Consider the following 72,089-nt stretch of genomic DNA (forward strand, 5'->3'; position numbering starts at 1 on the left):
AGTGACGTCCAAATGAGGGGATAGGTCACTCCTATTTATACAATTCGTTGAGGGTGAGGAGACACATTCATTGGGCTTCTTGAGCCTACATTTGACTGAGGCCGACCTTGACAATTTGTGCATGAGAGAGAATAAATTCAAAATTCCACTTTTTCTTGTTCGAATGAGATGATATTTATATCAAAATTGGAACTCTTGAAAAGAGGAATCCAATGTAATAATCATCTCCATCGTATGAGCTGTCCCAAGGTGGAATTTGGCCCTAGTTGCCAATTTTAACAAGTCTCAAGTTGTAGTGTAAGATCCTTCATGTCAAATTCTACTTCTAGCTCCTTCCAAAGTCACAATTTCTTCCTTTGACTCATGAGTCATTCTTTCCAAAACTACGAGGTCTTCGTTAGTCATGAGTCTCCTTCAAGAATCTGGAGTAGCTCTTCTAACAAATTCAGTCGTCTTAACATGTTACTCTCACTCTTACATGGAGAACATTCTTGCTTTAATGTTTTGATTTGTTGCATTCTATAAAACTCAAGGCTTACTCTAAGTTTCTAGTTCCTTGGTTGTTCTTCTATATTGCATCTAGAAAGTCCTCTTGGCTATGCTTCATTCATTCTCCTACTGCAAAACCCTAGGGAATCTTAGTTATTTTCATGCAACCCTTACTGGGAGGATATGGGAGAACAATTATAACCAAGAAGATAATACATAGGCAAGAGACTAACCAAACCTTAAAGACAATAGCAACAGTCTTAATCAAAGATAAAAGGTATAGAATACTTATTTTTTAAGAAGAGCCAACACCCTCTTACTCTATGAACTTATTTCATATATCTGCAACTTTATCATCTTCTCCTGACATATATCTTGTAAGACAACTTCATCCACATCATCATATAGAGGCTAAGGTTTATATTTCTTTCAGCAGAAGGAATCAATCCAAGGGTACAAATCCTAGACCTTTCTTGTTCAGACCTTCACAAGGGTTTATAGATCAACATGCTTGAATGATCAAGACTTTTTCCTCTCAACTTCTTCTCAACTTGTTAGGGTTTTGTAAACCCTATACTATTAAGTTGCAAGTTCCCAAATGCCAAGACCTTAGATTTCTTACGTTATTGATTTAATTGGATGTTAATATTGACTTTATCAAGCTAAGCAATCATTGTATTTCATCATGGTAGATCTCAATATTCAAGAGACTTTGGCATCAACTATTACAGCAATATCCTTGGCTTATAACATTGTAGTTTTGATACTTGACATTAAAGAGGAGATCGACCTATTTTTGTTGGAAGTTGCAATTCTTGTATCACGATAAATATTTCTATTCCTTAGTATGATACGATGCATCAAGGTGTTGCTATCTATTTTTCATAGAGCCGTGATATGTTTGATTAGATTCAATGAATACTTCAGGTGATTTTACTTATCCTTCATTTTTGTATGCTAAGACATTGTGTAGTTGGAGAAGAATGAATACTTGTTTGGATTTGTCTCTAATTTTGATTTCTTGTATAATGAACTTTGCACCTGTTATATGACTTGGATCATGATCTTGCACTTGTCCTCTTTCCATAGGAACAAGGAAGCTCAAACTTTGTCTTCCATAAGATTATAAACTAGAGATGGAACAAAGAATTGAGTTCTCCTTTTGCACAAGAATGCGGTCCAATAGCACAAAGATAAATCACATATGATCTACTACTATTCCATAGAGAAGTACCTTAGGGATCTCAACCCTATACACGTAAAATAGCCTCAAATATTTTGTTTCTCAACACAAGAAAGTCTTTAGAGAAATCGAATTTGAAATACAAAGAAGACTAATCACATAAAATAGAAAGATGAACTCGGGAATCTCGACCCTTAAACACATAGAAGTTTGTCACAAAGTTTAGATTATATTATTGATTTATGCCTCAGACATTGGTACCAAGTCATATATCCCAACCAAGTATTCCTCTACTTCTTCATTCTTATGTTCCTTTTATTCTTCACTTGAACAAAGGTAAGATGTGTGTAGGATGATATTCAAATGAGAGAACTGATTTCTCTTCAACTTAGAGAAGGATTTGATATAGAATTAGATAATTCTATTATGCCATATAGACTTGTCATTTATTGGAAGCTTTGATCTTAGACAATGAATTCAAGACTTGAAGATTTTATAACTTTGACCTTTGTTCTTCTTAGATGCTTTGATTTTCTCTTGGATACTAACTTAGACATTGACTTTTCTCCAATTCCAAAACTTCTTGTAGCTTCAAGAATTCCTTTCTAACCTAGCTTTGATACAATGTTGAAATTTGTTTGAAAGCCAGAATTTTTGAACATGATAATTACTTGTACTTGTTCACTGAGAGAACAAGTGGTGCAAGATTATTGCGCTGGACATTGGATGCAGTTTGACTATGGTAGTGGATTATGGACTTCCTGGGAAGGAGGTGAATCTTGTTATTACTTTGAGGGTGGAGGTGTGAGCCTAGGGATTCCCTTGTTGCATATGCATGAATCATATCCTTTTTATTTGCTAGTTGAGAAAATGTGTGTATGTGTATATGTGTATATCCTTGTAAATATTGTATCAAGATAGTTTATAAAGCTTCGTAGATAGTATGATTATTTACTAGGTGAACCAAATGTGTATGTGTGTATATGTGGTTATTATTGTAAATACCATAATGAACTGTGTTATAGAGCTCCAGTAAATGATATGTTTGTCATGTTTTAGCATATGGTCATTGTAAATACTGTAACGAGTTGTGTTATAAAGCTCCATGGGCAGTATGTTTTGTTTTCAGTGGTCTCGCTGGTTATAGTGTCATTGAACACCGAGGACCAGGGAAAAACCCCAATGTGGGGAAACCCTTTGATCAAATCTTCTTATTATTATTCAATAGTTCAGAAGAGAGAGAGAGTACATAGATCAAATCCACTTTCCCAATACACAATCAAAACAACCCTATCAAAATTAGTAGTCAATGGAAGTCAACTTCAACCCTCACTAGAAAGTCAATGCTAGTCAAATCAGCAATAAAAATTCCTCCAAGCAGCTTGGTCAACAACAATCCAATTCAACCTTCAAGAAGGGTCAAATTCAACCCAAATCAGTCCACAAAATCTCAGTCAACCCTGGTCAAACTCCAGTCAGGCTTGCAGTCAACGTAGGTCAAACAACCTTAATTGTGTCGGTTTCTGTTCCAGAGAATGTAGCCTTAAGAGATCAAAATTTTTCCTATAAAAATGCCGTAAAAGAAAGTCAAACAACCCCTGGTCAACGCTGATCTGCACTCTGAAATTTTGGCCTGCAGTTTCACTTCTGAAATTTCGTCCTTCTATGCCACATGTGCGGAAGAAAGAGGTTTCCCAAGATGTACGAACCAATCAAGAGAAGAGAGAGAGAAGAATGATGTGTGCGAGTGATGTTCAAATTAGGAGAGAGGTCACTCCTATTTATACAATTCGTTGAGGGTGAGGAGACACATCCATTGGGCTTCTTGAGCCTACATTTGACTGAGGTCGACCTTGACAATTTGTGCATGAGAGAGAATAAATTCAAAATTCCACTTTTTCTTGTCTGAATTAGACGATATTTATATCAAAATTGGAACTCCCATAAATATGAATCCCTTGCAATAATAATCTCCATCATATGAGTTGTCCCAAGGTGGAATTTGGGCTTAGTTTCCAATTTTAACAAGTCTCAAGTTGTAGTTTAAGATCCTTCATGTCAAATTCTACTTCTAGCTCCTTCCAAAGTCAAAATTTCTTTCTTTGACTCATGAGTCCTTCTTTCGAAAACTAAGAGATCTTCGTTAATCATGAGGCTCCTTAAAAAATCTGGAGTAGCTCTTTTAAAAAATACAATCATCTTAACATGTTCCTCTTCCTCTTACTGGGAGAACCTTCTTGCTTTAATGTTGTCATTTGCTGCATTCTATAAAAATCAAGGCTTACTCTAAGTTTCCAGTTCCTTGGTTGTTCTTCAAGATTGCATCTATAAAGTCCTCTTGGATATGATTCATTCATTCTCCTACTGCCAAAGCCTAGGTCATCTTAGTTATTTTCTTGCAATCCTTACTGGGAGGATATGGGAGAATAATTATAACCAAGAAGAGAATACATAGACAAGAGACTAACCAATCCTTAAATACGATAACAACAATCTTAATCAAAGAGAAAAGGTATAAAATACTTAACTTTTGAGAAGAGTCAACACCCTCTTACTCTATGAACTTCTTTCATATATCTGCAACTTTATCATCTTCTTCTGACATCTAGCTCGTAAGACAACTTCATCCACGTCATCATGCAGAGGCTAAGGTTTCTATTTCTTTCAGAGGAAGGAACCAATCCATGGGTACAAAGCCTAGACCTTTCTTGTTCAGAACTTCACTAGGGTTTATATGTCAACATTCTTGAATGGTCAAGACTTTTTCCTTTCAACTTATTCTCAACTTGTTAGGGTTTTGTAAACCCTAGACTCTTAATTTGCAATTGCTCAAATGCCAAGACCTTATATTTCTTATGTTATTGATTTAATTGACAGCTAATCTTGACTTTATCAAGCTAAGTAATCATTGTATTTCATCATGGTAGATCTCAGTATTCAAGAGTCTTTGGCATCAACTATTATTGCAATATCCTTGGCTTGTAACATTGTAGTTTTGATACTTGACATTGAAGAGGAGCTCGACCTCTTTTTGTTGGAAGTTGCACTTCTTGTATCACGATAAATCTTTCTATCCCTTAGTATATATGATGCATCAACGTGTTTATATCCTATTTTTCATAGAGTCGTGATGTGTTTGATCAGATTCAATGAATACTTCAGGTGATTTTACTTGTCCTTCGTTTTTTTTATGGTACAACATTGTGTACTTGGAGAAGAACGAATACCTGTTTGGATTTGTTTCTAATTTAGATTCTTGTATAATGAACTTTGCACATGTTATATACTTCCAGATCATGATCTTGCACTTGTCCTCTTTCCATAGGAATAAGGAAGCTCAAACTTTGTCTTGAATAAGAGTATAAACTAAAAATGGAACAAAGAATTGAGTTCTCCTTTTGAAAAGGAATGTGGACCAATAACATAGAGAGAAATCACATATGATCTACTCCTATTCCACAAAGAAGTACCTTAGGGATCTCAACCCTATACACATAAATTAGCCTCAAAGATTTAGCTCTCAACACAGGAAAGTCTTCAGAGATATCTACTTTGAAATACAAATAAGACTAATCACATAAAATACAAAGATGACATGAAGAATATCGACCCTTAAACACAGAGAAGGTTGTCACAAAGTTTAGATTATATTATTGATCTATGCCTAAGATATTTGTACCAGGTCACAGGTCCCAAGCAAGTATTCCTGTACTTCTTCATTCTTATGTTGCTTTTATCCTTCACTTGAACAAAGGTAAGATGTGTGTAGGATGATATTGAAATGAGAGAACTGATTTATCTTCAACTTAGAGAAGGCTTTGATCTGGACTTAAATCATGCTCTTATGCCATAGAGACTTGTCATTTATTGAAAGCTTTAATATTAGACAATGAATTCTAAACTTGAAGTTTTTATAATTTCGACCTTTGTTCTTCTTGGATGCTTCAATTTTCTCTTGGATAATAACTTACACAATGCCTTTTCTCCAATTCCAAAACTTCTTCTAGCTTCAAGAATACCTCTCTAACCTAGCTTTGCTACCATTTTGAAATTTGTTCGAAAGTTATAATTTTTTAACATGATAATTACTTGTGACTGTTTATATATATGTTTTTCCTATAACATTTTCTTTATTCATTAGGTCATTAAGAAATTATACAAATACAATGAATAAAAAGACAAGAGATACCAAAAATTAGGCTAGAGGCCAAGGAAAAAACCACAAGGGGAAAATCCAGCTATCATTTCCTTATAGATTCTTCGTCAACAAGAGAAATTAAATCAAACTAATCGGTGTTCCAAGTTCCAAGTCAACCCTCCAAACTCTGCCATGTTGTCTCCACAAGATGGTCAACCAATCTGACACATGTATGTCCTTTAGATTCTTCATCCCACACATATAGTAGTCTTTATGTAGCTTGGATTATATAGAAACTACAATCCTCTTGTAACTCACACTTCATAGAAATTACAGTCCTCTTGTATCTCACACTTCAAGGAGATTATAGTCCTGATTTAGATTGCATTCTTCATATATTATGGTGCTTCAGTAAGTTCATATACCACATAAAGATATGCCTCAGGCATTCGAATTCTTATTCTACAGATGAGCACCGAATTGCTTTCCAAATGGTGGAGGATATGTGCCAATATATAGTTGTTCCTTCATCCAAAAGGACACATCTTTTGGGTAGTACAAGGGTGTCTTTGTTTGGTGGAGACACTTAGCAGGTATGATTAAGGGCTTCTTTAAGTCATCATATTCACAATATTTTTCGCTAATGAGCGAGTTTTCATTGTCAAACAATATGGCATTCTTGAAAACAATACTTTTTGGCAACTTGAACATAATGGAAAATTACTTTATCATCTCTTAAAAAAATGGCAACCTATTTCCATGAAACAATGAACTCCCTTCTTTTAACATCAATCACTTTTCAGAGTTAGTTCAAAGATCCAATTTCAAGTCTTATGTAGCATTTATATATTCTCAAATGTGTTTTATACATTTATCTCTCTCTCATGTAACTACTTTAGTGTTCTCATCTCTATATAGATTTGACCCCATGTAAAATATATAAGAATTATAAATTGAATTATAAAAATGCACAGATTCACTCCTCACCCGCGTTCAAATTCACATCTCAACCCACCACCTCCATTCAAATGCATAACCTTACCTTCGATCCCAATTCTAATCATTTTGTATAATAATTATAATAACATACTTCCATGGAATTCTTGGTATTTGCACTAATTAATTTTCTGTACATAAAGACACAAGTTAAACTTCTCTAAATTAGTTAGAAATCACTATGCAATTTTAGCTATATGCTACTTTATTTTTCAAAGTTTACTCAAATTTACAAAAATTAGTTGCACACATTTTTACCTTTAATTTATATCTCATTTCTCTCTCTCTCTTTAAGTTAAAATAATGTATAGTAATATTCATGAAAACATTATCTAGGGCATGTTGTCAAGTTGTTTGGATGAGATCTTTCCACATTAAATTTTGTGTGTGTGTGGGTGGGAGGGTGATTTTTCTTCATGTCTATGAATGTTACTTTTTGCCCTATCTATAAGCCTATTTTGCATATTTATGTTATTCTGTAAACCAAAATTGAAATGGGTAATATCGATTCCAAACATTTGTTCAAAGAGGCAATAATTCAAGAAATTCATGGAAACTAAATGTGCACCATGCAGAGAGAATGATAGGGAGTATGTCTTTTAGGTCATAGTACAACTCGATTGGAATGTTTGGGGTGCCTATTACTTATTTGGTTTTGTCTTGCTCCTTTCAATCCTCTTTGAAACTTCCCTAGCTTGGTGAGAATCCCCTAGTTCCTCTACATCATTCTTCTCTTCTACCATCTCAATTCCCTAGATTGGATTGATTAAGGCATCACACTTCGAGTCAAAATTACTTGTAAAACTACACCTTTTTGGCCCCGCCCTTTGGCTCTATTCTATATTCCACAATTAACAAGTTCTTTTATATGCCAATTGTTTTCCATCATCTTGGAATACATTCTCTCTGGGTCTAGAGAAACTAATTTTAGGTATCAAATGATAACTTTCATCATTAACCTTTGCATTTGAAGTTTTTCTTATCTTTTTTGACACTATCCTCCATTCTCCATCTCTTTTTGAAAAGTGATAGAGTGCTTAGATTGATAAGTAATCACACTACAAACTATGCCCCTCATATTTCTTTAAATTTAGGGAGGGTGCCACTCTACATGCTTAGCTCCTTTGTGTATTTAGTGGCTTCTCTTACATATTTTGGTGGAGGATTTTCTGGCAATTAGAGTGGTGTCCTTGATAACCATGAGCTTTTCAACTTACAAAACCTCCAAAAATTGTCTAATAATCTATAAATCTACTTAAGCATATTGCTTCATACTTTGAGACCCAAATGCTTGTCATGTCTTTCATGATTGTTAATGGTGGAATAATTTGGAGATCTTCTGAAATGAACATTGTAGCACTATTCTTGTGCTTCATCCATCCTTTTTATCACTTGAACCAAGACTAACAAGACCCTCATTACCTCTATTTAATTGATAAACACATAGTATGGGAGCATGCTTATAGGTGGTAGCTAGCATCGTTTTCAACGATGACTCCCCATCAAAGTATATAGCATTTATTTCTCTTCATAGCATGGGATCATGCTTATAGGTGGTAGCTAGCACTATTTCAAAGGACAATCCCCATCCAAGGATATAAAATTATTTTCTATTAGTTTATAAACAAAATTAACATTAATTTTAGTAAACAATGGTAAATTTTAGTTCATTGAATCAATAATCATGATCAATATGATGAAATATTAAGGCCATTTTTTGCCTTATTGTCAAGTCATAAATATAAATTATAAATAATCTAAATAAGTTCAATAGAATTTTAACTTAGTGTCCTTTTTTTTCCCAAGGGAAAATCGTAATTATATTCAACCTAAGAACAAGGAACAAAATTACATTCCACAGATGTTGATAAGAATTTAGTCATGCCAAACTATAAATACATATTTTTGTTGTAGTGATAAAAGTCACTTAGCTTCCCCATTTTTCCTTTCTTTTTCTCAACTTTTCTCCAAACTCCTTGTTTGGGAGCGGTGGTTATAATTACTAGTTGATTGTAATCCACTTTCATGGGGACTTCTTTATCTGAGTCTGGGCTCGCAGATGCATGGGATAATTTTATGCCCTTGATTCATTTTTGTATTGTGTTTCCTCTTTCTTCTACTTTGTAACTATAGTTTATGTTTCTTCAATACCCTTTTGACTTTGAACCATTGTTCCTAACTGATCCCTTGCTCCTCCATTTTCTTGGACACCAGGCTGTGTCTGTGCTCTTGTAACAATCCTGGTTAAAAACCCATGTAAAATATATAAGACCAAGGTCATGGGACACGTATTCCAAGCTGAATGGTGGGAAAAACATACTAGTGGGTGTTGATTCGGTTTATTATGGCTAAGGAGGTCTTCGTTAATCATGAGGCTCCTTTAGAAATCTGGAGTAGCTCTTCTAACAAATGAAATCATCTTAACATGTTACTCTCCCTCTTACTAGGATAACCTTCTTGATTTAATTTTTCCATCTGTTACATTCTATAAAAATCAAGGCTTACTTAAGTTTCCAGTTTTTTGGTTGTTCTTCTAGATTGCATCTAGAAAATCCTCTTGGCTATGATTCATTCATTCTCCTGCTACCAAAGCCTAGGCCATCTTATTTATTTTCATGCAATCCTTACTGGGAGGATATGGGAGAAAAATTATAACCAATAAGAGAATACATAGACAAGAGACTAACCAAACCTTAAAGACAATAAAAATAGTCTTAATCAAAGGGAAAAGGTATATAATACTTATCTTTTGAGAAGATTCAACACTCTCTTACTCTATGAACTTCTTTCATATATCTGCAACTTTATCATCTTCTTCTGACATCTAGCTTGTAAGACAACTTCATCCACATCATCATGCGGAGGCTAAGGTTTCTACTTCTTTCAACGGAAGGAATCAACCCAAGGGTACAAATCCTAGAAATTTCTTGTTCAGACCTTCACTAGGTTTATAGATCAACATGCTTGTATGATCAAGATTTTTTCCTTTCAACTTATTCTCAACTTTTTAGGGGCTTGTAAACCCTATACTCTTAAGTTGCAAGTGCCCAAATGCCAAGACCTTAGATTTCTTATGTTATTGATTTAATTGATAGTTAATCTTGACTTTATGAAGCTAAGAAATCATTGTATTTCATCATGGTAGATCTCAATATTCAAGAGACTTTGGCATCAACTATTACTGCAATATCCTTGGCTTATAACATTATAGTTTTGATACTTGACATTGAAGAGGAGCTCAACCTCTTTTTGTTGGAAGTTTCACTTCTTGTATCACGACAAATATTTCTATTCCTTATTATATACGATGCATCAAGGTGTTGATGCCCTATTTTTCATAGAGTCATGATATGTTTGATAAGATTCAATGAATACTTCAAGTGATTTTACTTATCCTTCGGTTTTGTATGCTAAGACATTGTGTACTTGGATAAGAATGAATACCTGTTTGGATTTGTTTCTAATTTAGATTTCTTGTATAATGAACTTTGCACATGTTATATGACTTGGATTGTGATCTTGCACTTGTCCTCTTTCCACAGGAATAAGGAAGCTCAAACTTGGCTTGCATAAGAGTATAAACTAGATATGAACAAAGAATTGAGTTCTCCTTTTGCACAGGAATGTGGCCTAATAGCATAGGGATAAATCACATGTGATCTACTACTATTCCATAGAGAAGTACCTTAGGGATCTCAACCCTATATACGTAAATTAGACTTAAATATTTTGCCTCTGAACACAAGAAAGTCTTCAGAGAAATCAACTTTGAAATACAAAGACGACTAATCACAGAAAATACAAAGATGACCTTAGGAATCTCGAACCTTAACACATAGAAGGTTGTCACAAAGTTTAGATTATATTATTGATTTATGCCTTAGATATTTGTACCAGGTCACAAGTCCCAAGCAAGTATTCCTCTACATCTTCATTCTTATGTTGCTTTTATCCTTCACTTGAACAAAGGTAAGATGTGTGTAGGATGATATTCAAATGAGAGAACTTATTGCTCTTCAACTTAGAGAAGGCTTTGATCTGGACTTAGATCATGCTCTTATGCCATAGATACTTGTCATTTATTGGAAGCTTTGATCTTAGACAATGAATTCAAGACTTGAAGATTTTATAAATTTGACCTTTGTTCTTCTTAGATGCTTCAATTTGCTCTTGGATAATAACTTAGACAGTGACTTTTCTCCAATTCCAAAACTTCTTGTAGCTTCAAGAATACCTTTCTAACCTAGCTTTGATACCATGTTGAAATTTGTTTGAAAGCTAGAATTTTTGAACATGATAATTACTTGTGACTGTTTATATATATTTTTCCTTTAGCATTTTCTTTATTCATTAGGTCATCAAGAAATTATACAAATACAATGCACAAAAAGACAAGAGACACCAAAAATTAGGCTAGAGGCTAAGGAAAAACCCACAAGGGGAAAACCCATCAATCATTTCCTTATAGATTCTTTGTCAACAAGAGAAATCCAAGTCAAACTAATTAGTGATCCAAGTGCCAAGTCAACCCTCCAAACTCTGCCATGTTTTTTCCACAAGATAGTTAATCAATCTGCCACATGTATGTCCTTTAGATGCTTCATCCCACACATATAGTAGTCTTTATGTAGCTTGGATTATATAGAAACTACAGCCCTCCTATAGTTCACACTTCATAGATATTGCAGTACTTTTGTAGCTCACACTTCACGGAGATTATAGTCCTCCTTTAGATTTCATTCTTCATATATTATGGTTCCTCAATAAGTTCGTATACCACATAAATATATGCGTTAGACATCTAAATTTTTCTTCTACAGACGAGCACTGAATTTCTTTCCAAATGGTGGAGGATAGGTTCCAATATATAGTTATTCATTCATCCAAAAGGACATGTCTTTTGGGTAGGATGAATTGTCTTAAGGAGGGCCGACTTGGAAAATTGGAGGACAAATGACACTTTTCAATTCCAAATTTTCTTCTTTTACAAGAGTCACGAAGAACATGCCCTTTTACATTTTTCTTTTGACCAAAATAAAGCATGAAGAACATGCTATAAAATTAAAAAGAAATTTTCTTTTGTTTTTATATAAAATACATAACGATACAATGGCAATTATGAAACCGAACCTAGTTACAACTTCAACATATTTAAGGAGTCCTAATAATGAAAATGGATTTTGAAAAATCATAAGATGGAGTTGAGTAGCACTATGTTAATTGTGTGCATGTAATTGGATTTGAGTCTGTTGATGACCAAATTTCATCAGAGAAGTTTCCACCTTGTTTGTTGATACATAATAACTTTGAACAAATTTTCATTCGATACATTTAGTATTTATATATTTATTAGGAAAGGTTAACTGCTAGCTTCCTCACTATATGTGTTGGTAGTTGATGCCTAAGCTATCTAATGGAACATAGAGCTCACTCCATGGGTCTTATTTTAGGGATTATTGTGCCTAACTAAGGTAGTTTCTTAGACCCTCACTGACCTTAACAAATAATGACTAGTCATAATTAATAAACTTAAGCTCAATTTTAAAAGATAATTTTTTTTTTTTTAAATATCCCAGAAGGCATGACATTGCCAATTGGCTTGATGGTAGCTCTTGAAACCTTAATAATCGCTCTTCTTTTGTAATCATCTCTTATTAGTAATGTTCTTCATTATGGCATCTTTCTATTTCCATCATTTCATTTATACAAATTAGACCATGACTAAGTGGGCTTTTTGCTTCAAATTCTGTAAAAAAGGAAATGCCACAATCTAACAAGGGTGTCTTTGCTTGGTGGAGGCACTTAGTAGGTATGATTAGGGGCTTCTTTAAGTCATGATATTCACAATATTTTTCGCTAATGAGTGAGTTTTAATTTTCAAACAATATGGAATTCTTGAACACAATAATTTTTGGCAACTTGAACATAATAGAAAATTACTTTATCATCTCTTCAAAAAATGGCAACCTATTTCCATGAAACAATAAACTCCCTTCTTTTAACATCAATTCACTCTTCTGAGTTAGCTCAAAGATCCAATTTCAAGTCTTATGTAGAATTTATATCTTCTCAAATGTGTTTTATACATCTCTCTCTCTCTCTCTCATGTAACTACTTTAGTGTTCTCATCTCTATATAGCTTTGACCCCATGTAAAATATATAAGAATAAATTGAATTATAAAAATGCACACATTCACTCCTCACCCCCATTAAAATTCACATGCTCAACCCCCACCTCCATTCAAATGTGCAACCTTATCTTCAATCCCCATTCTAATCATTTAGTATAATAATTATAATAACATACTTCCATGGAATTATTGGTATTTGCACTAATTAATATTCTGTACATAAAGACACAAGTTAAAATTCTCTAAATTAGTCAGAAATCACTATACAATTTTAGCTATATGCTACTTTATTTTTCAAAGTTTACTCAAATTTACAAAAATTAGTTGCAAACATTTTCACTGTAATGACCCATTTATAAAAATTAAGAAAAGTTAAGAAATGATATATATATATAATAATAATAATTAATTAATATAAAGTTATAAACTTTATATTTTAAATAGTATTAATAAACATCATATTTAAAAGATATATGAAAATCATATTAAATATAGAAATCAAATTTTATAATTTAGAAACTTAATACCAAAATAAAATACATTAATAGAATTAAAAAGGCAAACCTTGACTGAATCATAAAGACGGGGATAAGCTTACGGTCTGAGAGCGTGGCAACAGGGAGGGAGGCGGTGGTTGCATGCGGGAGGGCGGCCACGGCCAAGCCCGTGGTTAAAACCGGAAATATGAACCGAGTACGAGGGGAGAAGGGAGGAGGAAACCAGAAGAGGAAATTCAGCAGTGAAACCAGAAGAGGAAATTCAGCAGTGAGAGAGATTTGTAATTAGTCTGAGGCACGGGGACGGACAGTGAGCTTCTGTTGGGGAGATTACAACGAGGCTTTGCTCAATCTAGGCTGAGTGGAATTGGTTTTCCCAGTAATTAATATCAGAAGCCACACCAGAGCAAACAGCAGTTCAGAGGCAACACCAGAGCAAGCAGCAGTGCAGCAGTTCAGGTAGGTGTCCAAATTCTTTTACTGTATTTCAGTTCTGTTTTGGTTATTACCGTATTTAGTTCTGGTTATTTTCGAAATTCAGTGATGGTCATTACACATGGTACCGGAGCGTTGGTTCAAACCCTTTGGTTATTACCGTATTTAGTTCTGGTTATTTTCGAAGTTCAGTGATGGTCATTACACATGGTATCGGAGCGTTGGTTCAAACCCTTTCGACCTCATAGGGCCTGCGTTGTGATCTGTGTATGCTTCCGTTAACTGATTCAGCCCACTCCGCCATGAGTCAATTTTAGTAGAAACATCTCCAATGGCGTCGGCCACACTCTGCGCATGCTTCCACTCAGACGTCCGGAGACACGACATTGGCACAATATTCACCTCAACTAAATTTAGGGTCAAGCCTAGAGCGGCTCTTATCCAGTCGGGTCCAAGGGAACTCGTTCTTAGCGGTGGCGCCAAAAATGGCGGTAGCCTGGCCTCCAGTAGTAATAATGGAAATTCTCGCAGCAAAGACATTGTGAGGACGCTGGAGAGAAGTCTTGAGTCCCGTAGTAGTAGCGATGATGATCCCGAAGCGGAAGCAAGGGCTGAAGGCAGAGCCGCGAACGCTTCCGCTTACGACCCCGCTAAAATAGCGGAGAAATACCGTTGGAAGCCTCTTAAGGTACTTAGGCGTACTTCAGAAATATTATTTTCATTGGGCTCTTTTGCCATAACTCTGGTGCTTGATCAACGGAATGGGAAGTTGGATCAAAATAAGCGTACACGGGCTAGAGAACTCAGAAAGATATTTACGAGGTTGGGTCCAACCTTTGTAAAAGTGGGACAAGGTCTATCAACCAGACCAGATCTTTGCCCTCCGGAGTACCTTGAGGAACTGTCAGAACTGCAAGATGCCCTACCTACTTTTCCAAATGCTGATGCCTTTGCATGTATTGAAAGGGAGTTGGAATTGTCACTTGACTCAATTTTCTCAGCTATTTCAGCATCCCCTATTGCAGCGGCAAGTTTGGGCCAAGTTTATAAAGCTCGCCTAAGATACTCTGGCCAATTGGTTGCTGTTAAAGTGCAGAGGCCTGAGATTGAAGAAGCCATTGGATGAGTTTGCTAGAAGAATATACCAGGAACTCAACTATGTGCAGGAAGCTAAAAATGCAATAAGGTTTAAAAAGCTGTATGGAGACAGGCCAGATGTTCTTGTCCCTGAAATCTTCTGGGATTATACTAGTGTGAAAGTTTTGACAATGGATTGGATAGATGGTGTCAAGCTGAATGAGCACGAAGCTATACAAAGTCAAGGCCTGAAGCTTATAGATATGGTGAACATAGGCATCCAGTGTAGTCTCAGGCAGCTACTTGAACATGGCTATTTTCATGCAGACCCACATCCAGGGAATCTTCTTGCCACAGGCGATGGAAAGCTTGCATTTTTGGATTTTTGAATGATGAGTGAAACCCCTCAACAGGCTAGATTTGCCATCATTGGTCATTACATTTTACCAAAGAGTATGCAGCTCAAACTAGATCATGTGTTATCTAGGGGTGCAATCCCTCATCCTCTTAAGAATTTCACAAAATCTATTATATCTCTGTAGCTTTCCTGTCTGAAGTACATCTATGCTGTTCAGAACTGAAACCTGACACTTAAGACTAATCCAGGGTCTTTGGCAAGTACCCAGTATCATAGTTTTTTCAGAAATATATTTTGATCCACTCCGGGCTTTACATAGTCTGAATATCATTACATATTGTTCATATCCTATTTCAGTAACAGTTAAGTTGACTGTTGTTTTGTGCAACAAATACTCTCCCTGTCACAAACTTGTCTACAGGGCATATTAGTTCAAATATAAAGATCTTATATCTTTCATGCCAATCAAAAATATCCCTGTGAAGAAAAAGGCCACAAAGCAAGAATGAGTTAACATTGGAATGAGAAACCAACAATTGCTGAAAAGAAATTAAAGGTGCCCATAATTTTCAGTTTAGCTGTATATTTCAACTGAAAGTTATTCTTTGTATTACATCAAATAAAATATATTAAATAATTTTTTTTAAAAGAACAGTTTCACTCTGTTACTGAAGTATCAGTATGCTTCCGTATATATACGATTTAAAATAAATTTACTCGGCATTGAAAAATAACAAAAAAAAAAAAAAACAAAAGTGAGAAATAAACTATCTAGAACCAGTAAAACTTGATTTAATATACAATTTGATGCTTCTAGAGGCTTGCCATTAAATAGACACATTAGGAGGATCTTTGACGTTCTAGTCCCAAGCCCTGTAGATAATTAGAAAGAAAAGGCTTACACTTGAAAGTTTGAAGTCCAAGATCAAAGTTAAAAACTAAAAGGGGACTTGGTAGTGTTACACAATATATTGTATGACGTTACACAATATATTGTATGACGTGTCTGAGGACCATTTCATGACAACTTACGAGATGACATGGCAGTATCATTTTTATGATCTCTTGCTCTCTCCAGCTTATCAGATTTATTGGTCCTTTGATGGTTGTTGCTGTTGCTGTCATAATTTTGCATGTTGTACAGAGTGCATAACAGCAACCATGATAGAAATCATTAAATCAAAGATGGCATGTGCGGGACCCATTTGAGTATCTCCAGGTCTCTGAACCATAGGTTCTCTACACTCCTTCATCTCATCTCCATTTTGCCTGTTGCAATAAATATGAAAACAAATGGTAATTTATTACCATAGGCACTTGTGTCACCACAAAGAAGTCATTGAAACCTTGCTATTGCATCAATTCCTTTAATAAGGAATCGAGAAAAGGCAGTGTTATTAGTTTAAAAATAATACAAAGATTTGGAAAGAGGTCAACCATTTTCCTAGATTAATTGCTCCAGCATCATGAATTTTTGCAAACACCGGTATTAAACTCAGTAAACTTGTATTTTTCCAAAGCCATAACTTTATGATCTTCCAGTACAATCTCGTGAACTTATAAACAAAATTAGATATACATAAATGTACTTACATATAGGGACTTGTGTTTAGGTACAGAGTAGTTTCAATATAATGCATTGTTAGGTCAACTCTAAATTTTTTTTAGTCCCGTTACATCATACTTATAGGTAGCTCTTGAAACATCAAGAAATGAGATGGTGCACTAATGTAGGAAAAGATAATATAGATCATTTTATTTACATACTATTAAAATTACTCTCTTATAAATTTTTTTTACACTGTTCCCAAATGCATTCAAGTTTACTGAATGCAAATGCCAATTACCCTCTATCATGTACCATGGTGAACTGTTAAAATCACATACCTTATATTACCTTTATGCTACATTATCTACTGAATGACCACTTTAAATACTTAATTATTTTTATGCCAATGGCATTTTGAGCAAAAGCACAAAGCTGTATGTATGACCTTATACAGAGCTTAATTAGGAAACATTGTGTATACTTTACAACACATAACACTGAGATTAAGGAATAGAAGTTATTTCCAAGTACATCCAGTCAGAAGATCATAAAACTCCAATTGGTCTAGCACACTTCTTTGCCCTTTATATATGTAACACATATTTAAAAAAAAAAAAAAAAAAAAAAAATTGTAAAAGTTGGATTTTCAATTAATGATAAGTTATTACTAAGAAATAATCATGTCTATGGTAAATTTTCCGGCTAAAGAGTAAACTGATTTGGAACTAGAACAACCCTTCATTTTATTATAGGTTTAATCCATATCTAAAGTAATATATTCAAGAAATATAAGTATGTATGACCTTCTTTAAAGGTAGTAGCTAGATTGAGGTATAGCGGTTATGTTACCGAGGTACATTGTAACGAGACATTTTTGTGGATATTATTTAGATATTTTAGGAGCTAATAACCATACACTTCTGCATTATTCATTCTAGGATAGAATATCCTGCATTAGGACAAGGAGGTCGAGAGACCACCCTTCTTGCCCTCGGTACCAGTAAGATCCGTCTAGCGGATAAAAATAGCAAAACTATACCCGTTTATGAATGTGAAGTTGCAAAAGGAAAATTATGTGTTAAATTCGGTTGTTTACCTCATTTTTATTTATTTATTTTTATTTTTATTTACATACTATTAAAATTACTCTCTTATAAATTTTTTTTACACTGTTCCCAAATGCATTCAAGTTTACTGAATGCAAATGCCAATTACCCTCTATCATGTACCATGGTGAACTGTTAAAATCACATACCTTATATTACCTTTATGCTACATTATCTGCTGCTATCATGTACCATGGTGAACTGTTAAAATCACATACCTTATATTACCTTTATGCTACATTATCTACTGAATGACCACTTTAAATACTTAATTATTTTTATGCCAATGGCATTTTGAGCAGAGGCACAAAGCTGTATGTATGACCTTATACAGAGCTTAATTAGGAAACATTGTGTATACTTTACAGCACATAACACTGAGATTAAGGAATAGAAGTTATTTCCAAGTACATCCAGTCAGAAGATCATAAAACTCCAATTGGTCTAGCACACTTCTATGCCCTTTATATATGTAACACATATTTAAAAAAAAAAAAAATTGTAAAAGTTGGGTTTCCAATTAATGATAAGTTCTTACTAAGAAATATTCATGTCTATGGTAAATTTTCTGGCTAAAGAGTAAACTGATTTGGAACCAGAACAACCCTTCATTTTATTATAGGTTTAATCCATATCTAAAGTAATATATTCAAAAATATAAGTATGTATGACCTTCTTTAAAGGTAGTAGCTAGATTGAGGTATGGCGGGTATGTTACCGAGGTACATTGTAACGAGACATTTAAACATTTTCATTTTGTGGATATTATTTAGATATTTTAGGAGCTAATAACCATACACTTCTGCATTATTCATTCTAGGATAGAATATCCTGCATTAGGACAAGGAGGTCGCGAGACCACCCTCCTTGACCTCGGTACCAGTAAGATCCGCCTAGCGGATAAAAATAGCAAAACTATACCCGTTTATGAATGTGAAGTTGCAAAAGGAAAATTATGTGTTAAATTCGGTTGTCTACCTCAATTTTTTTATTTTTTTATTTATATATATAATTTTATTATATGTTCAGGAACCATTACAATGGTAAGGACGTATGAGCGACGACGACGTGATCGGGCAGCATCACCACCAATAATGCCGCCACCGTCGCCATCGTCATCTCCATCACCATCGTCACCACCAAGACCATCATCAACATCAATCGCCCCAGCGCCAGAGTTAACTGTGATAATGAATTCTTTGGAAGCCTTATTGGAAACATTAAAAGAATCCACTAAGGCCAGAACCAAAGGGGAATTTCATCATGTAGCCACCAGTTCAGCGGAACCAAATAATTTTGAGCCCAGAAGATCGAAAGAAGACATTTCTAGGGAGCTTCAGAAAATTAAGCTCCCAGAATTCTCAGGAGGTCGAGCAGGTGAACGCGCTGAAGCATGGTTAGAAGGAATGAACAGATGCTTTAGGTTAAGAGAATATTCTTCTTCGGCAAAAACAAAAATTGCCGTGTTTCAATTAAAGGAGAGTGCCTTAATTTGGTGGGGAAATCTGGAGAAGCAGCTGCACCTTACATCGGATAATGTCCCTTGGGAACTGTTTGAGGAAAGGTTCCGCGCAAAGTATTTACCTCCATACTTTCAACAACAGCAAGCGAGAGCCTTTCATACATTAATTCAGGGAAATAAAACGGTGGAAGAGTACGAGATTAGGTTTATGGAGCTTGTAAAATACATTCACTACTTAGATTCTGATGAACGTCAAGCTGAACGCTTCATATTTGGGTTAAATCCTCGCATTAGAGCCTTGGTAAGCATGTGGAAACCGTCATCAGTAGCCGAGGCGGTTGAATGTGGTCGTTATGCAGAAGAGCACCTTGGAATCAAAAAAGAGATAGGGCTAGCAGAACCTTTACAATCAGGATTTCCTGGAAAGACTCCTCGAAACTTTATCAACGGAGGTAGCTCAAGGCCACCTTACGATAACAGGTCTACCTCGAGAAATATAGTAACAAGAGCTCCCATGGCAGTAAACACTATAGCCTCGGAATCATCAAACACTAGGTCATGGTCATCTCGAGGGACTGCCAGCAGAGGAAGAAATTCGAGAGGAATCAACATGAGAGGACGAAGCTCGTTCTCTAGAAATTCACGTCCTGAGTCAAGAGGATCAATGCCGCTAAATTGTTGGGGATGTGGGGGACCGCATTTTCAACGGGATTGCCCTGAAGCTTCGTCGAATATGTCGCATAGGACTGGAGAGGGACCAATATCAAACAATCAAGATAATCATAGAATTCATGCAGTAATCAGCAACGACCAAGCAGCGCATCAACCCACTATAGCGGGATCTTCAGGTATGGAACAAGGGAATCGTAACGGTCGAACCATTACGTATACTGGGACGTAGGGTTCGATAGCTGAGGAACCGCCTGGTGGACCAAGTTAGGGTCCAATGGGACAAGTATAGTCCTGGATCAGCAACTTGGGAAAATACAGAGGACATATGTCAAAGATACCCTAATCTATGTCAATTTTGAAGAACTTTAAACTATGTTTAGTATATATTTACTTCACTACAATCAGAGACTCAGAAACTTTTTGAATGATTATGGATAAACGTGAAATTTTGTGGCATAATATATGTTTAATTCCTGCTGGTACATGGATACCAAAACAATATATATGGATCATCTTACTAAATTATAGTTGTCGAAGTAAAGTTAAGATAGTTGAATGATTTTACTTCTGATAGAAATTAAGATATTATAGATCTGATTTATTTATACATGTCAATATGATCAATGGGATAGAAATCAGGAAGTGAATACATTCTAGATGAAAGTCAAAAGACATGCATGGAATATGGAAAAATATGTTGTACTGTAGTATCATAAATGAATTAATAAGGGAATAATATGTGAGTTATTTTGAATATGCTGATGCACATTTTATGGATGCATGGATAAGTGTATGATTGCAGGTAATAGACAGTTACCGGGATGACCACGTGATGACAAAACCTCAGAACAATTAAAGCTCCAAGTGATTCTATGATAGGGTGTTAGTCCTAAGTTCTATTGGGAGGGGTGGAGGTGTTGCCCACCGTTTATCCTCCGAACCCTGGAGTCATGGGAGCACTGTGCGAGTCACGCTCCCCTAGATGTGTGATGATGACTGCCGGATGCCTACTAGGGATCAGGTCGGTATAACCGACGCTATCACCTTAGAGTTTATGAATGGTCGGGTCAGTAAAACTGACGCCATGGCATATTCCAGTAGAGGATGGATAGGTTGAGAGCAGAAGAGATTAGGAAGGATAGGTTGATTTAGAATAGCTTGGGAACTTGGATGGAACACGACATATTCCTTAAAATCATAAACCTAAAATTCTAATTTTGTTTTAGTCTCTTGATATTAAAATAAAATTTTAAAACTAAGAGGGAGGGGTACTAATTACTATCATAAGTAATCAACTTCGGGACGAAGTTTTCTGAAGGGGGAGTGTATGTAATGACCCATTTATAAAAGTTAAGAAATGATATATATATATATATATATATATATATATATATATATAATAATTAATTAATATAAAGTTATAAACCTTATATTTTAAATAGTATTAATAAACATCATATTTAAAACATATATGAAAATCATATTAAATATAAAAATCAAGTTTTATAATTTAGAAACTTAATACCAAAATAAAATACATTAATAGAATTAAAAGGCAAACTGTGACTGAATCATAAAGAACGGGGATAAGCTTATGGTTTGAGAGCGTGGCAATAGGGAGGGAGGCGGTGGTTGCATGCGGGAGGGCGGCCACCGCCAAGCCCGTGGTTAAAACCGGAAATATGAACCGAGTACGGGGGGAGAAGGAAGGAGGAAACCAGAGGAGGAATTCAGCAGTGAAACCAGAGGAGGAAATTCAGCAGTGAGAGAGATTTGTCATTGGAAGAGCTTTAATCAGTCTGAGGTTCTGGGCACGGGGGACAGTGAGCTTCTGTTGGGGAGCTTACTGGATTGAGCAACGAGGCTTTGCTCAGTCTAGGCTGGGTGGAATTGGTTTTCCCGGTAATTGGTATCAGAAGCCACACCAGAGCAAACAGCAGTTCAGAGGCAACACCAGAGCAAGCAGCAGTGCAGCAGTTCAGGTAGGTGTCCAAATTCTTTTATTGTATTTCAGTTCTGTTTTGGTTATTACCGTATTTAGTTCTGGTTATTTTCGAAGTTCAGTGATGGTCATTACATTTACCCTGAATTTATATCTTAGTTTCTCTCTCTCTCTTTAAGTTAATCTAGTATATAGTAATATTCATGAAACAATTGTGTAGGGAATGTTGTCAAGTTGTTTAGATGAGATCTTTCCACACTAAATTTTTGTGTGTCTGTGGGTGGGTGGGTGGTTTTTATTCATGTCTATAAATATTAATTGTTTCCCTATCTATAAGCCTCTTTTGCATATTTATGCTATTTTGTAAATCAAAATTGAAATGGGTAATATCGATTCCAAACATTTGTTCAAAGAGGCAATAATTCAAGCAATTCATGGAAACTAGGGGTGAAATGTGCACCATGCACAGAGAATGATGGGGAGTATGTATTTTAGGTCATAGTACAAGTCAATTGGAATGTTTGGGGTGCCTCCCGCTTCTTTGGTTTTGTCTTGCTCCTTTCAATCCTCTTTTTCAACTTCCCTAGCTTGGTGAGAACCCCCTAGTCCTCTACATCATTCTTCTCTTCTACGATCTCAATTCCATATATTGAATTGATTAAGGCATCACACGTAGAGTCAAAATTACTTGTAAAACTACACCTTGTTGGCCCTGTCCTTTGGCTCTATTCTATATTCCACAATTAACAAGTTCCTTTATATGCCAATTGTTTTCCATCATCTTGGAATACATTTTCTCTATGTCTAGAGAAACCAATTTAAGGTATCAAATTATAGATTTCATCATTAACCTCCACATTTGAAGTTTTTCTTATCTTTTTTTGACCCTATCCTCTATTCTCCATCTCTTTTCGAAAAGTGATAGAGTGCTTAGATTGATAAGTAGTCACACTACAAACAATGTCCCTCATATTTCTTTAAATTGAGGGAGGGTGCCACTCTACATGCATAACTCCTTTGTGTAGTTAGTGGATTCTCTTACATATTATAGTGGAGGATAATATGACAATTAGAGTGCTGGTCCATGATAACCATGAGCTCTGCAACTTACAAAACCTCCAAAAATTGTCTAAATCTATAAATCTACTCAAGCATATTGCTTCATACTTGATACCCAAACACTTGTTATGCCTTTCATGATTGTTAATGGTGGAATAATTTGGAGATCTCCTGAAATGAACATTGTAGCACTATCCTTGTGCTTCATCCATCCTTTTTATCACTTGAACAATACTAACAAGGCCCTCCTTACCTCTATTTAATTGATAAACACATAGTATCGGAGTATGCTTATAGGTGGTAGCTAGCATCGTTTTCAACGATGACTCCCTATTGAAGGATATAACATTATTTTCTATTCATAGAATGGGAGCATGCTTATAGGTGGTAGCTATCACTATTTTAAAGGACAATCCCCATCCAAGTATATAACATTATTTTCTCTTAGTTTATAAACAAAATTAGCATTAATGTTAATAAACAATGGTAACATTTAGTTCATTGAATCAATAATCATGATCAATATGATGAAATCTTCAGGCCATTTTTTGCCTTATTGTCAAGTAATAAATCTTAATTATAAATAATCTAAATAAGTTCAATAGAATTTTAACTTAGTGTCCTTTTTTCCCTAAGGGAAAATCATAATTATATTCAACCTAAGAACAAGGAACAAAATTACATTCTGCAGATGTTGATAAGCATTTAGTCATGCCAACCTATAAATACATATTTTTGTTGGAGTTGTCTGTGATAAAAGTCACTTATCTTCCCCATTTTTCCTTTCTTTTTCTCAACTTTTCTCCAAACTCCTTGTTTGGGAGTGGTGGTTACAATTACTAGTTGATTGTAATCCACTTTCAGGGGGACTTCTTTATTTGAGTCTGGGCTCTCAAATACATAGGATATTTATGCCCATGATTCCTTTTTGATTTTTGTTTCCTATTTCTACTACTTTGTAACTATAATTTATGTTGCTTCAGTACCCTTTTGACTTTGAACCATTATTCCTGACTGATCCCTTGCTCCTCCATTTGCTTGGACACTAGGGTGTCTTTGTGCATCTTGTAGTAGCCTTGGTTAAAAATCCATGTAAAATATATAAGACCACAGTCATGGGACACGTATTCCAAGTTGAATGGTGGGAAAAACATCCTAATGGGTGTTCATTCAGTTTATTATGGCTAAGGAAATTGGCAAAGCCAATGGAAAAGGCTTTGGAAAGGCATGAGGCATTTATTGGCATTTTATTTATGAAAATAATGGAAATTAGGAGAAAAGGGCGGTGAAAGGTCAAAAGTTGTATGTGAGGAGGAAAATGAAGGAAAATAATGGAAAATGAAGAAAATAGAGGCCTGTTTGATAAAAAGGCTTCTGACGATCAATGGGTAAGCTTTTGATAGGTTTTGGTGGATCTCTCTTCTATTCGGACACTTAGAGTTTTCTTGGAGAAATCTTGGAGAATGTGGCATACTTGGAGTTTTGGAGCAATAAGGCAAAGGAAGAGCAGGAAAGCACAAGAGGACATCAGGAGCAACGACTACAATGGTTTTTTCTTGCAGGTACCAAGTTACATATATGTTTTCCTCACTAGTTTTAGCATGCATGGCACATGCATGTGGTTTCTTGGTTATGTTCTATCATTGGCATGGAGGATTGTCTGGATTGATAGTGGATTTGCCTAGCCTTTCCATTTTATGGATAGCCATGGTCTTGTGGGTTTATTTCTTTGTTTTTCTAGTTGGTTCTCATGTTTCATTTAGCTTGGGTTGAGTTATTAGTTCCTAGAAGCCTTGGTTGGAAAAATGCTCTTGAAGCCCTATAACGACTTGGGTTGAATTATTAGTCCTGGAAGCCTTGGTTGGACAAATGCTCTGGAAGCCTTGTAACAACTTGTGTTGAGTTACTAGTCTTGGAAGCCTTGGTTGGAAAAACGCTCTCAAAGCCCTTAGTGGGTTGAGTTACTAGTCCTAGAAGCCCTAGATGGACAAACACTTTCAAAGCCTAGAAAAATCTATGGGTTGAGTTACTAGTCCTGGAGCCTTAGTTGGACAAACGCTCTAGAGACTGACAAAAACTGTGGGTTGAGTTACTAGTCCTGGAATCCGGGGTGGAACAAATGTTTTGGAGCCCTAGAAGGCTTCGGTAGAGACCAATCTGATGATGGTTTTGTGATGTTCGACCGTGAGGTGGAATCACTGTTTGATGGGTTGAGGCAGTTGGCCTCTGGAAGCCCTAGATGGTTTTGGATTGATATGTTCTATGAGATCCCACATTCATGCTTGGAATATGGCACATGGGTGAATGGCTAAAAAGAGATTTGGCTCAACCATTCTATGGTCGGGTGGAACGTGGTAGTCCCATACCGCTTTTGCATAATTAATATGAGGTTTTTTTCTCCTTGTTATCTCATGAGTATTATACTGGTTTATATGTGAATTATATGGGTGTTGTTTGCTTGATATTTTTGTTTTCATTATGCTAGTTATGAATGTGTATTATGATAGTGGCTATGCATGGCTCCCATAATGTTTTTACTTGTATATGAATGAACAATGTATCTATGGCATAATGGATGAAAATAAAACTAAATTGATAAGGAAACAATGCTTCATAGCGAATCTCAGATAAGTATGAGACCCCTATTCTTAGATTTGTTGTTTACACCTGTAGATTGCATTGATGCCAAGTGTTTGACAGAATTTCAGTCCTGGTTGGGGATGGTCAGGCCTAGTTCTGGAGTTAGTTTTTGGTTTATTAGTCTTTTCATCATGTGTTTAATGGATTCTAGAAGTTACAACAAGTTTTGGGTAGTGCTCAGAATTCTAAGCTTAAAAAGTGCCTTAAATCCCCCAGACTTTGGCATAGGTCTATAGGAAATAGTCCCTGGACGCAGGCATGCAGCCTTGTGGGAGCTTCCAGAGCTCTCTGGATGTTGGCATGCCCATAGCATGGGAGCGTCCAAAGGTTTAATAGCTTAAAGACTCGGTGGGATGCAAGGGATGGTTAGCAAAAAGGTTGGGATGGTTCCTAGGAGTCTTATTGTTGATGTTGAAGGTCTGTATGGTGTGTTTACACCAGTTCCACTTCCTTAATGTGACTTAGCAGGTCGAATCACATCATTGTGGTGAAGTAAAATTATGAGTGCAGACACAAACAATTCCTCTAGCCCGATAATGGGTCTAGCCACAACTGATACATTCTATGGAAGATTTCCTTAGGTTAGAACCAATTAAGAGAGCCTACCTCTTAGTACGCTTATCCCATTTGATGATGTCCTTGCTTGCTCGCTCCAACTATCTCTCGCTTCCTTCTTCAAACATTTGAAACAAGTAAACAACAACAAACAACAACCGTGATAATAGACAAATTGTAATTCAACCTACTTAACAAGCCAAGAAACATTAAGATATGAACATGTAAGGTGAAAAATCATGTAGGAAATCAATCGTCAGTTGCATATATATTGAATCAAGAAGAGATTACAACCATTGACTTGACGTTGCCATTCTCTTCCGACAAAACCAGGTTCCCACACACTTCTGCTAGCATTCCATGATGCCCTCAACAATAGTAGTTTTAAGGCTCTTCCCTTTAGGCTTGACACTAAAGCAAATTCACACTTCTCCCTCACACAACTAGAGAGCTATAACTATGAATAGCTTGTTGTTTACTCCAAACTTAATTAGCACTAGCACACCAAACCACACTAGCTTGTGCTTGGGAAAAAGGGAGGTTTATATAGGCTGAATGGATGGGATATGGATCCTCTTCTCATGGGAGGAGGTCTTATATCTTGAGGTAGTTCCATCATTATAGGGGAAAGGAGCCAAACTGACATCCTCGACCCCATCCGGCCAAACCATTTACCAGACTTCCGTTACGAAGCTTCTAGAGCTGGATGCTTCGGTTCTTTATTTAAAAAACTTTCCATAAGAGGATGGACGTGACTGGAACAAAGCTAAGTCGCTCTGGTCAGTGCTAGGGACAATGTTAATCCCTACATATTAGCATGAGGAGGATAAGGGCCATTAGCATTGGTTTTGTAAACTGGGAAAAACAAAAGATTTTGGGGAAATGGTGCAAAAGGGAATTGTTCTGCTCATGAAGAGGGACACAATGGGAGTTTCTTCATGAAGGGTAAGCATATAGGGTCCACTATAGAGGTCCTCCAGGATTAAAGAATGGGGAGTACAGGGACAATGACAAAATGTTGTGTAACAGATGCCCCCTAAAGAGTGAAAGCCGAACTAGAGTGAGGGATGAAATGCTTTATGAATCAGTGCGGGGAACTGTAATCTGTCGTCGGAAAACCTGCAAACAAGTACATAACTGAGAACTCTATCAAAATGATACATGAATTGTAGCATGGACGCATCCATCCAGAGAATGATCATGTAAATGGATCCAGGTATGGGCGCAGCCATCCGTCAAAGAGGATCATAATGAAACCAAGGTATGGTCGCAACCATCCAAAAATGAGAAGGATCACAGATGATAACTCATGGTATGGTCGCAACCATCCATCTAAAAGAGACATGCATATCAACATAACCATGTCACATCACTTCACAACCTGAACTTTTGTGATCTGAGCCCAGGGTCTTGCGCTCCAACACGACTTGATCAAAGTACAAATTGTCACATGTGAATATTTTTTTTGATGTCGAACATGCTAGAAAATTGCTTGATTACCAGCCAATGATGTAAACTATTAATACGTGCGAGAGAAACCACCAATAATGACAATGATCCTCAAGGTACTATCAACACAATCCATGAAATGTGAATAGAGGAACTGAAGTCGAACACCCGTGAAATCACTCGATCGAAAGCCAATGATGTGAACTTGTCGTCGAGTGCGAAGAACTTGCCATTAGGGCATGCAAGCTCTACGGTATTGGAAGGGAGTCTCTCGGTCAACTTCCTAGAAAATGAGTTGAAGTCGACAGAAAGCGACCGTGTCGAAGGAGGGCCATAATGTATCTGACATAATTGACACGAGACAAAAGGATGCAAAATGATTTTGGATGATACAGAGAATCAGAGGTAAATATAACTGCAAAAAGACAACTCTTGAACATATCGAAGACATGACTGGAAGTTTTGCAGCTTTTGGATCCATAGGATCGATGGTCATGATGACGTCGCAGAGATCAAATGGAAAACAAAAATGAACGGCCCAACCTAGGAAGTTCAACGATAAAAAGGAGGATATCCCAACCCGGCATGAAGCAAAAAGTGTCATGTTCAAGAGTGAGGTGCCGACACAACTGATTAGATTTCCAAATTTCCCCCCACCATTTCTGGTAGGTACCCCAATTATTTTTTAATCGCAAGCTTGAAGGGGATAGAATATGCTTGCACTGTAAGTTTATCCTTCGGACGAATCTGACCTAGTATGTTTAACGAGCCCTAGGAAGGAGAAGCTCATGTTTGTCATGACGACGAATCTGATGTCGTTTAATATTTTAACGAGTCCGACAAAGGTATAACTCAGTATCTTTTTCATGTTTAGAGAGTTTGAAAAAGACACAGAAAATAAAACTCCACATGGTCCCTTTTCGTACGTTTGTGTCTCTCGAGACCGAAAATATAGGAAACAATACTTGAGAGAACCGCTTGACCATTTCAGTCAAGGAGTACTTTTTTCGTAATAGTGCATCCTAGCCCGAAAAAGGGGTAAACTTATGTTGGGCACATGATGTTTCGCATCTGTTAACGAGTTCAAAACGACAAGGGATCGGCTATCTTTTCGCTTTTAAAAGGTTGGAAAAGAGCTTGAAAGCGAACCCCCCATTTTATTCTCTTTTACAAGTCAAAAAGGGAAAAATATTCCCCAGTATGGTCTCCAATTTGTGGTGAAGTAAAATTATGAGTGTTGACACAAAAAATTCCTCTAGCTCAATAATGGGTCTAGCCACAACTAATACATTCTATGGAAGATTTCCTTAGGTTAGAACCAATTAAGAGGGCCTACCTCTTAGTACACTTACCCTGTTTGATGATGTCCTTGCTTGCTTGCTCCAACCATCTCTCGCTTCCTTCTTCAAACACCTAAAACAAGTAAACAGCAACAAACAACAACCGTGATAATAGACAAATTGTAATTCAACCTACTTAACAAGCCAAGAAACATTAAGCCATGAACATGTAAGGTGAAAATTCATGTAGGAAATCAATCGATAGTTGCATATATATTGAATCAAAAAGAGATTACAACCATTGTCTTGACATTTCCGACAAAACCAGGTTCCCACACACTTCTGCTAGCATTCCATGATGGCCTCAACAATAGTAGTTTTAAGGCTCTTCCCTTTAGGCTTGACACTAAAGCAAATTCACACTTCTCCCTCACACAACTAGAGAGCTACAACTATGAATAGCTTGCTGTTTACTCCAAACTTAATTAGCACTAGCACACCAAACCACACTAGCTTGTGCTTTGGAAAAAGGGAGGTTTATATAGGCTGAATGGATGGGAGATGGATCCTCTTCGCATGGGAGAAGGTCTTATCTCTTAAGGTAGTTCCATCATTATAGGGGAAAGGAGCCCAGACTGACATCCTTGACCCAATCCGGCCAAACCATTTACCAGACTTCCGTTACGAAGCTTCTAGAGATGGAAGCTTCGGCTCTTTATTTAAAAAAATTTCCATAAGAGGACCAACACGACTGGAACAAAGCTCAGTCGCTCTGGTCAGCGCTAGGGACAGTGTTAATCCTTGCATATCGACACGAGGAGGACAAGGGCCATTAGTGCCGGTCTTGTAAACTTGGAAAAACAGAAGATTATGGGGAAATGGTGCAAAAGGGAATTGTTCTGCTCATGAAGAGGGACACAATGGGAGTTTCTTCATGATGGGTAAGCATATAGGGTTCACTGTAGAGGTCCTCCAGGATCAAGGAACGGGGAGTACAGGGACAGTGACAAAATGATGTGTAACAATCATATTAACTTCTCGTCACATGTTTACCCTCGTTGGCTGGTTACTTGGGTAGATGTGGGAGGATGGTGTTACAGAGTGGTATGAGAGTGAGGTTCACCCCTTGGACTGGATGGGTGGTGTGTTGGTCATGCATTCATGTTGGTTATGCTTGTATTCCATGTGCTTGTTGCATTTGCATGGTGTTGATCATGGTTGTAGTTATGTCACCATGTGAAGGTTGATGATGTCGTTATGGGATGTGTTGTCATGAGTGTATGCTTGTATATGCATTTGTTATGCATGTCATTGTGTATATGTTGTCATGCATGCATTGTCATGGTGAAGGTTGTTGTGCATGAGGTCATTGTATGCAATTAGGTCATCATGATGCTAATGTGTTAGCTGAGATAGAGCAGGAGATGCAAATCATCAAAGTGAAGTTGCAACATTGGACCTCGAGGCAAGAGCATGTTGTCATACATGTTTGTATGTTGAGCATGCAGGTATGTAGGTTAAGGGATGTTACATGCATTATGGTTTTGTGTATGCCTTTCATTCTATTGATGTTATGGTTACATACATGATAAATTCTAGTTGATTAGTGTAGTCATATGCACATGTGTCAAATAGTTATGAATGATAGTAACCTATGGTTCTATGCATTGTTATTGCTGTTTTAGGTTAGATAACTTGATGATTATGTTAAATGGTGTTGACGAGTGTGTTATAGGTTAACTTGTTGTTGTTATATGATAGTTAGCTTGATGATTAGGTTACATGTTGTTGATGAACATGATATATAACTTCTTGTTGTTATATGCTAGTAACTTGATGATTAGGGTTATTACATTAAGATTTTGATGTTATATGTATCATGCTAAATTGGATTGGCCTATGTAGATGGTTAGGGTTATGACATTCAGGTATGAGTTGACGTATTGATGATATGGTGTTGTACTAATGTAGACTGACGGTGCAAATGTGATTATTATGTATTATTGATAATTATTTACGAGTTTATGATGTTAACATGTTATTTAGTGACTATTATGGATAGCATGATATTATTTGAGTTTGAGCTGATGTGTTGTGATGTTATATCATGCTAACTAGATTGATTGTGCAGATACGATAGCCTCCTTTGATATACATTAAGGTATGAGCTTGTTTATGTCGTTTACTTTGTGCTTGAATGTTTGATTATGTCGTCTATTTGGTGTTTGAGTGTTTGATGTCTATTATGTCGTCTAGTTGATTTATTTAACATGGTATGTTTGCAAGTTGGTTGAATGTTTGATGAATTGCATAATATGAGTATGTGTTCCAATGATCTTGTTTTAAGATGATTGTACTAATACATATGTGTTGAGACAATTGATATGTACTTGAGTGTAGTAGGTGACAGTTGTAGCATTATGTCTAATGACTATGAGTTTACTATGGATTATGACATGATTGTTAGTGTTGGTAGATGTTGATTTGAAATTGATAGATATGATTGTCTTGCTATTTGGAACGTGTTGTTGACATGTGTGAAGAGTTACAAAAAACATGCTTGGTATTCGCTTGACAAGGTAATAGTTGATGTGTTGATATAACTAACAGTTGGGTGATGTGACAACCCATAGTAAGCCTCGATTCAAACAAAGTAAAAAGGGTAGAAGAAAGGAATTGGGCAAGAATTCCTTTGGCTTTGTTTGGTAACCCTAATTGCAAGCGAATCAGTGCTTCACATACATGAAGTATTCTTAACCTTAATCTTGTCTGACATTATGTGAATATGTGCTAGATTCACGAACATGTATTTGACAGGTATATTAAGCTAGTCTCTAGTGATAGATGGATATGTCAAGGGAATTGGAGTCCCTTGAGACATGGTGTGGATGTGCTCAGTTGCAAGCAACGTGCTTGACACGACAAGGTAAGGTAACCAATGTATTGTTATGTTTATTTATGCACTGACAATTATGTGTTGATGGTAGTATGATGCAAGGAATTGCATGGCAAAGAGACTGCCATGAAATCTCGAAGAAGGCTTAGGTTGAGATTTCCCTTGGAAGTACTGGGAACCATGGGGATTGAGTCATGGTGTTTATTGCTAGTCTTGTGCTTTATATCTTTTGTGATTTGTTTCACTTGATTGTGGCTTTGATTGCGTCTAGTGCATGGCCATGCCACTTTGTTTATGGTGTCGTATTGCTATTGGTCTTTCATGGTTTCTTCTTATTTACTTCATGGTATTGCCTCTTATGTTTTTAGAGTCTTGGGAATTGGTTGGGAAAGAGGAAGGTTAATGGAGTTCGAGAACAACAGAATGAAACCTAGCAGGTAATGAAAGGCTCAGATGAAGTTGGTGCATGTATAAGGGCAACTGAAGGCAAGCATATGGTCGCTAGTTGTATTGGTTGGGCCCATTGGTGTAAATGGATGATGGCAGGACAATCATGAGAAAGGTAACATGAGAGGTGAAGTAAATGGATCTGAGGCGTCAGATGCCTTGGCTATGTTGGGAACGATTGTTCTCAATGTTGTGCCTCGCATTGCTATTAAGAGATTAACAAGGACAATTATAGAAGCAATTATAGGGTAAACAGGGAAATCGATTTTATACTATGGAAAACAGAGAACATGTTAATTACATAGGTCTCGAACAAATAATACATGAAGATGACAATTCTTGTAGCCTTTAATCTTAAGACTTGTATAGCTATATCTCATCTATTCAATGAAGTGAAAAATTTCAATAGAGATGCAAAAAAAATTTAGTTGTTGTTTCACTATATTTTTTAATAATGTCATTGGAAAAATGTGTTGCCTATAGTTATAACTTAGTTGAAGAAAAAATATGTGGATGTGTCATGTAATTTTCACCATTACATAACAAAAAAAATGTTATATTTGTCATCATAGCTAGAAATGTAACAAATAAAATATTGAAAACTATTCAAAACACCTTGAAGAAAAAATTGGATGTTACTAAAGCATAGCAAAGGATATGGCCTTCTTCCATAACAATTTTTAAAATTATATTTACTCCACTAATTTTTTTTTACCTAAATAAATATTTTCACAAACCTATCTCAAAATTTTAATTATCACTAAACTCTTATTTCCAACGCTTACCTCCAAAAACTAATAAACCTTTCATATCACTAAACTCTTACCTCCAACTAGGAAACCTTTCATATTCCCTATTATTATAAAGCATGGATTTATTCATCTCCATGCCTCGAAAGTTTTAGCTTCACCCACATTTTCAGATATTTGGGCAGATTTTAGGATAGTGTTCGATGATGGACCAAGTTCTTGTGGTAACTCAAGAACCTGGAGTTAGCCATTGGAAATTTTGTAATCTGTCTAGGTGGTTCAGTATGAAATCTGTTGTTAATTTTAATGGAATATTGTTTCTTTGGAAATTTTGTAATCTGTCTAGGTGGTTCAGTATGAAATCTGTTGTTAATTTTAATGGAATATTGTTTCTTTTAAGGATGATGTTTCCCCAAGAATGGACAGTAAGAGATACTAGGAATAGCTAGGCGGAGTACTGACTGTGGATCCACATGGTCTTGGTGGAAAATCTCCTATCTACTTTACAGATAACTGTGTGAAGCTTTGGCTGGTTTTTTGTTTTGTTTTATTTTGTTTTTTTTATTATTATAATATGTATTTTGATTTTTTTTGAAAAAAACATACGGAGTAGAAGATTAGAATACAGTTATGTGAAATTAGAATACTGTTATGTGAAATTTTTTGGAGAAATTAAGAGTAGATAGAAATTTTTCTTTTTGTCTATATGTGACACTTTTTGAAAAATATCTATTTTGTTTAAAATTTGGCAATGATGTATTGAAATCACAGTTTGAAGGGTGAACTTTTCACAATGGAAGTGTTCCATGGTTTTTAGGGTGCTGAATCTATATAATCTGGTAGGAATTCATTGAAGTCACAAGTTTGATGGGCGATTTTTTCACAATCGAAGTGCCCCAATTGAAGTGCTCCGGGGTTTTTGAGGGTGCTGAATCCATATAACCAGTTTAAACAGCAAAAATCAAAATTTCACGACAAAATTTTCGCCAATTCTGACCAGAAATCCGTCAAAAACCCTAAAAAATCTCACGTATAAACAACTCCGTCCAAAATGGTTGCTTGAGATATCAAAGTCATAAAGCTGCCGTCTAACCTTTTTGAGAAGCAGATTTGATTAATGTATGATTCACCCTCCGACCTGCCCTCTTTGGACTTTACATGCGTAATTAGACTTAATTATACCCATGCTGGAGACACAACTAACTGAATTTTATTCGTTATCAACCCAATAACTTCTGTTGTGAACTCTTGCATTTAGTTAGGCAGCTTGCTAATTTACTTAGCCAACTTTGGATCGTCTCTAAGAACATGCTTTTGGTGACCTCATCCTCGCAAAAACAAATCAAGCTATCAACACATTTCAAATTTAGAATTTTGTGAATTAATCTTAAAAGATTCATGGATTTTATTCATGATATTGCTTCATTTCTTTTTTCGATGAGATGCTTGATGATTTCATTTCTTTCAACAAATTCTGAAAGTGGTTTGCTTTCTTTTTTGTTTGAATGAAGTATACTATATCATTTTGCATTTGCTTTATAAATATGTGACTGTTATCCATAGTGTGTAATGTTTTGATGTGAATTATTTGATTATGCAATCTTCCATAGAGCTTAGCTGCTTTTTTTTTGTTGGATTTAATTATTCTTGATAGTTTAGAAGGTATGTGTGGAGGTTTGTGATTAAGATGGTATCAACACAAAAGTATGGCTTTTACCTGTAGCATTTAATGTTTTTGTGTAAAATATTTGACTATGCAATGTTTTTTGACTGCCTTAGCAGTTTTTGTGAGGATTTAATTATATTTGATGATCTAGAAGATAGTATTGGAGCCTTGTGATTAAGATGGTATACATGAGAGATACATGGTTTAGATTGAAGATTAAATTTGCTCTTTTCAATCACAAGGGAGGATAGTTCTAAGAAATGACCCTCCTGGTCTAACTTTACGCAAGGAAAGGTTGGAATGTGTTTTTAAAAGATTGGATTGATTTTTATTGTCTATAGATGAGTTCATGTAGTACATTGGCAATGAGTTTTCTTGTTTAAGTTTTAGGGGATGCTTCACTTTTGGATCACAACATTGTCAAATTTATATTGGTTGTGAGGATGTAGTGGTTTCCTTGATTAGATATGGGATTTAGTCTTAACTGCTATGATCTTAAGGGCCCTTTCTTTGTTGATAATATTGTAGATATTAGAAAACCTTGTCAAGAATTTTATCATGGGTTATGGCAATGAGGTTGTTGGAATTTGAAGGTCTTGAGATAAATAGTATTGGGAGAATCTACTAAAAGTAGACTTGGCTTTCAAAGTTAACTTGTTCAACCTTGAACTACTATTACATGTTAGTTAAGCTAGCGTTTTCTTAATGTTTCTAATGCTAGATAAGCCAAAGTTACTCAAATTGGCTCTAGCTCCCATTGTGTCAAAGAGGGGGATATATGCGCTAAATTCCTTTTTTGGGGTCTTCAGTAAAACCCTTTGTCACTTTTTTCCCCCTCAAAATTGACATGTGTAGGCTAATAAGGCACCAAGAGTCTTGATGAATTTGTTGAATATTATAAACAGGTTTTATAACACAAATTGGAAGTCAACACACTTAGGTTACATTATATTGGGATTTGACTTTGACTGTGTCATTATATCATAAGGTAGAAAAGAAATCATTTTCTTTATATTCAAAATCTGCCTATATTAGAATTCAAGTGGTGCTAGTGAAGTTGGATACTTATCGGACATGAGTAGACAACATTCCTATTTTGGTAGTGTATTGCATGCCTATACTCATGAATGAGTAAAAGGAGATTTCTTATAAGTGTAGCGAAGTGATTTCAATTTTTTTTTTTTAAATGAGTTTGGATAGCTTTTTTAAACAATTAAGTGTTTGAAAGAAATAATTTTTGTGAAGGTTGAAGGCTTAAAAATCCAAGGAAAGATTGGAATATGAATATCCTTGCACCCCATTCGTTGTAAATCCCTGTGGTCACAAGTACAAATAAATTAATTTTTTTTTGTTGGTGTCTTAGATCACCCTAAAATTGAATAATGGGGTTTAAGGCCATTTGTCTTTGTGCATGGTTTTTTGTATATATGTGATAAAATAATAATATGGTCCAAGTAGTAAATGCTCAAGTCTATTTTGGATCGTAGCTCCAATAAGGTCCCCATGTGAACATGGTCCAAGTAATAGGTGTTAAAATCAATTTGATTGATGCATTGTCAAAATAAGATTGTGTAAAACGCATTTAAGTCAAAAGGTGCATTCAAGACAAAGTGAATTGTAAAAAGACCTATGTGAAATTGACTAAGGAGGTCTAGTCAGTCATAAAAAATAAAGGTAATCACACTTTAAGGTGCATGATTAGCAGTACCTCACACCCCAAGGTGACTTAACATCAAGCGAATTCCATATAAGTGAAACAAAGTGCAATTGGGCATGTCAAGAGAAAATTGGGTAAAACAAGAAAGTGTTTGTATAACACATATCAAGAAATCAATGAATTAAAAAAATAAAAGAATGAATTGCATAATTGGCTTATTGATTTTCAAGAAATATTAATGATTAATTGATCGATGCACTTAAACTAAAATAAAGAGAAAAACACGATTAAATTGATACATGTTTGATGCAACATTTGCAACTAAGGTTGATGCAATTTGTGACACAAAGGATCTCATACAAAAGACTAATGCATTTTGTGAAACATAAAAACTCATCTAGAAGGTTGATGTATGTTGTGACACATAGTAGCTAATATAGAAGAGTGATGCAACATGTAACATAGATGAGATCATGCAAAAATTTAATGCTCATTTGATACAAATAGGCCTAATGAATCATGTAGTCAACCAGGGAAAAAAGCAATGATTGAAGATGAGTAAGCATAAAATGACAAAAATAATAGTAACAAGAACAAGTGTGAAGAAGCAAAAGAATAAGAAAATGGTTTTTTTAAGGGTGTTTGTTAGACTTTGGGAAGAGTTATCATTTAACAAAAATCGGCATGGATTGAGATATGACAAAGGAAACAATTTACATAGTTAAGATTATTGCAAACCAATTCAATTTGCATGTTTAAGATTTTTGAAAGATGTTTAGAATCTTGGTAATAAGTGTCAACATTGTCAAAGAGTTGGTTATTGATGAGTCCCATCATTCGGTAATTATATGGGCCTTAATTCACCTCCTAGCTTAGTCAAATCAACTATTCTCATAACTTATTGCATACTTTTGATTATATTTTGATTATGAGATGAGTTAGAGTTGGATATTTTGCTTTGTGGTCTAATGTGCATTTAATGCAGGATTAAAGGATAAAAGCAAGGAATTTTGGCAAAAGTCCAAGGTCAAATCGAATGGGACAAGGGAGAGGGATTATAGGAGGTAAATCCTCCTCATTTACTACCCCTCCATTCAAATATTCCTCCATCAGCTCGAAGTGCAAACAACCAAATCATGAGGACTAGAAGGCAACTGAGCAAGTGAAAGACAAAGCACCAATTGATCTCGAGTTTGGGAGCCGAGCCTCCCTAATTTTAAGGAAGTCGTTGGAGATTTCAGATGTATAAGTAGAGAGGCCTAGGGCCTCAGTAGGATTTGGATTTTTTATTGTAAAACTCTACTCTATTTTCAAGCTGCAAGACTTGTGATAGTTTTTGATGTAATCCATTGTTTTGGTAATGAGAATGAGTTTTGTTTTGAGCCAGTAATGAGTTAACTCAGAGCGCTGAAGCTCCTGGGTTAGGGCCCAACCCTAGCAGCCAAGGCTCCTCTTTATTGTACATGTATGCTAGTATAGATTCATAGTTTAAATGTTCATTTGCTTAGTAGGTGCATTTCCATTACAATAATGTAGATTAGATTGGTTGTGTGATAGTTTGCTTCCATTTGTGCCTTCAACAATGTAAACTTTGAAACGGGAACTATAAACTCAAAACGGGAACTCTGGCCCAAAAACCCCAAAAAAACCACAAAAACAGTGCTCAAAACGAAAAGTGTGTATACTGGAACGATGTTTTTTTTTTTAGGTGTCAATTTTGCGGCTGTTTAAAAAATGGCAGTGACTACGAAATTTTCTACGAAATTTTCCTGCAAAATATAGCTTCAGAACGAAAGTGTTGATACTGGAATAATGATTTTTTTTTTAGGTGTCAATTTTGCGGCTGTTTTAAAAATGGCAGTGACTACGAAATTTTCTACGAAATTTTCCTGCAAAATATAGCTTCAAAACGAAAGTGTTGATAATGGAATAATGATTTTTTTTTTTTAGGGTCAATTTTCAAACTTTTTAAAAAACGCTAATAAAACCAAATTTTTATGTTTCAAACAAAGTTAAATTTTAAGGAAAAAACACATTAATGTTTTTGGTAGAATATCATTTTTCTTTCCTAAGTATAAATTTAACATGTTTTCAACCACAACATGCTAGATACAAAAGAAATTGAAATTTTTTTAACTATAAAATTAAAAAAACATGACATTATGAACAAATTATATCACTGAATGAATTCAAAAGTCTTTATTTGTATACTGAGTAAAACAGACATTATATCTCTAATTTGATATTGCATTGTAGATATTTAAACAATAAAATTTATCATACTTAAGACATAATCCAACTCCGCCCACCCCCCCAATTTCTCATTTGGAATGATGACCCAAGTACTAACGACCCATCCCCCGCCACCGCCCCCTTCCCGGACCCCCGCCCACCCCTCCCCCGCCACCGCCCCCTCCCCGCCCACCCATCCCCCGCCACCGCCCCCTCCCGGCCCCCCCGCCCACCCCTCCACCGCCACCGCCGCCTCCCCGCCCACCCCTCCCCCTCCCCCTCCCCCTCCGCGGCAGCGGCACCCTTGGGCCGCCCTGCCCCGCCCAACCGGCGGCGGGTCGATTCCGGGAATCGACCCGCCGCCGGTCGGGCGGGGCGGGGCGGCCCGGGGGTGGCGCTGCGCGGATCTAGAACACATCTACCCAAATCTTCAAGTAATTTCGAATCAAACAATGAATACTTTATTCTCCCACCTTCACATCCAATTGTTTTATTTCTAGACGCACGTTAGGAGGGACAATGTTGAAAATGGATCCACCTTTTTTAAGAGTTGATCTAGTCTATATACTCGTCGCACTTCATTTTATCCCATTCTCTTCTCTTAAACTTCTCTTTTCATTCCTTTTTTTCTAGTTTGTTTCCTCCTATTTGAATTCTCTCATGCATCCCCCTAGCAACTTCCCCTGAATCCTTCTTCTTATTCCAAGAATGGAGGTGAGACACCTTGTTAAGATATATGAGTAATGGTTTAAATCTAGAAACTGATTTTCTCCCTTATTCATAACTTGAAAAAAGTGAAGATAATAAAATAAGATAGATAAAAATAATAATAATAAAGAAGTCTCTTAAGCCCCTTACTTTTCCCCACTTATAATATCATAATTATTATATAGTCATTAATAGTCTACTTGATCATCATCACTTATTAAATATAAAACTAAAATATACGATTTATAAAACACTATCATATAACTAAATCACAATAATCAATATAGCAAAAAATTAAAATATTTATACATAATTTTTAACTATATTTAATTACAAATTTGAAAGAAATAAATTTAAATGTTACCTAGTTCGATATTTATAAATCTAGAGTTTACATATAGATATAAAAAATAAATATAAAGACTATCCTTCTCTATTTTATTAAATGATAATAAAATGGAAGCCAAGTGATTTGTTGGTCTCTGCTTCTGCTGCAATGTGATTGCATTCGCAAGAGGCTGCAGTGTGAATGGTCTAATTACACATGGTCTATACAAATCTTAAGGTAATAATTATATATATGTAGTCAAATTCTTATCAAATTTAATGTACTCGAGAGTGTTTTATTCATAAATTTCGAAGTCATTAAAAATGCACCAATAAATAAAAGATCCAACAACACAACCTAAAGTAAATATAAATATTTAAACCTAAATAATTAAACATAACTTCATAATAGAAAATGATCACTTGAATTAAAAGTAGACAATAATTATATCTTTGTAAAATTCCCACACATCTTAAGGCACTTAATGGTGCGTTAGTCATGAATATAATCATGTGAAGGCATGCCATTGGATGAGAGATCCACGGACATACCCTCAAAACATGTACACATTTCAACATAAAGTAATAGCAAAGGATGGTGGTTTGTCAATTAAAAATTAACAATAACATCTAATAAAATTCTTAAAATCTTGAGATGATTTAAAATATGTTCAGTGTTAATTTCAAAACATTTAAAATACGATATTGTATATAAGATCCAATAACCACTCTCAATTTAATGATCTAATAACACACCATCAAACGAGTCGAAAATTCACGATTGAACACATAAAATTGACTCAAAAAATGATCGCAATGCCAATCTCGGACACAAAACAAAACTTTCTCATATTAAAAATTTCTCATAGTTAGAAATAATTCTCCAAACATGTTTTTCTTTTCTTTTAATTATGGTATGCCTGGTCCTTCACTTACGACAAGAACTGCAAGTTGTTAAAACTTTGGCGCGTTGAAAATCCGTTCATTTACAATCATTACTTTTAATCTAATCCCATATATTTAAATTTTATGTAAATACCAAACTGTCGTCTGTATCCACGTTGATACCATTGCTGTACATTTTATAAACACTGTAAAATGCTAAGAGTCTTGTCCTATCTGCCATAATTTTATTGCAAACTGCCATTTTTTTATTATGAAGAGCTTGAAGAGACCAGCTTCTTCAAAGAGAGAACTAGGAGGTAAGGCATTCATTAAAATTAAGCGATACATCGTCCAGGTACTCTGGGTACTGGAGGCCCTATGTGCCAACCAGAGAAGCTCCAACTTGTGGAAATTCAGTAGCAGGAGCTATAGCTACAACAGGTGCTACTGCAAACATATCCATTGTTATCTGCTTCTCATCATGCCTTGCGGCTAGAAGAGCTACCTCCAAACAAACATTCTGAATATTAGCGCTGACAAATTAATAAAGCGAGCTTGTTTACCCGGACCAGGATGATTTACAAAGAGTAACCCTTTACGTATATTGGCAACCGAAGGCTTGCTACATATCTGGATTTTTCAAGAAGGGAACAAACTCCAGAAGTTCAGAGTCAGCTCCTTCACACACAGAAACATTGTTGAATAATAGGTAACCGTGTATACATGGTCAAAGTTAACTTGTTACTACCGGAAGGAGACCTGTTACTACCGGGATGAGAACCGTATGGGAAATACAAAATTCAATTTAAAATAAAAAAAATCAACCTCTGAAAGGAAAACCGCATGCTTAAATCAAGAGCAAGCGGGAATGAGACGAGGAGGTTCATGAAACTCAATTTTGATATTCGTCGAAGTTGCCCGTCTTAGAGTGTGTCCGTGATTCGATCTCATTATCAGATTTGTTGAGGTTTGCCTTTCTGTTTTACCAGGCTACTGCAATGATGCTGAGCTCTCACGGAATTGGGCTTATAACTGTCATAGCATTCTCTGGCTGCAGTGTTATGTTGTTGGTGTTGGGTCGCCAGAAACTGTTGGAATTGAAGAAGGATTGTTCTTGCCTGCAAGATGAAGTGAACCAGGAGGGCCCTCTCGGATCTCATTCCGGTGTTCACCATCAACAGCAGCATGCAGAGGGAGGAACAACGATCTCTTGGAGGATGAGAGGCTCTCAGCCCTCTCCAGGTAGTATGGAAAAACCGCAAATTATGTTTATCACGATCATTTTTTAAGTGAAGCCGGTATGGGTCGATTCCCGGAATCGACCCGCCGCCGGTCGGGCGGGGCGGGGCGGCCCGGGGGTGGCGCTGCGCCCAAATTATGTTTATCACGATCATTTTTTAAGTGAAGCCGGTATGGGTCGATTCCCGGAATCGACCCGCCGCCGGTCGGGCTATTGGATTCCCCGCCCCAATATGAAGTCTGCGTGGATTTTATACAGCAGCACAGCCATTCTTCTCCTTCCTGGCCACTCCGCTTCAGAGCATGCCACCGTCTCGCAGAGAACTCTCATGACTGGTTCAAAAGCGGCGGAGTGAGTATAAAGCTGTTCAGAAGACCACTCAACAATCTTAGAAAGCGTGTCTTCAATCTGAGTTATCCATGGCCATTGTTTTATTGCAAGGCTTCCATAATGTAAAGCCTTGAAATAAAACTCTACACATTTCGCCATCTCGAATTTTGCAGCAGCCGCTCCTCCTTTGCCTTCTTGTGTAGTTAATTCTTGTTGATAGATTGCCCATTCGCTCTTTGCCCACACCCAATTTAAGGCGCCGAGGTTTTTATAACAAGAAGCTCCGCCGTCCGATGTTCGACTCACACGGAGAGCTTTTTTATATAATTCATGAGATTTCTGTAGATTGTAACGCGTCAGAGAAGGGCCGAGATTACCCCTTGAGGTTTTGATGTATACTTCATTTGCTTTTTGCCGTAGAACCTCGCACAATGATCGGAACCCCTTGTTGCCTGGATTCGAGGGAGGGCTTCATTTTATTATACCTCATCTGTGATTATCTCAAGACTGGATTAAATCGAGCCCTCTTTCGTCAGATAGATCCCGTCCAAAATCCAGATAAATTAGGTCAGAACCTATTGCTTGAACGTAGTTGAAAATCATTCCCGAATGAAACTCGGGTTTCATTCAGTTCACTGTAAATAAGTGAGCGTGAAGAACATTTTGAGCACCACATTAACAAAGACGGTAGACGTTTTTCTTAATGTGAGAGATTGAATTTAATGATTCGTGGCGTCAGTGACGATAAGCTTTGAAAAGATTTCCCAGCTTATTGTCAAAGCTTTTCCGTCGAATCTATGCGGAGGAGGACACGCAGGTTCTAAGTTCACGCTAACGAAATCAAATCACAATGGTAAGATAAGGACATGTCATTCAATTTTAATGGAACACAAAGGTGTAGCGATATTAAAAATCATGGTGGGTGAGAGGATTAGTGATGTGTAATAAGATATGCAATTTAAATCTCTGGCGAGAGGAAACAAAAGATGTGGCATCTAGTTTTGATGGACACGATTCGAGCGAATCAAAATGTTGGGTTACAAGAACAAGAGCAACTGCGTAGCAGTTGTCCTTCCATCTATGCAATTTCAGTACCTCCAACCCCAACGCTAGCGTATAAATCAGTCAATATATTTGTAAGGAATACCCGTACCTAAGGCCCTCACCTCTACACCCTAAATAACATTTGCTTCCACAACATTATCTGCATCCTAACCAACATGATCTGCAACTAGGGGAGCAATGCCACTAGCATGTGATAATTAGGCTCTGCCAAGCACTTGATGGGAAAGTTTTAAATAAAATACCATATTAAGGCCCTATCCAGCATGCCATCATCGCTAATTCTCACGAAAAAACGTGAAGTATAGAAAGAAGCTTCAATTGCAGCGGTTGCAAGGCTTCTTGACGGGGATTCCCACATATTGGTTTCTTTCCAGTGTGATGGTTTTAGTTTTAGGAACACTATTGAGGGTTTCAATGTACTTTGATGTAATGAGTTTTTGTTAAACTAAATTCATCCATGAAATCTTAGAAATTAGTTGACTTATCATATTTTATTTATTCTAGGGCACTATGCATTAGTGTTTCTTTTTTATCTATTCAATCAATGGGTTTAATAAATGAATTCCTTTTCATTGGGAGCATTTGGAAATTGTATCTATAATGTGACAAAGAGCCACCCTCGGGCCGCCCCGCCTCGCCCGACCGGCGGCGGGTCGATTCCCGGAATCGACCCACCGCCGGTCGGGCGGGGCGAGGCGGCCCGGGGGTGCCGCTGCCGCGGAGGGGGCGGGGGCGGGGGAGGGGGAGGGGGAGGGGTGACCGGGGAGGGGGCGGTGGCGGTGGAGGGGTGGGCGGGGGGGCCGGGAGGGGGCGGTGGTGGGGGATGGGTGGGCAGGGAGGGGCCGGTGGCGGGGGAGGGGTCGGCGGGGGGGCTGGGGAGGGGGCGGTGGTGGTGGAGGGGTGGGCGGGGGGACCGAGGAGGGGGCAGTGGCGGTGGAGGGGTGGGCGGGGTGGCGGTGGAGGGGGGGCCGGGGAGGGTGTGGGCGGGCAGTGGCGGTGGCGGTGGCGGGGGATGGGTGGGCGGGGACGGGCTGGTGGCGGTGGAGGGGTGGGCGGGGGCGGTGGCGGTGGAGGGGTGGGCGGGGGAGAGCACAACTGTGATTTTCGCATTGATTTTTAAGGTAATTATTATTTTTTGAAAAAAAAAAGTTGTTATTATTATTTTTTTGACATGAAATTCATAAAAAAAACTATTATTTGACCATTTTTAGTTAATATTTTTGTATAAAAATTGTGATTTTGACATGTTAATTCTAGCAAAAAATTATCAAAACTTTTAGTTTTTTTGTTATATTTATGTTAAAAATGGTTATTTTTATGTCCATTGTTAAAAAATGTTGTTTTTTAGAAACAATTATTTCATGTGGATTGAAAAATTAATTAAGGATGTATAAATATGTAGATTATCTAAAATTCAAACTATCGATTTTCTAATTTAAAAACGCAAAACAATAAAAACCCCACTAAAAAAAATAAAAAAATTAAGATAGAGAACAAGAAAATATGAATAAAATGACCACTTCAAAAACTATCAAATTTAGAAAATAATTTTTTGCATTTCACACACTACAAAATTTAAAGTCAAAAATTAGGTCTTTTAAAAAAAGGGTGTGATGCAGAATACTCACTTTTTAAAATCAGGATGAAAATCACTACCATTCACTACCATTCTAAAACTTAATGCACATGAAAAAAATTAAAGTTCCAAAAACCATGTTCTAAAAAAAACATGTGTATTCTGCATCACCACTTTTGAAAATCGGGTCATTTTTTTGCCACCTCTACAAAACGGGTAACAGTATCAGTTCCCGTTTCAAAGTTTACATTGTTCTTCTTTCAAGTTGTAGGTTAACAAGGATAAAAAAGGATCACCATCAAGTTGTCAGCAGATGTCTCGGCCTCACTTCCTCCCTCTGGGACCATGACTTGAGGAAGGGACCCTTTAGCAGCCCCAAAAACACAGATTTCTAGTTCTTGTATGAGCTTTGGAGTTTGTTGTGATTCAGTATTTGGTTCATGTTGTAAGGAAAATTTCATTGTCATCTTTTTCCATCTCCATTTCTGCAATAAGATCTCACTCATGCTTTCATTCCCTTTAGCAACTTTCTTCATGCATAATATAGGCAATTGATTCATGCTTTTCTAGTTTATGAAAATGTATCTTGTTGCATAGTTCTTTAAAGACACACATGTTTTAAGTAGAGAAAGTACTTCAGGAGGAGACCCAGAATTCATCACCAGCAACCACCTTCCACTTCATCCACCTTATCCATCTCTTGTTTCACCATCACCCTCACTAGTTCTTTTTCATCATTTTTCATTGAAATTTCCCTAGATACATTGAGTGAATCTAGCCATCTCTTATCTTGGATATTGACTCCTGAGTGCTCCTAGACCTTATAACACCCCATTCCACTCATCACACACCTTTTCCAAGCTTCCCAACACCTCCAACACCTCATAATTATCTCTCAGCTGTATCCTGTAGGTTTCCTGTAATTCCTACAGGATCATCCTATAGGTTTCTAGTACATCCTATAGGTTTTCCTGAAACGACTTGTTTTGAGGCTGAATTGATGGGGAACCTCTAGGAAGTCACAAAAAGCCTCCTAGGACCCTTCCACACCATCCAACCACTTCATAAACCTTCTAGCCATCCTCAATCACCTTCCATCCACTTGTCACATCCACAAGAACAATTAATTTGCATACTTGATTTTGCCTAAAAAACCAAAAAAGTGAAAACATATTTAGTTTAGTTTTTTTGCTTACACATTAGTATGGTTTGATTCTCTTTACTTCTACAACTTAGATAGTAGCATTTGTTTAGTGTTGATTTAGCAATTCCGCTTAGCATAGCTATTTAAATGGTTAATTAGGATATGGTGTGATTTAGCATTACATGTTGTTTTCTTCATTACTGCAGTAGAGTAGCTCTCTTAGAGTAGATTTTCTCTTCTTCCATCAAAGAATCAAGCTTATTCTGACTCTATAGAAGTCTAGCTTGGAACCCTTGGGGTCTCTCGCTGGATGAACAATGACAACAGGCAGGACCATCACTTTTACTTGTGCATACAACACTGTCACCTCCAAGTTTGTACGAACCCCGGGTTGATAAGTAAAGTTGGTAGCCCAGGAGTTGTAGCATCCTTGCTGCAATACTGGCGCTCATCACTTTTTGGTGCCGTTTCTGGGGAGGTGTCTGAGTAGAATGTGATTACTGCTTTCTTTTCTTCTATTTCTTGTCTTCAATATTCTGTTGTTAGTTTATTTATGCAAAAGTAATCTAGTTGCTTCCTTTCTTTCATTTTTCATTATCTACTTTCCTTTCCATTCTGCAAGTAGTTTTTTCATTCCGTCAGTTATTTTCATTCAATCAAAAATTTCATTTCTGCAAGTACTTTCTAGTTTAAAAAAATACAAAACCAACCCAAAAACATTTCCTTTCATGCCTCATAGGAATAGGGACAACTTAGGGAAATTTTTGCCAAATACCCCCATTGCATCCAACAACCAACCTTCTCTCTTCTTCGGTGGTTGTGAACTGGAGGAACCTTTAGGTGAGCAACCTGACATATTTGAAGAACCTACAGGGGAAGAAGAAGAAGAGGAACCCATTCCTACTGAACTAATGGCTGAAAACCGAAATGACAGAGGGAATAGAGAGAGAGTTGAGGGTGTCTTCCCCATCAGGGAAACCAACAGAGATGCTAAGATGAAAAATATAAGCCCCTCTGCCCTACCTCATTTCCATGGCTTGAACATAGAGGACCCCGACACTTTCCTATTTGAGTTTGTTGTTATATGCCGAACCTATGACTATATAGATGATGAGAAAAAGTTAAAACTATTTCCATCTACCCTCAAGGATGCAGCATTGTGCTGGTTCATGGGCTTACCTGGAGATAACATCACAACTTGGGCTTAGATGCAGCAGGCCTTTAACAACAAATATCGGGACTACTGTAGGTCAAAGGATACTAAGGAAGGAATTTTCAAGATGACCATAGGCCAGGATGAATCCTTAGAAGACTACGAAGAAAGATTCCAACTCAGTTACAAAAGGGCTAGGTGCACACTTGACCCTGAGTCACTAAAGCTGGTCCTGCTCAGGGGAGTAAGAGAATATCTTCTGGATACCTTACATTTGTTAGCAGGAGGAGATATCTACCAATTACCCTATGAGCATATCAAGACTGTCTTTAAAAACCATTCTAGGGCAGCTAGGAAAAAGGGTAGGGGTAGTCAACCTATGGCTAGTACATCATCTTCCAACTCATCCATCAAGGGTGAAATTGGAAATATGTTGGAAAATTTCAAAAGTGAGATGCTGCAAACCCTTGCCTTGCAAATGGACACCATGAACATTAAAAGGAAGCAAGAGGAAGTAGAGAGAGCCTTGGCCATCTTTTGTCCTAGATGCACCAAAAGGCATCCTAGGAATGAATGTCCATTGAACTGTATTGAAATATGCTTGGTCTGTGAAGAAAACCACTCCATAGACAAGTGCGATTCTTTACCTAGACTCAAAGTTGTATATCAAGGAGCTGAAGGGGTCACTGAGTAGCTTTGCTACATCAACCAAAGGAGACCTCCTGGGCCTAGACCATACCAGCAGGGCATGCAAGGGTCATCCCATGCATATTACAACCCCAAACAAACCACAGCTATACCTTCTTGGGGACCCCCTACTCATCCTTCCTGGTCTACACCCCCTCCTTGGTCCTATGCATCTCAGTATCATTCCCAGTTAGCTAGCTAGCCATTTCAACCTTACGCTCTCCCACAACCTCAGTAGAATACACCACTCCCGGGGTGGAGGCCCCAATACAACAATGCTCCAACTCTATTGCCTCCACCACCTGCCCAACCACAAATCCTACACTCTGCTCCATCCAAGCAACCACATATGCCTGCCCAGCCAAATCTGAACCAGAAACAATAGGCAAGCTCAACAAGTATACAATGGAGAGACATCATATCCAACTTATGTTGTGAAAATCCAGGAGATTAACTTGAGATCTGGGAGAGTTCTTGTTATAGACATATTTGGGCACTGCAACCCCAATCTTATATGTCCATAAACCAAGGGCTTCTAAGTCCCTAAAAGTTGTTTCATGCCCTAAAGGAACAAGGTCAGCTAATTACATCATCTCCCAGAAGTTCTCCATGAAAAACTGCTCAGAACTGGACCATCTCACCTGCTCCATGGTCAAAGTGCAACGCATATCACCTAATTCACGCGGGGGGTGCGATGCATACTGAAAAGCCCTTCTATGGGGTGCGATGGGCGAGAGTAGACAAATGGCAGAGACAGTTTGCAAGGTGGACGATCATGGAATCTTCCAGAAACTTCTCCTGTGACACTTGCCTCTTTGAATTCGCCCATGGATGAGTAAGATATCATGAAATCTCCAAGTGGAATTGAGAACTATCAGAGAAATGACACTAATAAAAAACCCAGAAGCTGACTCACCCACCTAAAATCATCTATATATGGATCCCTCATCTAAGAGATCCGAAGGCTGGAATTTTGTAATTTGCAAGGAAGTGCTATTGGTTTCTCTTCGAAGAAATTGTTGGGTGATCTTGATTTGTATGAGGTGAGAGGGATTTCATGCTGGGAGGATGGCACTGGGTCAGACCAATGGGTTGTAATCCTCTCTTCTACTACTTCTATCAATAAAGCTATTTGAGTTTTCTTCCATATTCTTGTATATCTCTGAATTTTGTATTGATATATGCATTTGTATGGTTAATATACATCTGATCCTATATTGTTTATGGTTATAGATCTCTATGCTTTGATGGTATTATGCTGCTTTGACTCTACAGGTGCTCTTTGAAGCGGGACAAGTAAGGAAGGAGTGACGAATTTCTGTCAAAAGGGAAAGGAAACAAGCAAGGAGCTAAGCGAAAGACTGAGGTTGGTACTCTTTGCTTCTTTCTCATCTATCTCTCATAAAGGAAAACACAAGTAACTTTAATCTGTTTGTTTCTAAGATAGCTACTCGTCTTAGTGGGACTAGCAGCTTTGAATAGACACTAGTTTTCCTGATAACAAAATGGAGACTCCACTGGGGAACGAATAGTTTGATTTCTTGTCTCTATTTGTTTGCTTCATAAACTACAGACGGAGCCTAAAGTTAAACCAACTAGCCTTCGAACTGTATTCGCTATGCAAGTGCAAAGTAGATCAACGCTGCTTCAGTCAATCTCCGGGTTTGTTTATGAACTAAACAACTGACTTGCAAACATCCTAAGTGCCCTGGTGGTAGCTCAAGTAACCTCATTAGATCAGCCCCTATACTTTGTATTTACTGACTATCATTAGCTCAGCCTAAATGCTTGAACTAAGCTACAAACTGTGACCAAAAACCAAGTTAAAGTCTCATCCCTGGACCATTGCATTGTCTCCTTTTGGCAGACTGGATGCATCGCACCTCCCATGTGTAGTAGGTGGGATGCATCCCTGTTTCCCTGTGTTATAGGTGCAATGATCAGATAAGACTGTTTCTGCCTCCAGATTTTGGTTTTTTCTTCATTGTCTTCAGCTTTATTCAGGAGTTTTGCTGTCTGTGATTAGTATACCACTGTTGAAACCCCCTTCCTTTGCATTATTCAGCCTCCATTGTACAAAGAATTGTGAATGTTTTTGTGTATTTTTTCGCCATTTACAGTTCTCCTTTACAAAAAGTAGCTTAATCGAACTATCGTCTTTTGATTTGAAAGTGTCACAAGTGTCATTTTCAGTCAAAGAAAAGAATTCTCCTCTTTTTGATAGTCGATTACACTGTTACTCTTGTATTTGATCTGAATTAATAGTATTTCAAGTGTCGAAAGCAGTTTTCAATTCAAAATCGCAAAGTGTCGTCCTTGTCTTCCTTTTGTTTTTTGAAGAAAAAATTGTTAGTACTGTTGCTTTGAAGGAAAAGATAATTCAGATTTGTACTTAGCATTCTTTTTGTCATTCACACATTAAGAAAGCAGAAAACAAATACATGCATGTGCATTTGAATTTAGATTGCTTGTTGATTTTGATTTAGGACAGTTCATCTAGCGTGTGCTCTCTACTCTATGTTGAAAGAATTTCACTTCTCTTTCCTTAGTAGCTAGGATTTTCATTGCAAAAAGAAGAGTAAACGATTGTTTATCATCTTAGATTGCATATTTAGGAATTTTATATCTACAGCTTCGTCTGTAGAATGTACATGTGACCAAGGATCTGAAGAGGTGCCATATTCCTTTGACTTATCTACCCAAACACTCGATGAGCATTGATTTGGGTTTGTCGCCCAGGCTGAGAAAATTGATTGCTACAAAATATCTATTGGGCTTGGAGGCAAAACCTGTTGATGATCCATGTTAATAAAATGTTCGGAAATCTTCTGAATGGAAGATATCATATTGCAGGTTCCTACTATTGCCACATCCGCCATATTACTCGGAGGCGGTAGGAAAAAATTACCCATCAAGGAAGGGTCTTTTAGTAGGCCTACTCTAACATTTTGAAGCGAATGAGAGCTTCCATGGATCGTTGGAATGCTTCCTGTAACTTGTGAACTTTTGGGAAGAAAGGTTTGTTGATCAATGATTGAAATTCATCCTTGGAAAGGAAATGCAATATTTCTAAATTAAGTTGATACAACAGCAGCCATGGCATAAATCCAGGGCCTTCCTAGTAAGATATTGTAATCGAGGTTTCCATCGATAACTTCGACATCAATTTCTACTATCTTGCCCCCCAGTTCAACTTGTAAGTTATTTAAAATCCCGTATAGGGTGTATGTTCATCCATCGAATGCTTTTAATGTCGTTGATGATCTTGACAAGGGTGGTGATCCTAAAGTTTTCCAGCAACTCATTTACATAATGCAGGTAGATTCCCCCTCATCAATAATTGTTCGATGAACAATTTTTTTGAGGGCTTTCACTTGGATGAGGAAAGCGAGTTGAGCTGGTAACTGAGGTTCAAATCCTTTATGATTAAAGGCCACAAGATTGGAATTTGCTAGGTCAATCCCACCTATTGTTGATAATAGAGCCTGCTTTTGGGAGGGGAAATTTTGCAGTACTTCAAGTGTCGACATAGCGGACGGCGATTGGGCCAGATCCTCTACTATATTATAATTCTGTGCTACTTGGGCATGAGGATTAAATGTCGATTTGTGTACTACTCCTTTTGGTGGATTTATTGTTAGCTCAGGAATGATGGGTGGCACAACTTCGGTTGAACTTGTTGTCGAACTACTAGGTTGATCTGCAGCCTTGTTGTTTGACAGCTGTGGATTCCCGTAATATTTACTCCTTGTCGATATCAAAGCATCATTTTGTTGTTTCGAAATGGACAACATAAGAACTTGGGATGGGGAAGCATTGTCGCTAGCAACTAGATTGGTTTATGGCTTTGGAAATGGATCATTTAATAACGCTGAAGTTTTTGAACTCTTAAAGAATTTCTTAACCTTGGCTTTATATGGACAATCTCTCATCCAATGGTCCTCATCACATATGAGACATGGCTGATTAGGTTTCTTTTGCCCAAAAGGGGTTGCAAAAGATTTTTCAAGAGACAAATCATCCTGTTTCTTCTTTTTTTCTTGCCCCCAGGTTGATTCGATTCTTTGCCTTTGTCGGTCGACATGGCATTAACCTCCGAGGCAAGAATTTCTTCATTCACATTTTGACCAGAAACCGTACGGGCTTTCTTAGATTTAGCCTTTGCGATTTTTTTGCTGGTAGTATCTATCACGCCATCACTGATATGAGAGTCTTTGTTTGATTTAGGAGGAGGAGGAACAGAAAACTCTGGTCTAGGAGCATCAGGGATTTTGTCGTAAAACGTGCCAAACTGAGTATAAATCAAGTCTAGATATTGCACATGAGAAATGACTTGCTCTTCAGTGACAACTCCCCCCTTAGCCACATCTTCTGTAATAGAAGGTAATAATGACATAATAAACCATTCAGCTAGCAACTGATCAAGAACATATGTTTTTACCATTCGATGACGATGTCACCACTCATGAATATGATCAGATATGTGAGTCGCTGTCGTCTGCTTAAAATAGGTAAGAAGCTCCATTCCTGTTCCGTACATTATGGGTGACTGAAAATGGGTTAAAAAGGTTGTGGCAAGGGCATTGAAGTTATCGAATGAAGCTCTAGGCAATTCGATGTACCATTTTTCCGCCGGACCAGTTAACGTTCGTTGAAAGAGGCGAAGCCTGATCGAATCATCATTGAGAGTGTTGGACGAACACCACAGATGAAAAGGTCATCACATGATTCGATGGATCTTCACCTGGATTTCCATTGAATTTAGGAATATCTGACAGAAGTTTATGAGGAATCGCCGGCCACCAAGGGGCATAAGAAATTGGATCATTTGTTAGCCGATTCAGATCTGGTAATTCCAACGTTGCGATGAAAGGCAACTGTTGATTCAGGTTTGGCGAAGCATACCCAAGATAAGATGGGATCGCCTGAGCAGTGGGTCTTTGCATACCAGCATAATGTATTTGATGTTGATAACTTTGATAAGGTTGATGGGCATAACCATTATGATATGATTGATGGTGACCGTTTTGAATATACGGCTACCCATTACTTGCAAAGCTTTGTTGCTCAGGTCCTCGGTAAGCTTGCTGGAATTGTGGTTGTTGATATTGCACCAGACATGGTTGTGAAGCCATTTGCTGTTGTCCAATACTAGATTTTTGACCAAGATGAGGGGTGATAGTACCCATTTGAGCCTGAGTTGCTCCAGTTAAAAAACCACTAATCAGCAATTGTGGTTGTGTCATGGAGGTAATAGGTTGTTGTATTATGACCTGAGAGACTTGAGGTTGACATACAACAAGCAATGCTTGTACTTACAACATCGTTACAATAGCCAGTGTAGTGGGAATATTTGACACAGGTAGATTTGGTTGCACTGAATATACAACTATTGGTTGTTGAGGCAGTATTGGCACCCAACCACTGGATGCAATTCCAGCTTGACCAGAATTCTATTGTGAACTTTCATATGGTTGTTCTCCTAGAGGGAACAATTTAAAGGCATACTGCTCCCCATATGGCAGCAATCCAGTGTTTAAAGGAAAAATTGGTCCTTGTAGACTAGACTGCCCAAATTGATACTATTGTGGAGGATCAATTTGCTGTGAATCAACATAAGAAATTCCAGATATTACTTCGGAAAAATAAACGGGAACAAACCATATTGTCGAAATAGTCCCTGGGTGGACTCCATCTAGGGGTTGAGAGCTAGTTGGGACAGATGGTACACTAGCGAACATTGTCGGAGTAGTGGCAGGAGGTTCTGCTACTACTGTATCAGATGACACAGTCCTAGATGTCGATGGTTGTTTAGACATATTGAGTCTATCCAAAAGACTTCCTAGCGATTCTATAGGAACTTGCGATGAAGGTTGACTATCTTCTGAATTAGAAGGATATAGGTGGATCCCAGTTCCAAAATGCAGTGGGGTACTGGATGGAATATCCTCCACAATCTCTTCTATTGCAATCAGTCCAGGTGGAAGAGGCAGACCGTCAGGTTCGTAAAATATTTCTGGTGCCGAAGAAGGTACACACTCTGCAGCGACAGATGTTGGAGGGTTGACACCTTCCAAATCAGTCCTAGATGGAGCTGGTTCAGGAATAGATGTGTTTACCGTTACAGTAGGATCAGTTCTAGTGTCCTCTTGTAACTGTGGAACTTCTTCTGTAGAGGCAGGGATACCAGAAATAGTTGGAGTAACTGGAGTTTCTGAGGATGTTGAAACACAAGTTTCAAACAAACCAGGAGACTTTGACCCAGTTAAACGAGATCACTTGGCCTGGAATGGTTTCGTTTCTGGAGTCAAAGACGGTTGACTCGTTAGTCTCCGTGAACGACGGGGTTTTGATTGACTTTCTTCCACGATTGCGGATTACTTGATCAACTCAAAATAAAAAGGGGAAAAAAGTTATTCCAAATTAAATTAATTTTATGATGCCTTGACACAACTTTCTTTTTCAATTTTTAAGAGTCGAGAAAAAGCTAAATATGACTCTAGTCGCCTTCGATTTTTAATGAGCCTGAAGTGACAAGTGCTCAGATAGACCTTCTCTTTTAAGGAGTCTGAAAAGGAACGAAAGTGACTACTCTGGAAATCTAGACAGAGGGATTACCAAACCAATCGCAAAACTGCATAATACTTTTTACGGTATGGCAGTCAATCTTCCTGAATGTTGCGTTCAGTGCATTGCGATCGATAGGGCGGCAGACATGGCTTCCTAAGGATAAAGGATGTAGCCTATTGTGGTCTCCCAATATATACTTGACAATACGTGGGAGAACAAGTCCGTACTAGCACTTGTCATCTCAAAGAGGAGGAATCACCCAACCTACGATGAAAGCGATAGTTACCAAGCTTTACAACGCCGGAATACGTCTCTAGCCTAGACTTCTAAATGTTGTGCGTTAGGTTCCAAAGCGTTTTTATGTTTATTGAAGATTATTTTACAGTTGATATTTCTTAAGAAATTTGCCTTTAAGGTTCACCGTGTGATCAGATATACAATTCCTAAATATGCAATCTAAGATGATAAACAGTTGTTTACTTTCTTTTTGCAATGAAAATCCTAGCTACTAAGGAAAGAGAAATGAAATTCTTTCAACATAGAGCAGAGAGCACACACTAGATGCACTTTTCCTAAATCAACTTCAGCATGCAGTATTAATGCAAATGCACATGCATGTATTGTTTTTCAGTTTCCTTAACGTGAGAATGACAAAAAGAAAACTAAGTATAGATCTGAACTATCTTCTTTCAAAGCGACAGTACTAACAATTTTCTTTTCAAAAAATGAAAGGAAGGCTAAGACAACACTTTGCGATTTTGAATTTAAACTGCTTTCGACACTTGAAATACTAATGATTCAAATAAAATACAATGGCAAAAGTGTAATCGACTATCTAAAAGAGGAATGCTTTGTGACACTCTTTTACTTGACTGAAAACGACACTTGCGACACTTTCAAATCAAAGGACGACAGTTCGATTAAGCTACTATTTGCAAAGGAGAACTGAAAATGATGAAAAAATACATAAAAAACATTCACAGTTCCTTCTGATGGAGGCTGAATAATGCAAAGGAAGATGGTTTCAATAGAGATATACTGATCATAGACAGCAAAACTACTGAATAAAGCTGAAGAAAATGAAGAAAAAACCAAAATCTGGAGGCAGAAACAGTCTCATTCAATCATCGCACTTGTAACACAGGGAAACATGGATGCATCTCACTTGCAACACATGGGAGGTGCGATGCTTCGAGGTTGCCAAGAAGAGATAGTGCGATGGTCCAGGGACGACACTGTGCTTGTTTTTCACTCACAGTTTGCAGCTAAGTTCAGGGATTTAGGTTGAGCTAATGATTGTCAGTAAACACAAAGTATAGGGGCTGATCTAATGAGGTTATTTGAGCTACCACCAGGGCTCTTAGGATGTTTACAAGCTAGATGTTCAGTTCATAAACCAACCGAGAGATTGACTGAAGCAGCATTTATTTACTTTGCAGTTGCATAGCAAAAGTAGTTCGAAGGCTAGCTGGCTTGACTTCAGGCTTCGTCTGTGGTTTATAAAGCAAACAATAGTAACAAAGCAAACAAACTATTCGTTCCCCAGTGGAGTCACCATTTTTTTATCGGGAAAAATAGCGTCCATTCAGAGCTACTAGTCCCACTAAGATGGGTCGCTATCTTAGAAACAAACAAACTAAAGTTACTTGTGTTTTCCTTTATGAGAGATAAATGAGAGAGAAGCAGAGAGTACCAACCTCAGTCTTTCGCTAGTCTCCTTGCTTGTTTCCTCTCTCCCTTGATAGAGCTTTCGCCACTCCTTTCTCACTTGTCCCACTTCAAAGAACACCTGTAGAGTCAAGGCAACAAAATACCATCAAAGCATAGATATCTATAACCATAAACAATGTAGGATCAGATGTACATTAACCATATAAATGCATATACAAATACAAGAGATATACAATCATATGGAGGAAAACTCAAATAAATTTATTGATAGAAGTAGTAGAAGAGAGGATTAAAACCAAGCTGTCGGATCCAGCATCATCCTCCCAGCATGAAAGCCCTCTTCACCTCATACAAAAGCAAGATCACCCAACAATGTCTTCAAAGAGAAACCAACAGCACTTCCTTGTAAATTACAAAATTCCAGCCTTTGGATCTCTAGGATGAGGGATCCATATATAGATGTTACAGGAGAGTGAGTCAGCTTCAGGGATTTTGATTAGTGTCATGTCACTGATAGTTCTTGGTTCCACTTGGAGATTTCAGATCTCTTACTCATCCCTGGGAAAATTCAAAGAGGCAAGTGTCATATGAGCAGTTTCTAGAAGATTCTTTGGGTTTCCACCTAGAAAACTGCTTCTGCCATTTGTCTGCTCTCGCTCATCGCATCCTACAGAAGGGCTTTCCAATATTCATCACACCCCCCATGTGTAATAGGTGAGATGCATCGCACACTATGCATGGAGCAGTCTGTATGGTCCAGTTTTGACCAGTTCTGAGTAGTTTTTCATGGAGAACTTCTAGGAGATGATGTAATCAGCTAACCTTGTTCCTTTAGGGTATGAAACAAAACTTTTAGGGGTTTAGAAGCCCTTGGTTTATGGACATATGTTATTGGGGTTGCAGTGCCCAAATATGTCTATAACACATATATGCAAAAAACAATAAAAAACCAAAAACCAAAATTGTTTTGCTCGCCTCCATCATCAAAGTCTTCTCCCTCTGGGAGTGGCATGTCAGGATCACCGCAGAATTCAGCCGCACTATATGGCCAAGCATGATCAACTGTCATCTGAGCCACACAAAGAAGGTGGGCTTGTACGACATGTGTTGGCCCCCTCCAGTCCTGGGCATCAGCTCGCCCCAACAGACCATCTGTGGATCTCGCAGCATTGGGGGGTTCACCTCTGCTAGTTGATAGTGGAATAGTGGGATACGTTCCAGGAATAAAGTCACCAGAACAAAACCATATCCAAATTGCCTCAAGTTCCCTGCCTTGCATTTGGATAATTAGCATTTCATGTTCACTTTCATGGCTTCCACCTAGTTGAAGACAATGGGCATCATGCAATCTACCGCATACTGGAACTTAGATTTGTTGGACTCGTGTAGTGCTTGAGCCCCAACCATGCGGTTGATGGTTAAGAGCAGCACCTTCAATACAAGATCGTTTATCAACATGATATTGATCTTGCCACTTGTAGGCTTCAGAGCTCCCGGGCAATGTTTGACAAGGAGCATGTTTACACTCACCCCGATGGGCCTACCTCCATACAATTGGACCTGTTCCCCTCTGTGGGGCAGTCCAATAATGAAGTAAATATCTAAAGTCTCTAACTGTAGCTCTTCATCATGGATCATAAATACCTCCCATCCAACGTCCCATAAACTAATCAAGTATTGTAGTAGCTCAGGTTGAGCCCGTGGGCCCGGTGTAAGAAAGAATTTGAGGAGCCCACAGTTCCTCAATGCATCCAGGCAATTTGGATCTTCCAATGGCAGTGAATCTATTCTTTCATGCTCACGTTCTTTCCACTCAATCACCATCTTTCTTGTTGTAATTTTCCTGCAAAAACCCCGCATTCAACTTAACATCAATCCTTAAAGGAGAAATTTTTTATTTAAGGCAATGAAATTGGGTGAAAATTGAAAAATTTCAGTTCGTTACACCGATGTGACTGTTTTTAAAACAGGCGCGCCGATGGCATGAGAGCCTGTGCTAAAATCCCCTAATCATAGTGGTCCTGTGCCTGGATCCCACGCCAATCAAGGGTGATTTTTATTCGCCAAAAGTCCCTTAAAACCCCAAAAATATGGTTAAATGCATGAGAAATAGGCATCAATACAAATAGTAGGGCCATGGTTCTTACCTACAATAAATGGTTAGACGATCGGCATCTTGAATCAGCAGCAATCGGTTCCTGAAGATTTAGGGCACAAGTGGGTAAAAATTGCTCCAAATCAGGTAAAAGAGGTAAATGGTAAAAAATGTTTTACTTTTCCCCTTTTATAAACTTTTCACCATGTTTGAGGGTTTTAAAAATTATTTTTTCACCATTTTTCCTTAGAAATGGATAATGCATCCACACAAGTGATGGTTTGTTGATGGTGATATGAAACTAGTCGTATTTAAGCTATTTTCCCGACTTGTAAAAAAAATGAAATGAAAAGATCGTCGAGTAATTTTCCCTTTTTGACTCGTTAAAGAAAATAAAAATGGGGAGTCTGCTTTAAGCCCTTTTCCAACTCTCAAAACATGAAAATATTGTCGAGTTCTTGTCGTTTTGACCTCATAAATGGTTTCGAAACGTCATTTACCCAGTATATGTTTACCCCTTTTTCGGGTTGGGATAAACTATTTTCGAAAAAGGTATTCCTTGGCTGACATGGTCAAGAGGTTCTTTCGAGCATTTTTTTCTACCTTTTCGGGCTCGAGAGTCAACTTTACGAAAAGGGAACTTTTGGAGTTTTCTTTTAAGTGTCTTTTTCAAACTCTCTAAACAGGAAAAAGATATTGAGTTTTCCCTTTGTCGAACTCGTTAAACATTAATGACATCGAATTTTCACCATGACGAACAATGAGCTTCTCCTTCCTAGGGCTCATTAATATTAGTAGGTCAGATCTATCTGAAGGATGGACTTACATTACAAGCATATGCTATCCCCTTCAAGCTTGTGATAAAAAATAATTGGGGTACCTGCAAGAAATGGTGGGGGAAAATGGGAAATTTTTACCAGTTGTGTCGGCATCTTGTCACTCTTGAACATGACACTTTTCTGCTTCATGTCGGGTTGGGATATCCCCACTTCATAATTTTCCTTCCTGTGTTTGGGCCGCCATTTTTTGCCTTTCCATCTGATCTCTGCCACGTCATCATGACCTCCGAGCCTATGGATCCAAAAGCATTTCACCCCTCACTCTTGTTCGGCCTTCATGCTTTAGGGGCAATATGTTACACAACATTTTGTCACTTTCCTTGTACTCCCCGTTCCTCGATCCTGGAGGACCTCTACAGTGACCCTCATGTGCTTTCTTGCCATGAAGAACATGTCCTTACATCCCTCTTCATCTGTAGAACATTTCCCTCTTACATCATTTCCCAATAATATTCCTTCAAACTTAGTTTACAAGACTAGCGCTAGCACCCAATGTCTTCCCTGCACTGATATGTAGAGTCTAACACTGGGCCTAGCACCAAATGGTGTTTGTAAGCCATTCATGACCCGCACTGACCCTCTTTTGGCAAGTTTTTAAAAATGGAGTTGAAGCTTCCAAGTCTAGAATCTTTGTGAATGGAATTCTGGTAAATGGTTGAGCAAGATAGAGCCGAGAGAGACTGTTTGGGCTCCTTTCCCCTATTAAAATGGAACAAACCAAAAGGGATAAGGCCTCTCCCATCATAAGAGAATCCATTTACCCTCTATCAAAGCTATATAAACTCCTCATTTTACAACCTCAGCTAGCTAATGAAAGGGCTGAAATAATCTGCAAATCTTGATAGCCATCTTGAGAACCTTAGCCTTCTAGTTTGTGTCTGAAGGGAGAATAAGTTTGTAGTGTTTGGTTTGGAGGAAAGAGGAAGAAACCTTGAAATTTCATTGTTTTGAGGGTGAATAATGAGATGCTTATAGTGGTGCTAGAACCCGGACACATCGAAGGGAACCTGCAACGTCAAGGCTCTGGTTGTATTTCTCTTTAAAGTTTATTTTAATACAACTAATGGTTTATTTCCTATATCGTTTGTAATATTACATTTGGTAGCTTAGAACTCCTTTACCTTTTAAGTAGATTGAATTTTATTTTATGTTATCATGTTTGATGTCATTTCTTTCATGTTTGTTTCAAGTATTTGAACGAAAGGAAGCTAGAGCAAGGAAGCAAGATCACCATCAAGTGGATTAGCGTTATAAGAGGTAGGCCCTCTTATTCGATTCTAATCTAAGGAAATTTACATTAGATTGTCTTGTTTGCAGCTAGACCCACTCTCTTGGGCTAGAGGGATCGTCTTTGTCCACAGAGAGGATACTCCTACTCCACAAGACTCACTCCCACCCTCTCTCTCTGCTGTGAAAGAACCTTGACACAAGTAACACTAGCATTCACCAAGCACACAAACCTTGTTGTTCGAAGACAAACAGACCACTCTCTCGCGCTGACAAGAAAGATCTATTGAAAAAATTTAAGATAATGGCAATCGGGCCATCATATCGAATGGGACTCCTACACCAAATGGTGTGAGGTCTAGTTGGTACTTCATACCGAGGAGATCCCCTGAATGTTGGCGGGTCCTGCACTGTCAACACTTCTGACACTAGAATGAGGTTCGCAAGTTGTTTATGGTTGAATTTTCTCTCACGCCCACTCATCAATCATTTGGTCAAGGCAGTAAATTGCACTCACTCTCACCTATGCGTGACTATGAAGTTGGTTACTCCTCACCTCCCAATACTGAACAAGAAATTTCATATCGGCACCTTCACTATGTCCGTCCCATCACTCGCCAATTCACGAAAGCAGTTGAACTAATCCCAAGAATTCAACATCTTCCATACGCATCAAGAAAACCAAAAACCACTCCCACAGGGGTTGTTGTATCATCAGTGGAAGAAGCAGTTCTTGCCACACTTGAAAATTTGGCAGAAGTTGTTGAGAATGAAGAGGAACCTCTAGTCTTCTGACAAGGAGAAAAAGACACCCTCGTGATCTTGGGCTCAAACTCTGGCACAAGAGGTGGAGGGGAAGGCAGTGGAGGAGGCGAAGGTGGAGACAAACAAACAAACTCAAAGCCGGAACAGTGAGATTCTGAAGAAGAGGATGACGACGAAGAGCAAGAAGGCATGGCTGACCAAAATCTCGAATGGATGACTCAGGGACCATTGGCTCTCTTAGGTGCTTTGCACAAGATGCCGAAGCAGTCGGAGAGGATGATCAAAAAGTTTGACCCTGACAGCACAGTTAAGCTAGAATATCACTTATACAACTTCTACCTACATCTGCAGACACTTGAGGCATGCTACGATGGTGTTGCATGTAGATTGTTCCCATGTGCCTTGGATGGTTGCACAGCTGCATGGTATCACAACCTTCCTGTCAACTCCATAAAGAACGATGGTATGTTCAAACGCATGTTTCTAGAAAACTTTGTTGATGACAAGACCCAAACCATGTTACTCAAAGAATTGGGAAGCCTGAAGGTGGTGTGGAAAGAAAAGGTGAAATATTTCAATTAGAGGTTTCTACGCATTTTGAATAAGTTTGCAGTGGACACAAAAACTCATGATGCCATCACCATTGATTACTACACGTCCGCACTTCTGACCAGCATTGCCAAGTTTGTCAAGCGAGCTATGTAACCAACACCATTAGAAAACTACGAAGAGGAAATCACTGTTGAAAGGACCTGCGCACGATTGGAGTCATCAAGGATGATGAACCAAAAAAGGACTCCATAGAGGTGAGCAGGAAGCCACAGGTTGTGGGAAGTAAGGGTAAGTACAGGGAAGCAAATTATATTGAAACCCTTACTCGTCTTGTCAAAAAATTGACAACAGAAGTGTCTGAGCTCAAGCAACGAACCATTGACACATCTGCAAGTAGTCGACCGCTCAGAGAGAGATAAGGAAGTATGTCATCAGGTAGCAACAGTCTCCCGACTAAAACTATGCAGAGCTTTGTGTTCCATCTCGAATTGTGTGTAAACGACGAATTTTGTTCATTTCATGAAGATGATCACTCAAAAAGGTCTTGTTCGAAGTGGAAGCGAGTTGAAGGCTCAATATGCAAGCACTTGACGTAGACAACAGTGTGCAGGGACAATCGGGAGATACAGACAATGACGAAGATGTTGTGTTAGATGAGGCATCAAGCTTTGGGCATGTGGTAAACATGTATCATTGCTCGCAAGTAGCGTAGAAGACAAACACCGAGAAGCAACCCAAAAAGAAAAACGATCATTACAATCTCATAAGTAAGGGGGCTCCCCTTACACTTGAGTAAGTGAAAAAAAGGTTTGAACTGTTGAGGAAGGTTGATCCACCAACCTTCCAAAAGGAGAAAACACAAAGCAAGCCTGAGAAGGCAGCAACGGATAAAAGGACATCCATGAGCAGCAAACTACAGAACACTCTACTTGACAGCATGAATACCAGTATTACCAGAGACATCTCGGTGAGTCTACCCCCTCTGGATTAAAACATTATGGAATACATTAAGAAAACTCGAGCAAACATCAATTTGTTCGAGTTGGCTAAGATCCAGAGTCAACGAGACATCCTGTTGTGCGCACTAGGACAGACATCAGTAGATAGCGCAACCTCTACCAGCAAGGGAGCAAGCACACCTCCTGGATCACTTTCAACTGTGCTAAACGCACTTTGGATGGAAGAAGAAAACTATGTTTGCCCTGCATTCTTGCTTTAATTCTACATATTCAACTGTAATGTTCACAACTGTTTGGTTGATTCTGGCGCGACAGCCAACATCATGCCGCTCTCCATTACTAAAAAGATTAATGCACAATGGAGTAAGTGTTAAATTGGCAACTAGGGCCAAACTCCATGTGGGTCAGCTTATTTATCACAACTGATATTTTTATTGGATCCTTCTCGTCGAGAGGTGTAGGATTGATCCAAAGATCATCCGATTCCAATAAGTATTTATGGAGATATGAATTTATTTTGATTATGTAATTATTATCAAGCCGACTAGCTCCTATGTAGGCTCAGAAGCCCAACTGACATGTTTATTCAACCTCTACGTTTTTAGTATAAATAAGAGAGGATTTGGAGTCATTAGGGACACAGATTCTTCATGTGATCTCCTCTCCATGTCTTGGGTTTTTGGAGAAGGAGAGACACTAATGAAGGATGCCCTAAGATATTGCCCTAATTCAACGCTAGAAATAGAGACACTTAGCTGCAGATCAAGGAAGACATTATTACGCTGTTCATGATGAGGAACTGTACACTGTTCATACTAGAGACTATTACGCTATTAATAGAGACACATATGCAAACAAATGAGGATATGTATATATACGTAGTCAATAGAGATATATACACATAGCTTTCATGATGCCCTAGCTCTCACGCAGATATGGAGCAACTACGTACAACAATGAACGTTGGCAATGGAACAACTACTCACAGCAATGAATTCATACACTTATATGATGTTCATGGTGACATTTACGCTGTATACTTAATACGCTGTTCTTGAACTATACGCAAGGTAGAGATAGTAAACATGATGCCCTAAGTCATATGGATGATCGGCAGTCATAACCGCAGTCACGAGGAGGTGAAGCCACAATTAAGGTGTGAAGCTACAATCCTGTTCATGCAAATGATACACGCAGTCCTGTTCATGCAAAGGATACACGCAATCTAGTTCACGCAAAGGATACCTGTTATACGCTGGTCATAGAAACTCTAATACGTTGTCCGCAGTCAATGCTCACGATGTACATATACGCAACCCTAGCTTATATATTGTAGTGGAGCCTAACCACAGGAATATATATGCCATCATGCCACAGTAAGGAAGGAATAAATGCAGTCTCCGCATGCAATGGAGACACATACGTAGGACATAAAGATCCATAGGCAAATGAAGACAGTGGCATCTTCACGCTGTCATGGGAGACATATCAACATAGTCATAGAAGGAAGTCGCAGTCATGAGAGACCTGTAACTGCCAATCTCAGTGTGAAGATGACATCATTACGTAACCCTAAACTACAGCCACGTGATGCCCTTAACATTGTAAAGGAGAAGACTTATACGCAGGGCATTGAGATACATATACGCAGCCATGGAATTTATATATAGGCCATGGAAATTATATATAGGCCATGGAAATTATATACAGGACATGGAATCATTTATACGCAGGCCATGGCAACATTTATATGCAGGTCATGGATACATCTATACACTGTCATGTAGACACCTTATGCACAGTCATGGAGATACGCTCTCTCAGGTATACTTGTGAAGACAAGAGTCTTGAAGGGACACTCCTTGTCTCGGCCTACTCTCTAGATACACATCTGTAAGGATAGCAGCATGATGATGATGCATATTAGTATGGGCAGCATAATAAGATCATGAACATGAAGGGCATCATGATAAGATCATGAACATGGGCAGCATGATGATTATCATGTTTAGTGCAGCATGGTGCAGTATGCAGTGGTGCAACTAGAGGACCAAATGCAGCACGATGATAGGTATCAGTTGAAGCAGAATGTCTTCAACTGATCTCATCGTTATAGGAGATAATCTATGCTTAGATCTAGACAAGTCAAAGTGTTGACTTCTATTGTAAATGTACTCTCTCTCTTTCTCTGCTGAACTTTGAAGATAAAAGAAGATTTGATCAAAGGGTTTCCCCACACATTGTGGGGTTTGTCCCTGGCTCACGCCACATCTTGTGTCCTCTTGTCTTGGCTTGTCTTCTGCGATTTATATTTATGTTCTATCTGTAGTTTATCTTAATGCTGATGTGATTGCTAACTGTGAAAATTTAAATAAATTGCTTTAGCATAGAACATACCTAAACTTAACATGGAATCAGAGCTGAGGTGAAGACAATGCCCAAGCAAGAGTGAAAGAGCAATCACCAAAGACAGTTGGGACAAGATGGAAGGATCAATGGGTTCCTCATAATTCACATAGGGTGAAGTTGAAGCATAGCATATTATCAGAATGGCGTAGCGGAACTTCTATTGGCCTACCTAAAGATCACTTCATTGGAAAGTTTGGATCTAAGGGTGGAAGGAAAGGCAGATGTCTTGGTTATAAGTTCAACCCTTATGCGAAGGAGTGTCTGAATGGTAGAGATGCATCTCATCAAGGACACGGCCGACTCTTCAAGGAAGCAAGGAACCCCATGAATGGAAGTCGAAGATTTTAAGGTGGCATTCGTCGATGGAAAGGTACGTGTTTGAAAATAGAATTTTCAAAGATGATTTTGAGATCAGGGTTGTATTAAGTTACATGAAGTCCATTGGGGACCATGTCCATTGACACATAGCACCGAAGGTCTGTGGGTCAGATGGTGACAAGGAAGCCTGAATTCAAAAAGAGCATGAAAGTACATGTCTGAGATGTACCAAAGGAAAATTTTACAAGGGGACCATTCCCCTCATGTATCAGGTCCACAAGTTTGAAACAACCTGTGGAGTTTGAGATTCATAAACGAGAATCTCATGTATACAGGTGGAAGAAAGCCCTATATGGCTTGAAGCAAAACACCTCGGGCGTAGTATGAGAGGATTGATAGCTATTTGATGAAGCTGAGATTCACTAGGAGTGAAACCAATCCAAACCATTATCCGAAGGTTGTGGATGATAGACCTCTCATATCGGCACCTTATGCAAATGAACTATTTTTTATAGTTGCAGACCCTTTCATTTGCAGAAGTAAGAGGGAGTTGGATTCCAGATGTGAAATGATAAACTGCAAGCCTGTGACTACCTCGAGAAAGTTATATGGTAGTGATGTCGGACCAGACTTGGGAAAGTTCTTGGTGAACTTCTGTCCAGACATATGTTTTGCAGTTAGCACGGGGAGCTCATATTTGGATGAGCCTCACTAGATTGTGCCAAGAATCTTCTGAGATGTCTTCAAGGAACAATCTCTAGGATTGAGATACACTACCGAAAATATATGATTATTCGAATGCTAATTGGGCAGGTAGTGTGAAGGATCACTAGAGCACTTCTTAGTGTTGTTCCTCTTTGGATTCTGCTTCTAAGTAGAAAGCAGAAGTCAGTTGTTATAAGCACCACTGAGACCAGATATATATCTATGAGTATGATCTTGTATGAAGCTGCCTGATTGGGGAAGCTCATCAGTGAGTTGTACACATAATGAATACCACTGTGATTCTCTGTAACAACCAGAGGTGGGTTTGATTATTGAAGAATCCCGTATTTGACGATTGCTCCAGCGGATAGACATCAGATACTACCTTATCTGTGATATGGCAAGTTGATGAGCAAGGAGGCTCCATCACATTAATATGATGTACAGGTTGATACACTTTGTTAGAGCCCCAGGGAAAGATCAAATTTGTGATTTCCCGAATGACTTGGAGTCGTCGAGAGACCTTTGTAAAAGGGTCCTGCATGTTGCATAAATTGAGCTTTGGGAGCTCTGGGGGGATTGCGATTCTTACTGGAGCAACATACGACCACAGGGTGACTCACCCTCCCCTGGTGGTGCGCACTAGAACAAGATGATTCACTCTCTTGTGGGACAAGATGATTCGCTCTCTTGTGGAATAGGATAATTCACTCTCTTGTGTAGTAGGATGATTAGTTCTCCTGTGAGGCCTAGATTTATGTGTTCTCCATGGCGATTGTAGCAGGATTGATGTGTTCTCCTGTGAGGACTGGATTGATGTGTTCTCCATGGCAATTGTAGTAGGATTGATGTGTTCTCCTGTGAGGCCTGGATTGATGTGTTCTCCATGGCGATTGTAGCAGAATTGATGTGTTCTCCTGTGAGGCATGGATTGATGTGTTCTCCATGGCGATTGTAGCATGATTGATTAGTTTTACTGTGAGGCCTGGATTGATGTGTTCTCCATGGTTATTGTAGTAGGATTGATGTGTTCTCCTGTGAGGCCTAGATTGACTTGTTCTCCATGGAGATTGTAGCAGGATTGATGTGTTCTCCTGTGAGGCCTAGATTGACTTGTTCTCCATGCAGATTGTAGCAGGATTGATGTGTTCTCCTGTGAGGCCTGGATTGATGTGTTCTCCATGGCGATTGTAGTAGGATTGATGTGTTCTCCTGTGAGGCCCGGATCGATGTGTTCTCCATGGCGATTGTAGCAGGATTGATGTGTTAACTTGTGAGGACTCATGGGAAGTACCTCTCATCTGATCAATGAGCAAGGAAATGAAGTTAGGGACCATAGTAGTACCAATGGATGCATTGTTGTATCTACCATACTCCCTATGCTAGGATGACCTCCATTGATTTGGGATCAATAATATTGGTCTGGGACCAATGGTAGGAGTTGTACCATACTATAACATTGACTTCAGGTTGGTTGAGACTGGTCTCGGACTAGTGGTACATACTCTGAGACTGACTTCGTGTCAGTGTAGGTCTGGGACCAGTGAGAGTGGTACATACTATGACGCTGACTTCAGGTCAGTGGAGACTGGTCTAGGACCAGTGGTACACTCTCTGAGCCTATGATACTGGTCTCAGACTAGTGGTAGGAGTTGTACCATACTATGATGCTGACTTCAGGTCAATTGAGATTGGTCTGGGACCAATGGTACATACTTTGAGACTGACTTCATGTCAATGCAATACTGGTCTGGGACCAGTGAGAGTGGTACATACTATGACACTGACTTCGGGTCAGTTGAGACTGCTCTGGGACCACTGGTACACTCTCTAAGACTGCGATACTGGTCTGGGACCAGTGGTAGGAGTGGTACGCACTCTGAGACTGACTTCGGGTCAATGGAGAATGGCATGAGACATTCTCAATCAATTCTTCTTCTTCATAGTTCAGCAGAGCTAAGTTGAGCAGAGCAGAGCAGAGCCAACAGAGCTGAGTAGAGCAGAACAGAGCTAGAAGAGCTGAGTAGAGCAGAACAGAGCTAGCAGAGCCAACAGAGCTAAGCAGAGCAGAGCAGAGTCAGCAGAGCTGAGCAGAGCAAAGAAGAGCAAGCAGAGCTGAGTAGAGTTGGGCAGAGCAGTGCAGGGCACTGATGGCAAAGGCAGTACAGTCGGACTTATGGATCAGTGGATGGAGTTCTTCCTAGTTGAGAGGGAGTGTTAAATTGGCAACTAGGGCCAAACTCCATGTGGGTCAGCTTATTTATGTCAGCTGATATTTTTATTAGATCCCTCTCTTCGAGAGGTGTAGGATTGATCTAAAGATCATCTGATTCCAATAAGTATTTATGGAGATATGAATTTATTTTGATTATGTAATTATTATCAAGCCGACTAGCTCTTATGTAGGCTCAAAAGCCCAACCGACGTGTCTATTCAACCTCTACGTTTTTAGTATAAATAAGAGAGGATTTGGAGTCATTAGGGACACAGATTCTTCATGTGATCTCCTCTCCACATCTTGGGTTTTTGGAGAAGGAGAGACACTAATGAAGGATGCCCTAAGATATTGCCCTAATTCAATGCTGGAAATAGAGACACTTAGCCGCAGATCAAGGAAGACATTATTACGCTGTTCATGATGAGGAACTGCACGTTGTTCATGCTGGAGACTATTACACTGTTAATAGAGACACATATGCAAACAATGAGGATATGTATATATACGTAGTCAATAGAGATATATACACACAGCTTTCATGATGCCCTAGCTCTCACGCAGATATGGAGCAACTACGTACAACAATGAACGTTGGCAATGGAGCAACTACACACATCAATGAACTCATACGCTTATATGATGTTCATGGTGACATTTACGCTGTACACTTAATACGTTGTTCTTGAACTATACGCAGGGCAAAGATAGTCAACGTGATGCCCTAAGTCACATGGATGATCCACAGTCATAACGCAGTCACGAGGAGGTGAAGCCGCAGCTAAGGCATGAAGCTATAGTCATGTTCATGAAAATGATACACGCAGTCCTGTTCATGCAAAGGATACATGCAATCTAGTTCACATAAAGGATACCTGTTATAAGCTGGTCATAGAAACTCTAATACGTTGTCTGCAATCAATGCTCACGATGTACATATATGTAGCCCTAGCTTATATACTGTAGTGGAGCCTAACCGCAAGAATATATATGCCATCACGCCACAGTAAGGAAGGAATAAATGTAGTCTCCACATGCAATGGAGACACATACGTAGGACAAAAAAATCCGCAGGCAAATGAAGTCAGTGGCATCTTCACGCTGTCATGGGATACATATCAACGTAGTCATAAAAGGATGCCGCAGTCATGAGAGACCTGTAACTACCAATCTCAGTGTAAATATGGCATCATTATAAAACCCTAAACTACAGCCACGTGATGCCCTTAACACTGTAAAGGAGAAGGCTTATACACAGGGCATTGAGATACATATACGTAGCCATGGAATTTATATATAGGCCATGGAAATTATATACAGGACATGGAATCATTTATATGCAGGCCATGGCAACATTTATATGCAGGTCATGGATACATCTATACACTGTCATGTAGACATCTTATGCACAGTCATGGAGATACGCTCTCTCAGGTATACTTGTGAAGACAAGAGTCTTGAAGGGACACTCCTTGTCTCGGCCTACTCTCTAGATACACATCTGTAAGGACAACAACATGATGATGATGCATATTAGTATGGGCAGCATAATAAGATCATGAACATGAAGGGCAACATGATAAGATCATGGACATGGGCAGCATGATGATTATCATGTTTAGTGTAGCATGGTGCAGTATGCAGTGGTGCAACTAGAGGAATAAATGCAGCACGATGATAGGTATTAGTTGAAGCAGAATGTCTCCAACTGATCTCATCGTTATAGGAGATAATCTATGCTTAGATCTAGACAAGTCAAAGTGTTGACTTCTGTTGTAATTGTACTCTCTCTCTCTCTTTCTCTGCTGAAATTTGAAGATAAAAGAAGATTTGATCAAAGGGTTTCCCCACACATTGTGGGGTTTGTCCCTAGCTCGCGCGACATCTTGTGTCCTCTTGTCTTGGCTTGTATCATGTGATTTATATTTATGTTCTATCTACAGTCTATCTTAATGCTGATGTGATTGCTAACTGTGAAAATTTAAATAAATTGCTTTAGCATAGAACATACCTAAACTTAACAGTAAGACTTCTGCTCAGATCATCCAACTTGATCGAACATATGTACCCGCCATTGGTGAACTTCGTGATGTGATCATCAGACTATCTCATGACAACCTATTTCACCAGTTCATAAACATTGTTCTTGTGGACATACCGAAAGCATATGGCTTACTTCTCAGCAGAGACTGGTCCAGCAAGCTAAATGGATTCTTTGCAACAGACTGGTTGCACTTGTGTCTTCCATACAAGGGTGAGAACAATCAAATTCTGGTGTTATTCGAGAGATATATGAGGAACAATTTCACTCCCATCAATGATGAAAATGATCCATTGGCCTTCATAGAGCTCATGTTCGGAAACTACCTCTTGGAAACAACGTTGTGGTGTTATCCCGCACGGCTAGCCCCAACCCCACCAAACACGTAGTTGGGTCTCCTTCCTTGCCTAACTGATGGAAATGAAACATGTACAGTACATTGTAACAATAGTAGTAGTAGCAGTAGTGCAAGCATGTCGAATGGTCTGTGTACAGATGAGTTGTGGACCATGTACTTCGACGGATCAAAGACACAGGATGGCTCAGGAGCCGGGTGTGTCTTGATTGACCCAAACAACAAGAAGCATCTGATCTCGAGTCACTTGGAGTTTGAGTGCACAAACAACGTTGTTGAATACGAAGCACTCGTGTTGGGCTTGCAGAAAGCCATTAGCCTCAATGCGGTCACGCTCAAAGTGGTAGGTGATTCGGAAATAGTTGTATAGCAGGTACGTAACACCATTCACTGTTTATCACCGCATCTCAAAAGTTACTAGGAAGAGGTATGGTGACTGATCTCTAACTTCCAAGCATTCAATATCACTACTTTACCAAGAATGCGTAATGCGGCTGCCAATGCTTTGGCAAACGCAACTTCTAGAATGTCACCGCTTAGGGATAGATTTATTATTGAAATTTTGTATAGACCATCTATCCCAGATAACATAACTAATTTATGCGTATTTGATGATGATCAACAAATATTGCATTTCATAGCCAACCCTGATACCTCAAAGAATGTAGCAATAGATGAAGAGGAGCACGAGCGATCTTTGCAAGCCGGGACAGATATCAAGAAAGGCCACCTCATCCCTAGGGGTGTGGCGACTTTAGAAAAGCTATATGACTTGCAAGAATGTTTCAAGGGGCTAGGGAACAACAAAACTCACAACTCTACTATGATGCATGAACTCATTAACTTGGAAACAGAACAATCTCAATACATGTTGCACACAACAGGAGTAGAAAGCCTTTATCTACATATTCAAACAGTATTGGGATGTGTTCACGTGGAAGTAAGACGATCTGAAAACTTACGACACATGAATAATCCAACACATCATTATGATCAAAGAAGGGGTAAATCCATATCAGTAGAAGCTGAGGAAAGTACATCCATCACTTGAACCCCTCATACAGAAAGAGCTCACCAAGTTGTTGGATGCATAGATCATATACAAAGTCATTCTACTTGGGTTTCAAATCTTGTTCCTATACGAAAATATTCAGGGGAAATCCGCTTGTGTGTTGATTTCCAGAACTTGAATTGCACCTCAGACAAATACAACTACCCCATGTCGTCTATGGAGCACATTCTACAAACAATATTTGGGGCACACATATTTACTCTACTTGACGGGTTTTCAGGATATAATCAGGACCTGGTAGCTAAACTTGATAGACTCAAAACTACTTTTTGTACCAAGTGGGGTATGTTCACATACAAACGAATGCCATTCAGGCTTGTGAATTCAAGCGCAACCTTTCAGCATGCCATGGACATTGCCTTCCGCAAAATCATCGGATAGAGTGTAGTGGTGTACCTCGATGATGTTATTGTGTTCTCTCTAAAATGAGAAGACCACATATGCCATCTGAAGAAAATTTTTGAGCGATGCCAAAAATATGAGATTTCCTTAAATCCCAAAAAGAGAATATTCGT

General features: G+C 38.2%; 1 protein-coding gene, 2 long non-coding RNA genes and 1 pseudogene across 3 annotated transcripts; all 4 read left to right on the forward strand.

Annotated features, from left to right (window-relative positions):
- The first annotated feature begins 13,507 nt into the window (after positions 1 to 13,507).
- Positions 13,508 to 21,427, forward strand: LOC149206189 (uncharacterized). The gene is made up of 2 exons (XM_089395338.1): positions 13,508 to 13,894; positions 18,990 to 21,427. The coding sequence occupies exon 2, from the start codon at positions 19,001 to 19,003 to the stop codon at positions 20,321 to 20,323; it is 1,323 nt and encodes a 440-aa protein (XP_089251464.1). The 5' UTR covers positions 13,508 to 13,894; positions 18,990 to 19,000; the 3' UTR covers positions 20,324 to 21,427.
- Positions 13,945 to 15,984, forward strand: LOC149206190 (protein ACTIVITY OF BC1 COMPLEX KINASE 3, chloroplastic pseudogene; annotated as a pseudogene).
- A 207-nt stretch (positions 21,428 to 21,634) lies between the features above and the next one.
- LOC149206191 (uncharacterized) lies at positions 21,635 to 37,820 on the forward strand. Its single transcript, XR_016252535.1, has 2 exons — positions 21,635 to 22,076; positions 37,420 to 37,820. It is a non-coding gene; the product is annotated as an uncharacterized LOC149206191 (long non-coding RNA).
- On the forward strand, positions 23,509 to 34,561 carry LOC149206192 (uncharacterized). Its single transcript, XR_016252536.1, has 2 exons — positions 23,509 to 33,385; positions 33,458 to 34,561. It is a non-coding gene; the product is annotated as an uncharacterized LOC149206192 (long non-coding RNA).
- Positions 37,821 to 72,089: the final 34,269 nt, after the last annotated feature.

The sequence above is a fragment of the Pinus tabuliformis genome, chromosome 1_2 (assembly GCF_031772625.1).
Source record: "Pinus tabuliformis cultivar Carrire ecotype Pingquan chromosome 1_2, CPIR1, whole genome shotgun sequence".
Lineage (NCBI taxonomy): Eukaryota > Viridiplantae > Streptophyta > Pinopsida > Pinales > Pinaceae > Pinus > Pinus tabuliformis.

Excerpts from the sequence above, each read along its gene's own strand:
- LOC149206189 (XM_089395338.1), top strand. The coding sequence starts at position 19,001 with ATGGTAAGGACGTATGAGCGACGACGACGTGATCGGGCAGCATCACCA.